The 69,579-nt window shown below is 54.7% G+C and overlaps 2 protein-coding genes across 37 annotated transcripts in view; both read right to left on the bottom strand.

Annotated features, from left to right (window-relative positions):
* ADGRG3 (adhesion G protein-coupled receptor G3) overlaps positions 1-8,063 on the bottom strand; it is a 20,987-nt gene extending 12,924 nt beyond the window's left edge. The window contains exons 1-3 of the mRNA XM_003823738.6: positions 7,964-8,063; positions 2,898-3,045; positions 44-182 (exon numbers count right to left, since the gene is read on the bottom strand). Of these exons, the coding sequence (XP_003823786.1) occupies positions 44-182; positions 2,898-3,045; positions 7,964-8,021 (345 nt within the window). The 5' untranslated portion in view covers positions 8,022-8,063. The remainder of the gene's footprint in view (positions 1-43; positions 183-2,897; positions 3,046-7,963) is intronic.
* Positions 8,064-11,346: 3,283 nt separating this feature from the next.
* Positions 11,347-57,251, bottom strand: ADGRG1 (adhesion G protein-coupled receptor G1). Of its 36 annotated transcripts, none has more exons than XM_055099123.2 (16): positions 48,854-48,956; positions 48,459-48,624; positions 35,642-35,759; positions 25,689-25,787; positions 24,730-25,167; positions 23,022-23,154; positions 22,228-22,375; positions 20,840-20,971; positions 20,378-20,494; positions 20,099-20,144; positions 19,752-19,855; positions 18,879-18,997; positions 16,694-16,980; positions 15,497-15,605; positions 14,408-14,676; positions 11,347-12,920 (listed from the first exon to the last, which is right to left on the bottom strand). In XM_055099123.2, the coding sequence occupies exons 4-16, from the start codon at positions 25,750-25,752 to the stop codon at positions 12,790-12,792; spliced, it is 2,097 nt and encodes a 698-aa protein (XP_054955098.1). In that variant the 5' UTR covers positions 25,753-25,787; positions 35,642-35,759; positions 48,459-48,624; positions 48,854-48,956; the 3' UTR covers positions 11,347-12,789. The 36 variants fall into 36 exon arrangements, with proteins under 36 accessions (XP_054955098.1, XP_054955106.1, XP_054955103.1 ...); XM_055099131.2 differs by having other exon boundaries at positions 16,694-16,962; positions 24,730-25,152; XM_055099128.2 differs by lacking the exons at positions 48,459-48,624; positions 48,854-48,956 and adding an exon at positions 57,121-57,251 and having other exon boundaries at positions 24,730-25,152.
* Between the last annotated feature and the right edge of the window lie 12,328 nt (positions 57,252-69,579).

Below are 69,579 nucleotides of genomic sequence, written 5' to 3'. Positions count from 1 at the left end.
AAATAGGGTCCGAACCAGCCAAGAGGGCTGGGGAACTCTTCACCTGAGAGGGCTCCAGAGAGAAGTAGAAGTCTTCTGCGGTGTTGGTGCTGAGGTTCTGAACCAAAGCCTTCAGGAAAGGTGTGTTCACCTTCTGCGTCAAACCTTCCTTCATCAGATGGGCCTCGTAGTTTAGCCAGTATCTGCAAAGGGCCAGGGATGGGGGGAGGGTAGGATCCTGCAGGCTGAGTTACTCACTCATCAGGCTCTTGGGGTGAGAGGGCTGACCCAAACTATCAAAGTAAAGACCCTGGGATCAGGACAGGAGGAAGAAAAGTGGCTTGGGGGCCGTCCAGGCTGCTCCTGCAGGATTCCAGCTAGGCGTCCCTCTGAGTATTTTATGTGTTTGTCTTTTTTTGTGCATATGGTAAAGTACACATAGCATAAAATTTACCATTTTAACCATTTTAAAGTGTCCAATTCAATGGCATCAAGTAAGTCACAATGGTGTGCAACCGTCACACTATCTAGTTCCAGAATATTTCATCACCCCAAAGGAAACCCATACCCATGAAGCTCTCCCTTCCCCCTTCCCCCAGCCCCTGCAATCACTAATCTGCTTTCTGTCTCTGAGTTTGCCTGTTCCAGATGGCTCACACAAATGGAATCATACAACATGCAGCCTTTTGTTTCTGACTTCTTTCACTCAGCATAATGTTTTCAGGGTTCATCTATGTTGTAGCATGTATCAGTATTCCATTTTATTTTATTTTTGAGACTGTCTCACTGTGTCACCCAGGCTGGAGTGCAGTGGCACAATCTCAGCTCACTGCAACCTCCGCCTCCCGGGTTCAAGCGATTCTGCTGCCTCAGCCTCCCGAGGAGCTGGGATTACAGGCGTGAGCCACCACACCCAACTAATTTTTTTGTATTTTTAGTAGAGAAACATGGGGTTTCACCATGTTGGTCAGACTGGTCTCGAACTCCTGACCTCAAGCGATCCGCTTGCCTCGGCTTCCCAAAGTGCTGGGATTACAGGCATGAACCCACTGCAGCTGGCCCTATTTCTTTTTTTAAATTATTTTTTGTAGAGTCGGTGTCTCACTCTGTTGCCCAGGCTGGTCTTGAGCTCCTGGCCTCAAGTGATCTTCCTGCCTCAGCCTCCCAAAGTACTGGGATGACTTTGGGCACGAGCCACAGTGCCTGGCCCCTGTATTTTATTTCTTTTTATGGATAAATACTATTTCATCATATGGACAGATCATATTTTAATTATGCCGTTATCCATTGAGGGGCATTTGGGTATTTTCCTCTTTTTTTTTTGGCTACTGTGAAAAGTGCTGCTACAAATATTCACGTACAAGCTGCTGCTGCTTCTTTTTTTTTTTTTTTTTTTTTGAGATGGAGTCTCACTCTGTCGCCCAGGCTGGAGTGCAGTGGAGTGATCTCAGGTCACTGCAACCTTTACCTCCTGGGTTCAAGCAATTCTCCCACCTCAGCCTCCCGAGTAGCTGGGATTACAGGCGCCTGTCACCAAGCCTGGCAATTTTTTTTTTTGTATTTTCAGTAGAGACAGGGTTTCACCATGTTGGCCAGGCTGGTCTCAAACTCCCGACCTCAAGTGATCTGCCCACCTCGGCCTCCCAAAATGCTAGGATTACATGCGTGAGCCGCCGTGCCTGGCCCATGTATAAGCTTTTGTTTGGAGACTTGTTTTAAATTCTTTTGGGCATATACCTGGGCAGCACAAAGAGGAGCCTCTGAATAGCTCTGGGGTGCTAAGAAGCTACTGGATCACCTGCAGGTGGGAATGGAAGCCTTTTCAGGCCACTGAAATAACATGATCCAATGAGATGGCTGTCCTAACACCAAGCCTGAGAGCACAGGGCTTTAACTCATTCCTTTAACACATATTTATTAAGTACTAAGGTAAGCCACGTGCTTTTCTAGGCATCCCAGAAGAGTTATGGGCAACTTTGATTAGGAGTGGGAAAAGGAAAGAGAGGCAGAGATATTTTTGGAGATGGATCCTAAAGATGTTGTATTCTAAACCCCTTCATTTCCCTCACCCCCACATCTAACCAGTCTCTTGTCTTACGGAGTCTACATTGTATCATCTCCCCAATCCATCTCTCCTTTCCAAGCACACAATGCCAATTGCTGCTAGTGGTGCTGACTTAGCCCTCACTCCCACCCAGACCCCTGTGATGCATCCTACTGGGTCATGTCTTCCTGCATCACCCGTCCCTGAAGCCTGAGCAATCTTTCCAAAATGCAGAGTTGACTATACTCTCCCTGCGCTTAAAATATGTCATTGCCCTGCCGCCCTCACCCATTGGTATAACTTACACAACCCTTCACACCTTAGTCTCTGCTTATATTTCCAGTCCTATCTCCCACCCATCACATCTGCCCATTGTCTCTTCCATCCCCACACAGTTTACATTGTTACAGTTCAAAGCATTGTAGTTATCCCCCATTACTTTCAAGTTCTGTTGCCTGTATCCTCACCATTGCTTAGATCCAGCAGGAAAACTCCTATGCACCCTCAAAGCCCTTTCCAGGTTTCCTCCTCTGTGAAGCCTTGGCCAACTTCCCTCCTCTGGGCTAACCTGGCACCTTGTCTGCCATTCTGTATACACTCTGGAGTCATCATTATTTGGGTCTGTGTCTGTCCTTCCACAACTCCCAAGGGCCAGGATAGGAGTGGATACATCTCTGAATACCCTAGATCAGTAGGGACCCCAACTGCCAGAATGGGGGTGTTGGGTCAGGGGGACTGTGGTGTCAAACAAGATGGAGGAGTCAGATGGGAGCAACATTTTCTGGGGCCATGGGGGAAGATGGCCCCATCCCTTCCTGATAGTCCTCCTCCCAGCAGCTTCAGATTCCCCCTCCAGCTCAGGGGGCCCCCTCACCTCTGCAAGTTTTCCACATTGCAGGAGTTGCTGCCCGACTGCCTGCACTTGGTGAAGCACAAAGCCTTGTCATTCAAGTTGAAGATGTCGTACATGTTGTTGCTCCCCAGGCAGGTGTTTCTTGGCCCTTCGGTGGGCTTTTCCTGACCTAAGGAAGGAATGCAGAGAGTGTGAATGGGCTGGACGAAGATGGGCCGCAAGGATGAGGAGCAGGGAAAGGAGCTGGGGCTCCAGAGTCTGGTGGTTGGGCTAGAATTCCAGCTCCATGCATCACACTAACGGTGCACTTGAGCAGGATGCAGACCCTCTCTGGGGCTGTTTCCAAGGTAAAAGCAAATACCCCATCTCCCAGCGCTGGTAGGATGCTTTGGGGAAGCATGTACAAAAGGCTTGGCACGTGGCTCTGTAAATAAAAGGTTTCATATGTTTGTGCTATTACTCCTTTACCCCTTCCTCCAGGGAGTCTGCCTGGCTTTTCAGTTATTCCACATCAGACCTTCCAAAGCCCTTGCAACTGTGGCCTCCTGTTTAAACTCTTGGATGTATTCTGTCTTGGTTTGCCTCATTCTCCCACATTCACACTATCTTATTTGTGTAAATTTAAAAAATGATGTATTGGCAGGGCGTGGTGGCTCACACCTGTGCTAAGAAGCACACACAACCATCACAGCTACCTCCTGGGACAGGTAGAAAATACAGCAAACCAAGGCCCCTCCAGCAAAATGACTTGAGAAACGTTACTAGCTAGTTGGAGGCTGCTCCAGAACTAAAGACCAGCTTTTGTGACTTTTAGTTCAGTTCCCTTTCACCTAATACAGGGCACAAAATGGAAGCTTTGGGTCATCTACTAACTGTATGTCCTGAGGCAAGTTACTTAAACTCCCTGAGGCTCAATCTTTTGCCAGCAAAATGGAGCTAATAATACATTCCTTGCAAGTTTTGGGAAGGATTAGAGATAAAGGACATAGCTCATTGTAGGTGTTCAAAGAGTTTACCATCTTTAATGGTTTATTGCACAGCCTTCTGGAAATTTTGCAGAAGGTATGCATATGCAAGTATTTATAAGTACATCATTTTTTTAAGGAAAAAATGTTTTAATTAAGAAGAGGGGGCTCTCACTATGTTGCCCAGGCTGGTCTCGAACTCCTGTCCTCAAGCGATCCTCCTGCCTCAGCTGCCCAAATTGCTGGATTACAGGTGTGAGCCACCAAGCCCTGCCGATACATCATTTTTTAAATTTACACAAATAAGATCACTTAACAATATATCTTTTTTTTTCTTTTGAGACAGAGTCTTGCTCTGTTTCCCAGGCTGGAGTGCAGTAGCATGATCACAGCTCACTGCAGCCTAGACCTCCCAGGCTCAATCGATCCTCCAACCTCAGCCTCCCAAGTAGCTGGGACTACAGGCACATGCCACCATGCCTGGCTAGTTTTTCATTTTTTTATGTTGTTTATTTTTATTTTTTGTAGAGACAGGGTTTTGCTGTGTTGCCCAGGCTGATCTCAAACCCCTGGGCTCAAGCAATCCGCTCACCCTGGCCTCCCAAAGTGCTGCAATTTATAGGCATGAGCTACCATGCTTGGACTAGCAATATATCTTGAAGAACTTTTCCACCTCATTCTTTATATACTTGCAAACTATTCCATTCCATGGGCATCGCAACACTTTTTTAACTGGTCCCCTCTTGGTGGACATTGTTTTTCACAATCTGCCATAGGAATTCTTGAGTGTGCATCTTTTCAGCTTGTGTTGAGAACTCATAGAAAACATTCCTATCTTAGGACTTTCTGTATCTAACTGTATGTGCTTTAAAACACCGCCAGGAAGGCTGGGTGTGGTGACTCACGCCTATAATCCCAGCACTTTGGGAGGCTGAGGTGGATGGATCACCTGAGGTCAGGAGTTTGAGACCAGCCTGGCCAACATGGGGAAGCCCTACTAAACATACAAAAATTAGCCAGACGCGGTGGTGGGTGCCTGTAATCTCAGCTACTCAGAAGGCTGAGGCAGGAGAATTGCTTCAACCCGGGAGGCGGAAGTTAAAGTGAGCCAAGATCACACCACTGCACTCCAGCTTGGAAGACAAAGAGAGACTCTGTCCCGGAAAAAAAAAAAAAAAAATTCCTATTCTAGGACTTTCTGTATGTGCTTTAAAAAACTGCCGGGTATTATTGAATTTCCCTCCAGAAAATGGTGTACCTATTTATACTCTCACTCAAGGTGGATAAGAGTGACTATTTATCCACATGCCTATTATTCTATAGCTTACTGAACTTTTGGATTTTTGCCAGTCTGAGAGATGACACTGAATCTTATTTTCATTTAAGGAGTTTGAGCATCTACCTGTATATCTGCGGCCACTTATATGTCTTTTACTCTGAAGTGCTTTGTTGTATCCTTCTCCCATTGAGGGTGGGAAGTGGGTCTTGGCTCTGCATTGTCACTTTTTGGATTGCCACCCCCAGGAAGTGTTAGGAGAGCTCCCTCTGTGATGGGTGGTGCTGGGGGCTGAGGCGGGCAGGGGCTCATTTGCTTTCCATTTTTTATTTCCCTCTCTGGTATTTGATTTTTTAAAAATCATGTCCAGTATTACTGTCACATTTTTTAAAAAACTGTTCATTTTTAATCATTAAGACAAAAAAAAGACATGATAAAAATAATGGCTGAATAAAGAGTAACAGCAGGGTAAAAAAAATAACATTTTAGAGGGGATTTTGTAATAATGGACTCTATATGTGATAATTCATTTTAGATAGCTTATAAAGGAACTGTAAATTTCTGTTAGTTTATAAAGATATTTATGATGCATTGTTTAATGGGAAATGAAAATGATAGATGAGCATGAATATAGTATGATCCATGTTGGCTTTTTAAAAAAGGGGAGAAGAGGGAGAGGAGGAGGAAGACAGAAACAGGGAGAGGGAAGAGAGGAGAGGGGAGGAGGGGAGGAGGGGTTGAGAGGGGAAGGAAGAGGACAGGAGAGGAGGGGAGAGAACATTGTCAGCTTGAGGGCGGGTGCCATTCTCTGCCATCCCGGCCCTGCTGTCATGAATGGGTGCAGGTGCAGGCCTCCCTCCCGGATTGCCATGAATTTCAGCGCAGGCATGTAAGTGAAGCTCTTGGCAAGCACCCTACACAGACAGGATCATTAAATATCTTTTCTGTGTTTATTCTTTGAAGACACTGCAAGCATTTCATGTAGACAAGGAGACCCTGTGCTAGGCCTGTGGGTGGGATAGCACTCCCCTCCTCTCCAGACCCTCTATGCTCCAGAGCCTGGCCTCCATGGACTGCCTCATTTGGGGGTCAGCAAGTGGAAAGTGGACTGGAGGTCAGAGGGCAGGAGGAGGGCAGGGTGGGCATTTGCCCCCACCCCGCATGGCTCCTTCAGCCCTTGCTGGCTCACCGTGAGCAAACCACCGCCATTTCCCTCCTGTAGCCACAGTCTGGCTGTAGAAGCCCAGGGGGCCACTCCCTCCTGGGCCCTTTAGACCTCACGGTGCTGAAGGCTGCCCCAGGTGCCAGCCTGCCCAGTGACCACCCTCCTTGCTCCCCGTGCCCTGCCCGCACCTTTGTCACGTGTCCCTTTATGCCAGGCCCTCCATTGCATCCACCCCTTGCTCAGCCCTAACAGCTGGGTCTCACATGCGAGTCCCCACCACACTGTGTCACTCCTGCAGACTGTGAGCCTTTTGAGGGCAGGGGCCAAGTGGTACCAGCAGGAGCAGAGGGCACCATCGATGCTTCCTGAATGAATGAATGAATGAATGAATGCGCAAATGGAGAATGGAGACTAACACATCACTGTCCACACAGGAAGTGTGCAGACCTTCCCGTGTGTAGACCCCTCAGAGCTCCTTGCTCAATCAAATGGCTGCTGCTCTGCCCCAACCAGAGCACCCACATCACCATGGGGGAAACAGCATCACCTGGAGGAGCCTTGAAGGCCCAACCAGCGATGACAGCTGGGACCTGAGGATGCCCATGAGCCCTGGTCACAGCTGCCATCGGTGGCTCCGTTCATCCATCTATCAAGGGCTGCCCGGTGGCCTGCTCTGTACCAGGGTCTCCCAGGGCCACTAGGAGGATAGTGCTGTCATCTCCCACCCTTTTTTGAGCCAGGGACTGATTCACTCCACTGAATCTTCCAATGTTTGAAAAGAAGAGGGTTCTTTGAAGCCCAAATAAGTTGATCTATGTGGCCAAAGTCACGCGACCACATGCTGGACACACAGGGAGATGGACATGCAGGCCCCTCACCGAGTCAGGAGCAAAACGAGAGTGGCCCGCAAGGCCCAGAGACAGGAGCACTGAGGAGGGAGCACTAACGGGGGAGCACCTCCCTCTGTCCAAGAGGGTTGCTAAGATGCCACAGAGGCCAAGAAGGGTAAATGGAGCCGGCTAAGTGGGCAAGGGGTAGGGGGACAGCTTTCCTGGGAGAGAGGCCAGCAAAGGCAAGGCCCGGGCACTTCCATGGCCTCTGGAGATGCACCATGTGTTTGTGTGTGTGACGGGAGAGTGACGGGGAGGAGTGTAGATCCTGGCTCAGGCCACTGAGGACCAAGGGGTTGTGGCTGAGACTGGGAGAGGGAGCCGGTGTGGGGTGACATGTGCGGGAGGAGAGGTCCAGAAGAACGAGGTGACAGACCTTCCCGGCCTCAGCTTCCAGAGTGTCCAAATCCCGTCCCCAGGATCTCACAAGCCAGCTGGAGAATTGCCTGCCCGGGGCCAACCCCTGTCTCAGAGCCAGGCCTGTCAGGGAGACACAGCCCAGGTTGGGGAGTCAGGGAGCACCCTCCGACCTCCCCTATCTCCAGGGCACTGTGGAGCAACAAAGGGAACCTGAGACCAGTCCTGAGCAAGGTTTAGTGGAAGGACAGGACTGACCCAAAGGGACAGGGCTAGAGGAGGTGCTGAGGCGGCCACGGGGGGTCTCGGAGGACACATCCCAGACACCCCAACTCCTCACCTTCTCTAGTCCCTGCGTCTGTCCCTGGATCCCTCCCTCGGCAGGGCAGGGTCGGCCCAGCGTGGCAGGAGGGGATGAGGTGCCAGCCACTCACCTGAGGTCAGGAGCAGGAGGAGCAGGAGCAGGGCCCCCAGGCCCCTGGGCGTCGCCATCCTTGGCCAGCCTTGCCCACGCCAGGAGCTCTGTGGCTGTCTGGCCCTCTGGCCCCAGGCTCTGCTGAGCTGGCCTGCCCCCACCCTGCAGCCCCACCACTCTGGCTTCCTGTGTCCTCTTTCTCACCCTTCCTGCTCGATGGCGCCATTGGTTGGGTTGCGAAAGGTGAGTGTGGGGAACTGGGCAGTGCTCCCAATCTCACCGCACCCTGGGTCCACCTGCAGAGGGAGCTGCTGAGCCCACCCAGGTATGTGCCCCCGGGGCCCCACTGGGGTAGGATCTACGGGGCTAGGGGCTGGGTGGCCACAGGGGCCTGGCTTAGAGCGGATCCCTGGGAACTGTGATGAGCACAGGCTTTGGAGTCAGGCGCACCTACTCAGACCCCTCCTCTCACAAGCTGGGAGCCTCTCTGAGCCTCAGTTTCCTCCTCTGTAAAGTGAAGATGGCAATGGGGCTGCCTCCTAAGGCCGTGTCAGGGTTTGATGAGACCTGCAACAAGCTGGGCACAGAGCCTGGCTCTGGGCATGAGGACGAAGACCTGGATGGTGCCTATGGCTTGAACCAGGCTGGAGGGTGTGGGAGGAGAGCAGGAGCTGACCCTGCAGCCTGAGCTTCCCCCACCAGCCTGGATAACAGGACAGACCCAGAGGCAGGGTAGCGGGAAGACAGCAGTGCGGCCCCGGGGGCTGGTCAGGCCTGAGCTAACATCCGTCCTGGCCACTTCCTGGCTGGGTGACCTTGCATGCACTGTCTGTCACCCTGAGCCTCCCGAGGTGTGTGATGAACTCATGGATGACGCAGGCGGAGCCGCCTGTGGCCATTACATCGTTTCTGATCATCAGAGCTGTGAAATTGTTGTCTTCACACCCCAAATGGTCACTGATCAGGTGGGAGGTGGGGGTGGCAAACACTCCTGGGCTTCAGCCTAAAGGAATTAGGGCGCCAGCCGCTCGGGCCAACTCTGGAGGCCCCACGGATGCACTGTGCATGAGGCCATGGCCACTTGGAGATTGGAAGGTGAAGGGCATCCCACCAAGGTGTGTGGTTGCTGGCATCCCCCTCTGGCCCACGGGGCTGGCACTAGCCCTACTCAGCCTTGGGATCGAACTGGGGAGCTGCTCAGCCCCTGCTGGCCTCCATTTCCTCCTCCTCCCACTCAGTGTCTCCTGCTGAGCCCTCTGGGTCTGGGAAGGGGTAGGGAGGGGATTTTAGGGTCACTCATGGTGTGGGAGCAGGTGGGAATTCAGCATGGAGCAGCAGGTCAGAGCCCAGGGCTTCCTGAGCCCCAGAAACTTCCTCTGCAGGGAGGGCTGCGAAGGCAGATGAATGGCTGGGCCTGCCACTGCTCCACACCTGGCCAGCCTTCTCCTGGAAGATCTGCAGACCTCCCTCCCAGCTGCAGGTGAGGGTGAGGTGGGGCAGTGGACTTGGATGTGCTGGGCCCATTGCTGGAGCCCCATCCTGGCACCTGGGCCCTCAGAGAGGCTCGCGGGTACCAGTGTGTGAAGAAGGGCCTGGGGGTGAGCAGACTGAGACTCCGAGCAGCCAGTCCACCTGGGAAGTGGGTGGAGGGCGGGTGCAGGGGATGGTCAGGCAGGGCTGGAAGGAGGGCCACCTTTTCCTATGGCCCCTTCCCTGAAAGGCCCCCTGGGGACCAGGGACTAGCCTGGAGCCACTCACAGAACCCTGAGACCCCCCCAACCCCAGGGCCAACAAAACAATAGTGTCCCTTCCTGCCACCTCCTGCCCCAGCTTCTCCCAATGGCTCTAGTGGGCAGGGCCTCAAGTCCTCCAGCGAGACCCAGCCAGCATTCAGCCCTCAGCTGCTCCAATCCATTTCCCAAGCTAAAGGGATGTTTCCAGATGCACGCCTGGCCACATGCTGGCAGAAAGGGCGATCCCACTTTCCAAAGCCCCACAGCCTGGGAAAGTGCATGATAAGAACCATCAGGGTAAAAGGATCAGCACGGAACTGTTGGTGCCCTGTCCAGGGCCTACCTGAGAAGGTGAGACCCAACCCAAGACCCCTCCCCACTACCTGAGCCAGCCTCAGATGCAGAAACCAAATGTTTGAGAAGCAGGAGAATTGCGGAGGAATGGGGCTGGGTCATTTCCCCCCCTTCTGGAAGATGGGGGGAGTTGCCTCAACCCCCATCCCAGGACCTAGCCCAGCCATGGGGCTCTGAGAGACCCCCTCACGGAGACCTAGAAGCCTGTAAGGAGGGAAGCTGGCTCTGATCCCCCTGGGCTGCCCAATCCAGACACTGGGGTAGGGGAGGCTTGGGAAGGTTTGGCCTCTGTCCTTTGGAGCTGGGGGCATAAGAGAAGCCCCCCACCTGCAGAAAGGTGAGGACAGAGGTCAGTGGAGGGAGTGGAGGGAGGCCTGGGAGAGCAGCAGGGCACAGGGGTTCTTGGTCCCTGCAGGTCCCAAGATCCCACATTCACGCCCCAAGATCCCACATTCACGCCCCTCAGAGGGCACTGCCAGTCTAGACCCAGCTGCCTCACACCCACCTTGTCCAATCCAAGACTCTGAGCCTCTTCCCCTGCTGGGCATTCCCCTAGAGTGGCCAGGGGAGGAGGGAGGAGCCTGCAGAAGGGAGAGAGTGGACTGTGGGCCTTGGGGAGGACTTTGGCTGCACTGGGACCTCTTACCTGAACACAGTAGCAATGATCCGTTGCGACTGCCCTCATCACAGGGAAGATGGGAACCTGCGTGATCTGCCTCACCTGGGCCTTAGGAGGGGGAGGAGAGATTGATTTGGTGGAACAAGGTTAAAGGCAGGGATGGGAGAGAAGTCCAGTGATTTAATTCTTGCAGCCCACCTGCTGCAGAGTGATCAGTAAACTGGTTGCATAAATCCCAGGACCAGGCAGCTTTTGACTGTAATCTCTTTGGCCAGATAATGTTTTGGATTCGCCAAAATTTTAAAATCAGGGGATTTCAAACCACAGTCTGGATTTCCCATTTCTCATAAAAGGCAGGTGGTCTGGCTACATGGGCCCTCATCCCTGCAAGGTAGTGACCAGCTGGAGCTGATGAGCAGCCACGCTCTCAGCATGGGGTTGGGAGTCTCCAGTTCACCACAGGCCCCACCACTCCCCATTGCCTCCCCAGCACAGACACCAAGTTGCCATTTATCCTCCCCTGTGCCCTGGTTGATGAGGTTTCCAGCAGTCGATTTTTTTTTCTTCACACACAGCCCTCTTCTCTCTTTCATGTTTCCTGATTGGCCCCAAGGTATTTGTATCAGTATCAGTGACTCTTTCAATAGAAGCACAGGAAAAAGCTCAGAAGGAAATGACCCAAAATGCTTACGCCAGTTTGCTAGGTGATAACAACAGCAGATTTTTATTTTTCTTCTTGATTCTCTTCTACAGTTTCCAAATTCTCTACAATGAACATGTACTTCTTTTTAATATCAAAAGACAAAAGAATTGGTACGTAAAAAGAACATCCTTCCCATCTTCAAGGTCAAGATTGAACGCTGACTCCTGCAGGAAGTCTTCCAGGATTCCCAGCCAGGAATGATGGCTCCCTGTCCCTGTAGCTCCAGAAGCTCTTGCTTCACGCATGCCTCACATACCAGACTGAATGTTGGCAGGAGGAGTGACCAGGTCGGTCATCTGTGTCCCTACCACCTAGAACAGACCAGCAATCTACCCGTGTGTGTTTGTTGGACAGAATTAACCATGATGGGCAGCCGAGGGCACCTGGAGCTATTTGGGGTTTGAAGAGAACCTCTTAAGAGAGTGTCAGGCTCTAGGCCAGTGTCACCAGAGGAGGTCAGTCTCAGTCCTTGGAGTGGTGGGATGGAAACCAGACGCGACTGGCATGGTCCACAGTTCTTGCCACAAGAGGGCTTCAGGAGAGGCTGAGGGCCCCTCTGAGGCGTGTGCTTGGTCAGGGTGAGCAAGGGCAATGCAGCTCATACAAAGGCCCAGATGGACAGAGGGACCTAGCCCAGCCCAGGCATCGGTACCGAGCCTGGGTCAGGGGCAGGCCAAGGCTTGTGCAGTAGACAAACATTTACAGCAGACACCAGGCAGCTCCTGGAAACCACTCCCCAAAAAACAGCATTGGAATCGGGGACCCCAAGCTGTGAACCAAGGAGCAAGGAGGCCCTGGGAGAGGAGGAGAACCCCAGGGAAGATGGAGGGAGGGCTGGGGGGCTGAGGGAGGGAGGGGGCCTGGGCTCAGAGGTAGGCGAGCTGCTGCTGTGCTCCTGGCAAAGGGCCTCTCCTCCGCCAGGGCTCTGGCCCTGAAGGTCTGCCCTGGGCCCCATTCGCCCTGGGTGCCACCTGAGGTTAAAATGACAGAGGATGCAGAGTGCCCTCAGGGTGACCATGAGAGACAGAGCAACTGGAGCCACATTTCTGTCCCAGGCAGGGGCACAGGATTAAGGATGTGCCAGACCCTCAAGATCCAAGGCCTGGCCCCCAGCAATGAGGGCTGGGCCCAGGGGTTGTAAGGAGACCAGGCCTCCACCTAGGTTGGGACAGATGTGGGGACAGTACCCTAGGCAGCATGGCGGCGCGCCTCTGAGTCCCGTGGGAGCTGAGTGAGAGCCGAGTAGTCCCCAAGGCCAATTCAAAAGCCCAGCCCGGGAGTCCGTCCACCATGGCAACGGCCCATCTCTCCATGGTCGTTGGGCCTTCCAAAGTCTGCAGCTGACTGGCCTGGGGCTGGGCCTGGCTCGGGGGCCACAGGCAGTGTGCGACGAGGCCGCATCTCTGCTTCATCACATGGGCAGGTGGGCTGGAGGCCTAGATGCGGCTGGACGAGGTGCTGCCCGAGCTGATGGGGAGCCTGGCGCTGTCTGAGTTGCTCTTCAGAGGGGAGGGGCCACCCCGGGCCTGCAGCCGCATGGACCAGTACCAGATGAAGATGAGGAAGCCTGCGGGCAGTGAGGGCACGGGGTCAGCAGGTGGGGGAGCCCCACCTCATCCCTCCTCCTCCCTCCCCAGCCACTGTGACTCGGGTCTGCCCCACCTCTCCACAGTGTTTGCCAAGGATGTGCTGTTGGGCACCCATGAGACCCAGCAAGCACCTCCTATGAGCCGGGCACTGTGCTAAGTCCCCGTGTGGCCTCTCACTGTCACAAGCTTCCTAGGCCCGTCCTATTCATTACTATTCTCTTTTGTAAACAAGGAAACTGAGGCCCAGGAGGCTCAGGTAAGGGGACATGGCTGAGCCAGGGCTCAAACAGTGGTGAACAGGCTCTGAAGTCCACCCACTTAAGCACTGTGAGATTTTGCACCCCTCAAATTAATAGCACTATGATGTATCCACAGCTTAGTAAATGTCTGTGAGAATGTACGGGCCTCACTTACAATCCTGAGTCCCCTCATCTCACAGGCAGGAATGAAGGCTTGAATGTTAAATAACCGAAATTTGGTAACATCTCCCCACCACCAACTCCCAGCTCCCATTCTAGGGTGACCCTGTATGGGAGGCTGGCCTTGAACCGCATGAGAGCCCCTGGGCCTGGCCATACAACCCCCTTCCATTCTGCATGGCCAGGAACAGAGGGGTGTGCATGCCTGTGTGTGCACCTGAATGTACACACAGAGGTACATGCACAGAAAGGGACCCTGTTGGCATCAAGCCAGAGCCGTCATGACCCTGCCCTGGGATCCCACCCCTCCGCCCCGACCCGCCGCCATCTGGCCACGCTCTCCCTCACTGTCCTTCCTACACACAACCGGTTCCAACCTCAGGATCTTTGCTCTTGCCTCTCCCTCTGCCGGGAGCTTCCTTCCCCTAGACCAGGGCTCCTGATCCTATCATGTGCACGTGACTCCTTGGGCATTTGTGAAAATGCAGATTCTGATGTGACAGGGCCCGGGTGGCCCAGAGGCTGCGTTTCCAAAAAGCTCCTAACAACGCTGCTGCTGCTGGTCTGTGGACCGCACCTGGAGTAGGGAGGCCCCCCCCCATCTCTCCATGGGGGGATCCTTCTCTTGTCTTCACACGTCTCATATCCAGAGAGGCCTCCCTGGCCACCCTTCTTAGGGTGTCCCCCACCCCAGCCGAGGCCCTGTGCAGCACGTGCTCACGACGATGTCCCTACTATCTGGGACCACCTTTGATGGCTACACGCTTGCCTGCTCATGCTCAGTCTTCCCCAGTAGAGCTGAGTTCCACAAGAACAAGGCCCACACCCAACCAGCTCAGCCATAGCCCTGTGGCTTAACACAGGGCCTGCACATAGTAGGTGCTCAATCAAGACTTGCTGACTGTGGCCTGGATGTCCCCATTTTATGAATGGGATGACTGAGGCCCAGAGAAGGGAAGTCTTCAGGTTCCCTGGGTGATCTCTTCCCTGCCCTTGCTCCATGTGTAGACACCCTGCCTGGGCCAAGGGACGGGTCTTCTCCTTACCTTGGAAGGAGGTGATGATGCTGAAAAGGTAGAGGATGACAAGCTGGAAGGTGCCAGAAGCAAAGGAGAAGAAGATCAAGGCCCAGGGCAGGCCAAGGACCAGGCTGAGGCCCAGCAGTGTCAGCACATGTGACCACTTTTGGGTGTGGGGGCGCAGCCGCAGGATCTGCACCACCATGGTGGCTAGCATGGCCATGTTGAACAGAAACACCAGGCTGAAGAGGCCCAGGTTGGTGATGTAGCTGACCAGGGAGTCCCGGATCCAGCACCTGCGGGCAAAGGCAGGAGGGCTCAGCGTGTGGCCAGCACGGGCAGCATTTCCTGGGCTGTGGTTGTCATGTTTGTTTTCAGGATTATCCACTGTTTACAGCAAGTGCGCTTGTTTTCTATTTACAGTGTTGATCTAATTTTAAAAATACATTTGAGTTAACAAGTCAGATTGTTTAAAGGAAAATGTTAAGTAAGTAATAATATAGATAGTACAAAAGTGAGGCAGAAATCACTGGGTCACAACATAAAGAGCTGAAAATTTCAAAACCACTGAGCCAATGGGAAGGATTCCTTCCCTGGCTGGAGCTCAGGAACCCTGGCTTCCGGTTTGGGTTCAGGGGATCCACAGGCAGGGCCACTGCCAGCCTGGGTGAATCAGGTGAGTGGAGAAGGACTGGACTTCAACCCCACTCATCCTCTGCCTTCGAACAGCACACCAGCCCTCAGTGTGGCCAAGAGAGGATCTCTTCCCTCCCTGAGCCTCTGTCTTTCCATCTGCATGGGGAGACAGAGAGGTGCTGCTGAGGAATGTGGTGAGGCTCATCTGCTCCAACCCATACCCCCATTCATGCATGAGGAAACCGAGGCTCAGAGAAGGGCCGGGGCCTGTGCAAGGTCACCTGGTGAGTGAGTGGTAGATCCAGGCCTTTTCTCACCCTCCATGACTCTTAGACCAGTGCTTCAGCCACTGCCAGGCCAATTCCTCGAGGAGACTGGAACCCAGGTGTCCCCTGGCCAGCATGACCTGGGCCCGGGCTGCACTCTGGCCTCTGTGCCCAGAGACCCACCTTCTTGCCCCCATCGCACACAGCCACTCACATGGAAGGGTAGATGACGCCCTCTGGAGTCCTATGCACAGCCAAGATGATGGGGCCATAGTTGTCCACATCCACCAGGGCCACCAGTGTCACCAGAAAGATGGGGAAGCCTGAGGGTGGCAATGCATGTTGCTCTACTTCCCGCTCTCTGAGGCCTGCCCATTCCCTGCTGGCCTCAGGGAGTCTGGAGGCCAAGGGTCCCTCTGACGTTTGGGCTCCTGAAGCCCACCCAGCCCCATCCGGTGGGGAAGTTCCCCCAAGTTTGGACCCTCCCCTTCCCCATTCCAGTATGGGTTTCCTATAAGGGGAAGCCATCTCCTCCAACCTTAGCCCTGCCCTTCGTCACCCTGGGGGCCCCTGGGAGAAAGGCCTGTGGGTCTCTGCTGCAGGGCTGGATGTCACAGGGGAGATGGGAGGGGCAGACAGTTTAGGAGGGACAGCAAGAGTTCTGCCATCAGGGGACGTCTGCACTGGGCCTTGACCTCGCCCGTTCGGTGGAGATTAGAAGCTCCCTAGAGGGGGCTGCCCACCTCCAAACACAAAGTCCTGACACAGAGACACCTCCAAAGGAATTTAATGCAAATGGGGGAATGGACAAAGAAGGGGCCCAATGACAAACCCGCGAAGAGCAGCAAGCTGGAGTCAGGGGCATGCGGAGGTTGAGGGGTCTGTGCAATGTCCAAACAGACTTGTGGCATCATGAGCCCCTGGGCTGTAGGTCTGACATAAGAGGGCTGGCCACAGGTGAATTGAACAGTCATTGGCCAAGAACAAAATGCCAAGCCACAGGGAATCTGTTACCCAAGGTCCAGGGGGATCCTGAGGCAGGGCCACTGCCAGCCTGAGTGAATTAAATGACTGGAGCAGGACTGGATTTTAGCCCCTCTGATCTCTGAACTGGGTGCCTTTGAGCAGTGCACAACCTGCACATTCACACACGGTGGCCCTGCTCGTAAATCCCCTTTGCAATGGAGTGAGTGATGTGGAGAATTTGGAAGTGTTTCTTGGGGACAGGGCTCACCGCTTCTTCCTAAAGGGGACCTTGATTCAGCCAAGGTGAAGGACACCTGAGGATGAGTGAAGGAGGCCAGGAGGGAAGTCAGAGAGATAGGTGGAGAGGCAGAACCAGGTGCCTGGGTTTTGCCAGAGCCAAGTGGGAGAGGCAGGTCTGAGGCACCCCCCCTCCCCAACCACTTACCCCAGCCCATGGCGCTCAGCTTGAGCAGGTAGCCAGGGACATAGGTGCCAAAGACCTCCACCACAAGTCGGTAGAGGTTGTACCCCTCGAGGCCCATCCAGGAAAGGCAGGCGAGCAGGGAGAAGTGCAGGAAGATGGCACTGGCTCGGCAGCCAGCCTCAGAGCCTGTCAGGGCCACCGGCTCGCTGAGCAGGAAGCTCGTGTCCAGCAGGAAGACGGTCAGCAGCAGGTTCATGTGCACCTTGATGGTGTAGTCCCGAGGTTTCCTCCTGCACGGCAGGGGCACCCTGGTGGGCCAGTGTGGGAAGGTAGAGAGGGGAGTGTGCCCACATCTCCTCCAGGAAGCCTTCCCAGACTGCCCCCCACCCCGACACACACATGCAGTCATACATGGCCCCTATCCTATCCCTGTGGCTGCAGCCAAACTGTTCCCCACATCCCCCTGTGCACCTACCGTGTGCCCAGCACCCACAGACTCAGGCAGCACGTGCACGTTTAACAGAAGCCTCAGCCAGGCAGAACGAGGAAGACAACCACAATAATAAACCAGATACTCTCAAAGTCAGAGCGGAAACACTTTGGCATTTTCACCATGTTGGAGAATCCATGCCATCCACATTCTGTGTCTTCCCGTCTGTCTGCACGACTGTGCACCTGTGAGTCTGAGTGTGGGCTGCCCGCATCGGTCTGTCTGAGGTTTGCAAGTCAATGTGTGCACACCCCACCCTACCCCCACTCCAGGATTCTACATGGCCCTAGAGGGTGCAGCAGAACATGCAGGCCCCAGTGTCACCATCCTGGAGTCCCACCCTGCCCTGCCCCTAACTCATGGCACCATCTTCAGCTGGTTCCCTCCCCTTGAGACTCTCAGTTTGCCCATCTGTGAAGTGGGAGGATGGTACCCTCATAGGGTTGGGGTGAGAGTTACACTGACACAAAGCATCTGACACAGATAAGGTGCTCAGTTCCTAAGGGTTCCTGTGCCGTGTCCTTGGGCATGTTTGTGAGCAACTGGGTGTTGAGGACTTCTGCCTCCACCCCCAGCCTTCCGCCGAGCCCATCTCATCACCCAGCTGTCCTTCCTCATCACCATCACCTACTTAGCTCCCCAGGTACACAGCTGTGCACACACAGGACAGTCATATAGGCACACATGGGCTTGTGCACACGCATAAATACAGCTTCACTTTCCTCTCCTTCCTCGTGGCTGGGGACAGTGAGAACCGAGGGTGCCTCTCCTCTACCCAAATGGGTTCAGCGCTGAGGGCAAGTGGACCCCAATTTAGGCCAAGCACTGACAATCTGACCTCTGCCACTTCCTTGCTGTGTGACCTCAAGCAAGTCACTTACCCTCTCTGAGTGTTCCTTCATAGGGCTGTTGTGAGGATGAATTGAGTTCACACATGTAAAACACTTAGAACAGTGCATGGTACATGGGAGGTTTGACACACGTTAAGTATGATCATTACTGCTGTGATATTATTCTGTCCACCCAGTGCTCTCACAAATCTGCTTATTCAAAGGCAGAAATGAAGATTCTTTCCTTTTTAAAATTTTTTATTTTGCTTTCCTGTCTTACTCTAGGAAAGAAACAGATTCTTAGGTGGACTCTCTCAATTTTAAGTGTTGACAATTAGCCTGGCACAGTGACTCATGCCTGTAATCCCAGCGCTTCGGGGGGCTGAGGTGGGTGGATCACTTGAGGTCAGGAGTTCGAGACCAGCCTGAGCAACATGGTGAAACCCCGTCTCTACTAAAAATATACAGATTAGCCAGGTGTGGTGGCAGGCACCAGTAGTCCCAACTACTCAGGAGGCTGAGGCATAAGAATCACTTGAACCCGGGAGGCAGAGGTTGCAGTGAGCCGAGATCATGCTACTACACTCCAGCCTAGGCGACAGAGGCAAGGCTCTGTCTCCAAAAAATAATAATAATAAAATAAAAATAAAAATAAATAAATAAAATGTTGACAGCTAAAATTTGTAAATACTATGTTATCCAAACACCACTGATCTGAGGAGAAGATGTGGCCCCCAAGGGTCAGCTTACCCCAAACAGCTCCCCTAACCACACACACAGTTCCAGGTCATGCGGGCGGGCCATGACCGGAGATGTGTGCGGCGCCCTGGTGGAGGTGTGTGCAATGGAGGGTCCCCTCCCCTGTCCCACCCCTTTCAGGCCTCACCTGGAGCAGAGGTAGGCGGCAATGGTGACAACGCAGGCCAGGGCAGAGACGACACAGCCCACGTAGGAGAGGAGGCTCAGGTAGTGCTTGTGCACGGCGTCCACCTCCACCGAGGAGACCTGGCCCCAGGAGACAGGAGAGAGCTGGCCTCTGTGTCCCCCACACAACCTGGAGGCTTGCCCTGCATGAGGGGCTAACCCTGGGTCCCTGGTGGGCCTCGGAAGCCTAAGAACCCCCTCTCCCAGCTGAGCAGAATGTGGTCCCATGAGTGCATTTTTCTGGAGTGGGGGCATCTTTAGATTTGACCACATTCTCAAGCGGCTTCCTGACCCACAGAGGCCAAGAACCCTTCATAACAGAACCCCTATTCTGTCCTGGCATTGATTATTCTTCTATAACATTTAACATGGGAATAGGCTTCCTGTGAGGGAATGAGATTCCCACACCCAGGGGTGTTCAAGCCCCAGGTGGATACCCACAGGCAGAATCCTACAGTCCTGGGAGCATGAATTCTGAGGTCTTGGGGGCACTGGAGGCCACCTCAGGGGCCTCATTAGAAACACTCTTGGCCCCAGCACTGCCAAATCAGAACCCTAGGTGAGGGCCGGGAATCTGCATTTTTGTACACACCAAAATTTGGGAATAAAGAGCAGGGGCTCTACGAACCAGCTCTTTCACTGACTAGCTGTGTGGCCACGGGTAAATTGCTTAACCTCTCTGAGCCTCCACTTCCTCATCTATAAAATAGGACAAAATAGAAGCTACCTTGGAGAGCTGTTATGAGGAATAAATGACTTAATATATGAAAAGTGCTTGCACAGAACAAGCACACGGCCTGGGGTGTGGCTGCGAGGTGGGAGCGGGGACCCTCACCATCAGCACTGCAAAGTAGGTCAAGTGGTTGCACAAGCAGGATGTTTGGGTTTCTCTCCTGACGGTCTCACACCCAGCACTGCTCCAATGCCCCGGGCTGCTCACTGAGGAGGGGACAGCACGGGGCTCCAATCAAGTCCAGTCCTCCAGGACCCCACTGTGTCCACCCCCAAAAGCACGACTGTGTCATTCTTCCACCCGGCCTACTCGTAGCCTGCCATTGCTCTCTCTTCAAAGTCCTCCTTTCTCCAGGAAGCCCTCGGTGATTAACCCCACCTCCCCCACCCCCCAGGACTCTATTTCTCTTCCAGATACTTGTCCAGCCCAGAGACCCCCTGCATACTCACATGTGGGGTCTTCAACCCAGAACACACATTGCAGAGTCACATTCTTCTGTAGGGACAAGAAAGGAGAGTGGTTTCTGTGACAGCCCCCCACCCCACCAACTTTACAGGCCAGGCAGAGGAAGTCTAGAACACAGTCAAGCCACCACCCGCCCCATTTGGACCTGACTGCTCGATCAGGCAATCGTTTCATTATAAAGACAAACGAGTCTGGAGGGAGGGAGAGGAAAGGGCGACATGGCCGAGGGGCGCTTGTCCTCTTGATGGCTGGCCCCCACTCACCGGCTGTAGCTGGTGCTGGAAGGTGAGCACCACGGGCTCCGTGAGGTTGTCTACTTTGGTGTTCTGTACCACAATCCCCAAGACCTTCTCACCCAGGACTTGGCTGGAATTCTTGTCCTAGATACATGGGGTTGGAGGAAGAGAGTAGGGAGGGAGTTCAGGACTGAGAAGAAGGGCCCAGAAGCCCCTTACCCTCTCTAGATAACCCTCTCCCAGCACATTGCCTTGAGATGCTGCGTCTCCCTCTGGAACCACTTTTGCCCATGTAGTCATTTACACTATAGTAAGAAGAACATTGCTTAGCCCTCTCACAGGGAGATTTGCACATTGCAGTGCAATTTGTAACTTTACAAGGAAAGGCTTTGACTCCCAGAGGAAGGAGCTCATCTGCATGCCTTCTTTCCACCTCTGTCAGAAAAAAACTGCTTTCTCCTGGGAGGCATGAGGGTGAGGACCCCATACCTGGAACAGGGCTTGGCTGCTGAAGTCCACCAGGAGGAGTCTCTTCTCAGCCTCCCCTCTCCGGCCTTTCGTCCTCTGGAAGAGTGTTCGAGGCAGCAGCACCGAGTACTCCAAGATCTCGCTCTGCTCCTCCTGCAGAGGTCCCTTTAGGGCTCAGCCAAATGCAGACCCCCAGATCCGTGCCCCCCACCCCAGCACACACACACACACCCATCCGTTCCTGGACGCTGCCACTTCTAAGCCCATTTCTTCAGGAAGTCAAGCCTGACTCATGACAGCCCTCCTCATCCCTCCCTTCCTTTCTACCAGCTCTGGCTGGGGAGTCTCATGGTTAGAATCCAGGACTCCAGGGCAAATAGCCCTGGGAGAACCACGTGGTGTTCTGTTGTCTGGGGCTTCAGATGCCAGCTCTGCCTACAGCAGCCAAGTTGGGGGTGGCCATGTGGGCAGTGTGGGTGGTTCCCAGCTAACCAGAGCCACTCAGGGGGCAGTCTCAAGACAGGGGGTGTGGCTGGGTACAGCGGTTCACGCCTGTAATCCTAGCACTTTGAGAGGCCAGGGCGAGAGGACTGCTTGAACCCAGGAGGTCAAGACCAGCCTGGACAACATAGTCAGACCTTGTCTTTACAAAAATAAAAAATGTTTTTTGAGACAGAGTCTTGCTCTGTTGCCCAGGCTGGAGTGCAGTGGCACAATCTCGGCTCACTGCAACCTCCGCCTCCCAGGTTCAAGCGATTCTCCTGCCTCAACTTCCTGAGTAGCTGGAATTATAGGCATGTACTACCATGCCTGGCTAATTTTTATATTTTTAGTAGAGACAGGGTTTCACCATGTTGGCCAGGCTGGTCTCGAACTCCTGACCTCAAGTGATCCGCCTGCCTCGGCCTCCCAAAATGCTGGGATTACAGATGTGAGCCACTGCACCTAGCCTTGCAAAGAATTTTTTAAAGCCAGGTGTGGTAGCAAGCCTGTAGTCCCAGCTGCTCACAGGCTGAAGTGTGAGAATCGCTTGAGACCAGGAGTTTGAGGCTGCAGTGAGACATGATTACCCCACTGTACTCCAGCCTGGGTGACAAAGCAAGACCCTGTCTTGGAAAAAAAAAACGGGGGGGTGCGTGGACAGGCGCTTAGGGGCTGGTCTTCTGTTCACACGGGTGGCCCCAGGAGACTGGTATAGGAAGCAGACCCTGCCACTGTGCCCACGCAGGGTCCTCAATCCCACGGTTGAACTACTGACTTAGGATGGCTATCCTCGGGCCTGGAACCTTCTCGGGAGGCCCCAGGGAGAGGCTGCGACGGCACTGAGCTTCAGGGAGTGCTCACAGCCCCCACCTCCTGCTGGCCCCAGCCCAACCCGCATCTGCTTCCTGCCCAGGCCTGCCCCTGACCTCCTGCCGGGAGTGGATGTGCAGGTCCTGGAGGCCGGCTGTGGGCTGGAGCTTCCACACCGTGGCGTTGATCCGGTCCTCCTCGAAGGACACCGTGTCCCCCGTGAATCTCACAGAGGTCAGCTTCGACTCCAGGCTCTGCAACTGCCTGGCAGGGAGGAGAAAGCGGTGGTGATGGTGGAGAGGGGGCCGGGCCACCAGGGAGACCGAGGCAGGAGGACGAGAGACTCAGACAGAGACACAGGGAAGAGGCAGAGGCAGAGGCAGAGAGAGGGGTGGGGTGGGCAGGAGAGAGTGGAGAGCGGACAAAAGAGAAAAGCAGGCAGCTGCGTGTGGGAGAGAAAGAATGAGATGGGGGTGGGGTCAGACAGAGGAGGCCAGGACCTGGGAGCCACGGGAAAGGAGAGCAATGGGGTGGTGGGGGCTGTCCTGGGACTCAGCACCGTGGGTTCGGGCGCAGCTCCGCCTATGCCAACCTACTCTGTGGCCTTGGAGCGGCTCTGCCGTCTCTGAGCCTTGGTCTGCTGGGCTGTACCGTGGACCACCCATCCCTTCTTCATGAGGGGGAGGAGGGCTTGGGATGGTGGATGTGATGTTGGTTACTGACTCAGACAGGAGAGGGCTCAGCCTGGGGGGCATGTGTTGACTCCCAGAAGGCGGAAAGAGAAATCAAAGAAGCATTCCAGTCCCAGGGAAGGCCTCGCAGTGGCCCCCACTCCAGGTCCCCGCCCTGCCCAGGTCCAGATCTCTGATGCCTTCCTGCCTCCCCTCACAGCCCCAGGTGCCACACTTACTGGCTGGCGGGGGCAGCCGAGGGCCTCCTTGAGGCCTTCTGTGGATGCTTCAGGAACTGGCTGAGCAGCTGGAGGTCCCTTTTGAGCTCGCACATGTCCACCGAGGCATTGTGAGCGGCCGTGTGGGGAGGACCTGGGGGAGGGGTGGACAGGCCCCCGCCGAGGCTGCTGATTCAGGTCCCAGGACCCTCCCATTCTGCCCCCTACCACCCTGACATGACTCTGAATGCCTCGATCTTTACTTTACAAGGGGGAAACTGAGGCTTCAAGAAGCAGAGTGGACTCTGCCAAGGCCACTCAGATGAGGCCAACCCGTGGAGGTTGTGTCTTACAGAACCCGCCAGCAACGCCAGCCCCAGCGGGATGGGGTGGGATGTGCCTTGCTCAGCACCCTCCGCAGACGCCTTCGGCTACACACACGGAGCAGGGAGGGCCCAGCCAGGCCTCCTTAGGAGGGATGTGGGGGGCTTAGTGGTGGTTCCTGGGACTCCACACCCACCAGCCTCCCTGACTCCAGGCTCGGGCCCCTCTGCCCAGGTAGCCTGCACCCAAAGGCGGCCGACTAAGGTGTCTCCAGGGATTAGCTGGGACTCAGATGAGGAAGACAAACAGTGGGGGTTGGAGGGTATACTTTCTGTGCCACTGAGGAAGGCAGGCCCTGGGTAGTCCCATCTTTTGAATGCATAACCGAGAAAGCCTGGGTTTTAGATGATTTGAAATCCCTGGTCCATGTTTTTTAAAAACCCTCTACAGGCCAAACAAGACCAAGCTCAGTCTGGTCTTCAGACTGCTAATTTGCAACTAGGATCAACTTTGCCCTAAATCCTCCCAGGTTGCGGGGCAGAATCCCAGCCTGGGGTGTGGGGAACCCCCCACCACTGACGGGCCTGGGCCTGCCTGTTGCACTGGACATAATCATTAGCCTGTTACACTAACACAATCAAAGTGCTGTGCCCCCACCCCTGAAAGCCCTGCCTCAAACTTGAGGTGCTGGAAAGACATGAAAACCCCGCAGTAAACCTTCAAGCTCCTTCTGATGCTCCTCCCTTCCTGGCCATCATTCAGCATTTAATGGTGCTGAATGGCAGTGGCCACATGGTACCTGTCACACTCAAGGGGGAAGATGCAGCTTCTGGACCTCAGAGTCAGCCCCACTGCTTTCCTGACCTTTGACCTCTCATACTCCGCCCCTCACCCCCACCCCACTCCAATCAGCTGCTGGGTTCAAATCCTGGCTCTCCCATTGGCTAGCTGTGCAGCTTTGGGCATCCTCTCTGTGCCCCAGTTTCCTCCTCTGTGAAAGGAAATAAACAGTCTACACTGATGCTGAGGAAGAATTCTTCCTGGGGCTCTTGATCTTCAGTCCCTTTCCAGTCTCTGCTCTCTCACCCTATTCAGACCTCATCCTCCTTCACCAAGACCTTCTCTGCAGCCTCAGGACGGGCCCTTGCCCCTCCGTCCTCACCCCTGCCTGCCCACAAAGTAACCATCAAGGGACAGTGGGGCCGAGCGCAGTGGTTCATGCCTGTAATCCTAGCACTTGGATTACACTCCTCCCCTCCTCAGACACTTTCACTGGCTCCCCAGTGCCTGTGAGCAAAGCCCAGTCTTTATGATCTGATATTGTGAGCCCAGTCCACTTTGCATTTTGCCTTCCCTGCCTCTAGACCACTGCCCAGTTGTTCCCTCTGCCTGGAAGTTGCCTTACTGTGGAAGGAGAAGGTGAAGCTGGCGGCACTGGGCAGGCTGATGTTCTGAGGGCTCCACCAGGAGGTGACAGAAGTGGCTAACAGCAGGGGGCCCTGAGCCAGGCTCTCCTCCTGGTGCTGGAAGCAGAGGAGGCTAGAGGCTTTGTCACTCAGCAAAAAGTCACGCTTCCCATAGAGAAGATGTAATCTCCCAGCATGTCGGTTCCAGTAGAGGCAGAAGTGGTAGAGGCCCCTGGGGTCAGGGAAGGATCGGGAAGCAGGGTGGGCTGCAGGGAAAGGGGCATGGACTGTGAGGGCCTCTTCGGAGTTCTCGATGGAGATGCGCAGGTCTGGTGTGGGTTTGTAGTGGAGGCTGCTCCTGTGTGTCTGGTTCCGCTGGCTGCAGAAGCGAAAGTCTTCCCTGTGGCCCCTGCCGTGGGCACCTGAGGAGGCAGAGGCTGCAGATGGGACCCCGTGGCAGGGGCTGACCAGAGGCATGGAAGGGGACAGGACCTAGGCTGAGTACATGTGAACCTGGAGGAGATTCACACACATTCCAAGGGTCTACAAAAATGTGTTAGTCTTTCCCACTCAAAACTTATCAGCATCAAACTATAAAAAGAGGAAACTGAAAACGAATAGTAATTTCAAGGGGAAAACATATTTTTAACAGCAATGAAGTATTTAATGAGGCCATGGCTGACATAGACGGTTGTGCAGGTGGTACACTGCACCAGAATGCTCTGGCTGCAGAGGTGAGTGGGGCCAGTACCCCATCCATATTCCATACCCTAAGCTGTGCACTGCAGGGCTGCACCTGCCAGAAGGAAGGAGTGTCTTTTGCTTTTCTCCAAGGTACCCTCCACTAGCCGAGCTGTAACTGCCTAAAGGAGTTAGCATGTGTGCTGGCAGCCACCCTAGGCACAGGGGCATTTTAACGTAAGTTCCAACAGCCCAGGGCACCCCTGGGAAGACCTGCCTTGGACCAGGAAGAGCAGACTCAGCAGGAACAGTGTCGTCTGCAGCAGCGACTGGGCAGTCATTTTCCTCCGACGGAGTCACTCTTGGAAGTCACCACCTGGAAGAGGTCAGGAGTGTTAGCTGGGAGTGTGGACTGTGTGGTGGTTGGGCTGGCCCTGCAGAAGAGGAGGCCAGTGTGGCATGGATGTGGGAGGTGAGGTGGGGAAGCAAGTGTGGAAAAAGCCCATGGACCTCCCCAGAGCGGCCAGAAGCCGCTCCCCAAGAGGCAGTGAGGCCAGGCGTGGTGACTTATGTCTGTAATCCCAGCGCTTTGGGAGGCTGAGAAAGGAGGATCGCTTGAGCACAGGAATTCAGACCAGCCTGGGCAACACAGTGAGACCCTATCTCTACAATAAATAAACAAAATTAGCCAGGCATGGCGGTGCATGCCTGTGGTCCCAGCTACTAGGGAGGCTGAGGTGGAAGGATCACTTGAGCCCAGGAGGTCGAGGCTGCAGTGAGCTATAACTGCGCCACTGCACTCCAGCCTGGGTGACAGAGTGAGACCCTGCTTTAAAAAAAAAAAGGCGGGGGAGTGGCTGTCCAGAGTCCAGCTGAGTTCCAGTCTCAGTTCCACCTTTTGCCCGCTGCAGGACCTTGTGTAAGTCACTCAAAATCGGGCTAATCATAGTACCTCCCTCCTGAACCCAGAGTGACGGGATTATCTTATCTAGAATCTGGCATGAGGGTTCTACCTGGAACCGTCACCACCTTGCCCCTCCAGGCCCGGAGGGAACACAGAAAAAAGCGGGCTCCCAGAGTTCTCCCCAGCTACCTCCCTATCATCATTCCTGAGACCTAGCTCAGAGGACACCTCCTCCAGGAAGCCCTCCTCAACTCCCTCCAGAGTCAGTCCCAGCCTCCTTTGGTTCACACCACTGGCCAAAGCCCCTCCCCACCCCCAGTAGCCTCCTCCAGGTAGTGGGAGACGTGCATTCCCTCCTCCTTGGTCAGCCAGGGAGCACCTGATCCATCTCTGTGGGCAGGCCCTGGCTGTACAGAGGTTGCTGGATAAAGGCTGTGGGGATGGACAGTGAAGGAACTAAAGGATCAATGCATCCGCGACGCCCTCTACAGGAGCCAGAGGGGAAGGGCGCTTCCTATCATGACCGCCAGGGGGAGCCAGTACCCAGGGTCCAGAGCATCTGGAACAGCAAAGGGACCACGGTTTCTGCTGGGGACAAGGACTCGGTATTGCCCCGCCCTGGCAAGGATGGAGCAAATCTGACCCCCTAAGCTCTCTATTAGCTGAGCGGCTACTATCTGCCAGCCTCTGTGTTGACCCGTCCCACCCCTGCATCTGCATTGATTCTCACTCCAACCCTCTGAAGTGGGCACTGCTGTTGACCCATTGCACAGATGGAGAACCTGAGGCCCATGGAGTTAAATGACTTGCCCAAAAATGCTCCCGAGGCCAGGGGCTTTCCCGGCCTGGTCAGGACTGTAGTGCCTGGCAGGGAACCTGTGGCCCTGGCACTTGTAGACTTGCCAGAAGACTTGGCCCTCCCTATGGCCAGCTGGCCCTGTGGCAGAGCTGGATGCTCACAGACACAGACAGAACCTCATCCTGCGTGGCGCGGCAGCTGGCCACAGTGACAGAGGCAGTCATCGGCCACAAGCCGGAGAACACACGTGGAGTCTGAGTTTAAGAGAAACCAAGGAGGACTTTCAGGAAGAGGTGGCTTTTGAACCAAATCATTGAGAGCAGCATTAAAAGGAGGGGTGTCCCAGGCAGGAGCTCAATGTCTCCTTCCTGGGCCAGTCCTCCCTCAAATAAACCTGGCCCCTTCGACTGAGAGCCAGTTCCCTGCGTCCCACCATGTGGAATGGAAGCCCAATTTCTCAGGCCTTGTCAGTTCAGTCGTAGGTCAAATAGGCTCATCATCTTGCCCTGGTGGCATCACAGAGCCCTTTGAGAAGAAGGATGTGAAAGTGTTTTAGGGAAGGGCACCATTTCCCAGGTTGTGATTTGTAAGCATTTTGATTCCTTTTGAAACTGCCTCCTGCCACCTCTGACCACTGGAAGGAAACCCAACATCCGGGGACAGGGACATGTCCCTTCCAGACCCCCTCTTTCCTTCTGTTTCCTGTCAGTCTCTGTTGCTGTCCCACTCTGATTGTCAGTTCAAATGCCACTTCCTCCAAGCAGCCCCTCACTGCTACCACCACTCCCTACCTGTAAACTCGAAGCTGACAAATCATTTGGAGAATTTGGATCCAAGGCCCAAAGAGGGCCAGTGACCTCTTGAGGTCACATAGCAAGCAAGGAAGGAACTGGCCAGAATCCATGCATCTCCCTGGCTTACTGACCTTCAAAGTGAGCCTTCACTGTCAGTAGGCATGGCTGAAGGACAAAGCGGAACCACCGCGTCACTTCAGCCCTCCTGGATTGGCCCTTGAGAGTAAAGGAGGGGAGTACAGGTAGTGAGCTCCCCATCATTGGAAGGAAACAAGTGAAGCAACAACATGGGGTTCCATGGAAGAAATCCAGACACACACAAGGGACCAACTGTCCCCGCCACTTCCTGAGTCATCCCCACTCCACCTCAGCTGTTTGAACAACTACTCCAAGGTGGACAGCCCTGGCTCCATTAACATGCTTGAGGCTTGAGGGGAGGGGCTGGCTGGCTTCCTTTAACCCATGGGGTAGACTCTAGAGCCAGACTGCCTGAGTTCAAATCCTGACTCCCTTACTAGCTGTGTGTCCTTGGGCTAGTTACTCACCTTCTCTGAGCCTCGCTTTCCTCACTAGTAAAGAAGAATAAAGAAGTCAACCTCACCTCAAAGATCATTGTGAGAATTAAATGAATTGATACCTGTAAACGGCTTAGAGGCAGGTGCCATCAGTCTCAGCTAAGTATCTCTGTACTTTCTAAACAGCTCATGCCTGCCCCTAACTCAGCCCCCTGGGCCTGTCACAGGCCCCTCCTCCCTGTTTCCCCCTCTTCCTGTACGGCCCCCAGCAACCAGCTCACCCACCAGAGCACCTTGAGGGGAAATTCTTAGAGCATGAAGCTTCCTTTCCGGGAGAGTGCAATGGAAGGTTAAACCCCACCCAGAAAACTTCCCTCCTCCAGAAGCCCGTTGGGGCAGGAGAGCTGGGCTGGGGACAAGAAAGTTGCCACGCAGATTGGGCAGGGGGACACTGTCACGCTTGTCCGCTTAGTGCCCCTCCTTCATCCCTGCCTATGCCACCCCTCCAGGTCTGCCCCACGCACACACACCTGCCACCTGCCCACCCACCCACCCAGGTACCAGGTATGTAGCATGAGTCTCCACACAGACCCCTGGGGACTGACCTGTCTCTGTCTCTGGAGCCACAGAACCCCAGCGCTACAGGCCCTCAGCCATCAGGCGTTCAGTACCAACCACGGCCCCACAGGCAAGGGCCTTGCCTCTGCTCACACAGAGCCAGAGGGAGTGGCTGAGCAGGGGGCATTCTAGCAACACCCCTACAATGATAATGTTAGTGGTGACATCCATGTTATCACACCAAACCCTCAGAACCACCCTGTGATACGGGTCCCACTGCTACCATTTTACAGATGCAGACACTGAGGCTGGGGAAGGCTGTGTGTTCTGAGATCACACGGGCATGGTGCCAAGTCTCCCCCTCCTTGTAGAGCTGGCATTGGTAAAGGCCCCAGAGATGCACATCCTTCCCAACTCCCCGGCTTTAGAATCCCCCCAAAGGGAAGGAGAGGAGAATGGAGAGTAGCACAGAGAATCCAGCCTGGCATAGAGGGTGCTGGGGCTGAGGCCCACGGAAGCCCCCACAACCCCCAGCTTCCAGAGCAGCCGCCCTTGACCTCAGACCTTCCGTAAGCACACACAGGACAGAACAGGCCAGTCCAGTCTGACACAATGGGGGCCACATCATGGGGTTCCCCAAGGATCCAGCAGAGTGGAAGGTGGCCAGGGTTTGTCTGAGCTGAGACCCCACCCCTCCACCAGCCCATCCCCCGCCCCACCCCCAGGGCTGCAGCTCCAGACCTGGCTCAGCCCTGCCCCTCTGCACGGTGGGCAGTGGGGACCCACGGCTCGCTTTCTCCTTGGGGGCCTGAGTCACTTCCGTGTGGAGCCACGAGTCACCCCTGCCCAGGCCAAGCTCCTGGAAAACCCATTTCCTCAGAGGATGGAGGTGGAAGTTGAGTGGACAGGACCTGGACGGCTCTGGGATTAACCCTTCCCAGGCAGGCGCCTCTCTGCTGTCTCCTGCCGGGAAGACCCACGAACCTGGCCATCCACTGCTTTCTTCTTCCCTTTACACACAGTGGCCACTGCCCGCCCCCGAGCACAGGCATCCCACCCACAGACCTTTGCCCCTTGGTGTCCCTTTGCCTTGGATAGCACTTAGCCCCGTGACATTCCGCTCATCTTTGAGACGAGCTAAGACAAGTCCTCCCCATGAAGCCTCACCTACCCGTCCATTCCTTGCCAAAATTAACGCATGTTCCTGCTGGCCCACAACCCACCCTCAACACAACACGCCCCCCATTGCCACAGGCGCTCACATCAGAGGCTCCCAAGCCTGCCGGTGGGTCAGACCTTCCTCTGGGAGTGAGCTGAAATGCAGATTCACAGTCCCGGCCCAAAGAGGGTCTGATGGGGTGGGCTTGGGAGCTTGGCTTTAACAAGCATCCCGTTGATGGACATACTGCAGGCTTGGGAACCACGGGCTTATGAACCAGGGAAAGGCACCAGCAGCCCTGGTTTAGAGATGGTCAGAGAGGGGAGGGACTGGCCCCGCATCCCTCAGCTGCTAGATGGCAGGGCCTGGACTCGGGGCCAGGGCAGCCTGCGTTCCAGCACTCTCTTCCCTGCCCTGTGACGCAGACCCATCAGGCTCCTCTGTGGCTCCCCCAGCATTTAGCGGGGCCCTGGAAGGGGCTTTCTGAAAGACATCAGGAGAAGGGCAGGCATCAGGCTGGGGGGTGGTAGGGTGGGAAGGGAGCCAAGGAGGGAGGAACGAGGGAGCCCCGGAGGCAATCTCCAGGTTCCAGCCTAGTCTTGCCCACCTGGAGGCCTTCCCCTCAAATGGGCCCTCGCTGGGAGAGGCAGAGGGGAAGACCCCCCCAGCTCAACTTCCACTGCCCTAGCTCCCCTCCCGTCCGCAGCTGCTCTCCTGTGGGCTGCTGGGGCACAACACTGAGCTGCTGAGCCTTTGGAAGCAAGGATTTGGCCCAGGGGGTCGGGCGGCAGGGTGAGGATGAACTCCTGCGAGTTACACAGGCATGTGGGTGTGTGTGCGTGTGCATGAGTGTGTGTGCATGAGTGTGTGATGAGTGTGTGTGCCCATGCATGAGTGTGCATATGTGTGTGTGCATGGGGGTGTGTGCCCATGCATGAGTGTGTGATCAGTGTGTGCCCGTGCATGAGTGTGTGCGTGTGCATGAGTGTATGAAGAGTGATGTGTGTGCCCATGCATGTGTGCATGTGTGTGTGCATGGGTGTGTGTGCCCTGCATGAGTGTGTGATCAGTGTGTGCATGTGCATGAGTGTGTGAGGAGTGATGAGTGTGTGCCCATGAGTGTGCGTATGTGTGTCCGTGTATACATGTGTGATCAGTGTGTGCCAGTGCATGTGTGATCAGTGTGTGCCCGTGCATGAGTGTGTGCTTGTGCATGAGTGTGTGAGGAGTGTGTGATGAGTGTGCGTGCCCATGCATGAGTGTGCATGTGTGTGCGCATGGGTGTGTGCCCTTGCATGAGTGTGTGATCAGTTTGTGTGCCTGTGCATAAGTGTCCGTGTGTGCATGTGTGTGCCTGCGCATGAGTGTGTGATGAGTGTGTGTGCCCATGCATGAGTATACATGTGTGTGTGCATGGGGGTGTGTGCCCATGCATGTGTGTGATCAGTGTGTGCCCGTGCATGAGTGTGTGCGTGTGCATGAGTGTATGAAGAGTGATGAGTGTGTGTGCCCATGCATGAGTGTGCATGTGTGTGTGCATGGGTGTGTGTGCCCTGCATGTGTGTGATCAGTGTGTGCATGTGCATGAGTGTGTGAGGAGTGATGTGTGTGCCCATGCATGAGTGTGCATATGTGTGTGTGCATGGGTGTGTGCCCGTGCATACGTGTGTGATCAGTGTGTGCCCGTGCATGAGTGTGTGCTTGTGCATGAGTGTGTGAGGAGTGTGTGATGAGTATGTGCCCATGCATGAGTGTGCCTGTGTGTGCGTGCATGGGTGTGTGCCCTTGCATGAGTGTGTGATCAGTGTGTGTGCCTGTGCATGAGTGTCCGTGTGTGCGTGCGCATGTGTGATGAGTGTGTGCCCATGCATGAGTATGCATGTGTGTGTGCGTGGGTGTGTGTGCCCGTGCATGAGTGTGTGTGTGCCCGTGCATGAGTGTGTGCATGTGCATGAGTGTGAGGAATGTGTGATGTGTGTGCCCATGCATTAGTGTGCATATGTGTATGCGCATGGGTGTGTGCCCGTGCATGAGTGTGTGATCAGTGTGTGTGCCCATGCATGAATGTCCTTGTGTGCATGAGTGTGTGATGAGTGTGTGTGCCCGTGCATGAGTGTGCATGTGTGTGCGTGAGTGTGTGCATGAGTGCGTGTGCCCGTGCATGAGTGTGTGCATGTGCATGAGTGTGTGAGGAGTGTGTGATGAGTGTGTGTGCCCATGCATTAGTGTGCATATGTGTGTGCGCATGGGTGTGTGCCCGTGCATGAGTGTGTGATCAGTGTGCCCATGCATGAATGTCCTTGTGTGCATGAGTGTGTGCCTGTGCATGAGTGTGCGTGTGTGTGCGTGCATGGGTGTGTGCCCTTGCATGAGTGTGTGATCAGTGTGTGTGCCTGTGCATGAGTGTCTGTGTGTGCGTGCGCATGTGTGATGAGTGTGTGCCCATGCATGAGTATGCATGTGTGTGTGCGTGGGTGTGTGTGCCCGTGCATGAGTGTGTGTGTGCCCGTGCATGAGTGTGTGCATGTGCATGAGTGTGTGAGGAATGTGTGATGTGTGTGCCCATGCATTAGTGTGCATATGTGTATGCGCATGGGTGTGTGCCCGTGCATGAGTGTGTGATCAGTGTGTGTGCCCATGCATGAATGTCCTTGTGTGCATGAGTGTGTGATGAGTGTGTGTGCCCGTGCATGAGTGTGCATGTGTGTGCGTGTGTGCATGAGTGCGTGTGCCCGTGCATGAGTGTGTGCATGTGCATGAGTGTGTGAGGAGTGTGTGATGAGTGTGTGTGCCCATGCATTAGTGTGCATATGTGTGTGTGCATGGGTGTGTGCCCGTGCATGTGTGTGATCAGTGTGTGTGCCCATGCATGAATGTCCTTGTGTGCATGAGTGTGTGCCTGTGCATGAGTGTGGGATGAGTGTGTGTGCCCGTGCATGAGTGTGCGTGTGTGCGTGAGTGTGTGTGCATGAGTGCGTGTGCCCGTGCATACACAGGGATGCATGGGGCCAGGAGGAGAAAGCAAGAGAAGGCAGGGAGCTCCGCAGAGGAACAGACTTCAAAGCTGGGAAGGGGACAGGGAGGGCGGGGCACAGTGCGAAGAGCAGGGCTCTTGCAGGTGTTTCCTCCATGGTGGGTGGGGTGGCGTCTGAGAGGACCCTCCCTCCAACGGTTTCCAAACTTTTTTAAGAAAAGTAAATCTTACTTGGAAATAGCATGTACCCAACAGCTCAAAGTAGACACCCCTGTCAGACCCAGGTGGCACTCAGGGCTACGCCCCACCCCCAGCCCAGTCCCCCCACCCCTCAGCCGCACCCATGGGTCCTGGGATAACAGCTTGCAAAGGCAGAAGCACTCTCCTCCCCTATTCCCACTCCCCTCCCCCATTCCCACTCCCCAAGTGAGTGACTGAAGTCCAAGCTAGGTGACCACAGAGAGGGTCACCCCTGTGAATACCCAAGAGGGGTATTCCAGGATCACTGGCAGAAGCAGAGTGACTTCAGTTTTCAGGAATTTTCCTACAATAAAGGAGAATAAAATGAAGCAAGCTGCCTGCCTCGGAGGCTGGCAGGTGCCCAGGCCTGGCCCACTCACTGCCCGGGGTGAGGCTCACACTCTTACACCAGACCTGCTGGACACCCCCCACCCCCCATACCGCCAGCTCAGGCCTCACTGTCCCCGTGGCTTCTGGTCCAACCAAGTGCTTGAGCCACAACACCCTCTGCCTGCCCAGACACACCCTGTGGGAAGAGTGACAAAGGGGAGAAGTTGGGGCACTCCCTGCCAGCCTGAGAGGGAAGGACCCACTCATAGGAAGGGACTCCAAGTCCTCCCAGAGAGTCAGTTGTCCAAAGCCGGCTGCCCTGCTGCCTCCCATATGTGGAACTGGGCATTTGCTTAAGAGGCCTCAGAGAAGCCAACATATAGTCATCCAGCCAGGAAGGAGCCTGGCCTTGGATGCTCCCACCTCCAAGCCTTTGCACACACTGGTCCTCCTCCCTGTGATGACAACCTTGTGACACGTCTGTGAGAGTCCCAGTGTCCTGGCCTCAGGGCCCCACATCCTCCCAGTCCCCATGCCTGGCAGGACACCAGATGATGAGTGGGACTAAACAGGGGTCTTATCTGGTGCAGTGAAAAGGGCCCTGGAATCCAGGGAGATTCTAAGAGGAGAGGGAGGATCACAGCTTCCACTCACCAAGTGCTCAATTAGCCGCTGGCATCCTGCAAAGCACTTGGCAAAAAATTAATTGTTCAATCCTCACAGTAACCCTATGAGCAGAGCCCATGAATCATGCAATCCTCGCAGCAACTTGGTGAAGCAAATGCTATCAGTGTCCCCACTTTAGGAAACTGAAGCCCAAAGAGGTTAAGTAATGCCCAAGATCACACAGCAAATAAGCAGGAAAGCCGGGACTCAAACTCAGGTCCGCCTAACCTCCAAGCCCAAACTTTTAGCCATTGTGGTCTTCTGAGTTCTTTCTCTTCTCTGGGACTCAGTCTCCCCATCTTTACCATGAGGTAACTTGCCAAAGCACTTTCAGGGAGCACTAGTCCCCAGATTAGAGCAATGCTTGTGGGTCATACTTTCTGTTGTATATTAGCATATCAAAGGCTCTGATAAGTCCTGCAGGAAAGAAACCCATAAAGCTTGGTTGGGCAGTTTCCCAACCCAACATGAAGGTAGAGCCTTTTTTGCATGGACACCTGTTATCCACATGGAAAAAAGCTCTCAGAAATCTTGACGCCACACAGAAGCCTGCCAGCACCTCCAGCCCCCTCCCCTCCCTTCCCCTTTGAGCTGTCCCAAAGGTCATTAGCTAGCATGAGATGAGCTAGAGGAGACACTTAGGCATTCCCCAGGGCCACTCATCATCATCCCTGACACTTCCAGGAAAGAGGTCCCTGGTGAGCCTGGGGTATATTCAGGCCTATCCCACCTCCCTTCGGCCGGCAGCACCAGCTCGTGGGGAAAAGGGCACTGCCAGGCCTGTCCCAGGTGTGCCATTCCATTAAAGTTGGCCGTGGCCAGCTGGGCCTGTGACTTCATCTCAAGCAGCTAAGACACTCAGGATGTTGGAAAAGAGAGAGAAAGAATATGAGGATGCAAGAGTTTTAGGAGATGAGAATCAAAGTCTCTTAGAATTTTGGAATTGAAGCCAGGGGTAGTAGTGCTTGCCTGTAGTACCAGCTACTTGGGAGGCTGAGGCAAGAGAATTGCTTGAGCCCAGGAGTTTGAGGCTGCAGTGAGCTATGATCATGCCACAGTACTCAAGCCTGGGTGACAGAGTGAGACCTTGTCTCTAAATACAAATTAACAAAAAAAAGAAAAGAAGAATTTTGGAGGCCAGGCACGGCGACTCACGCCTGTAATCCCAGCACTTTGGGAAGCCAAGGTGGGCAGATCATTTGAGGCCAGGAATTCGAGACCAGTCTGGCCAACACAGTGAAACCCTATCTCTAAACAAACAAACAAAATTACTGGGCATAGTGGCACACACCTGTAATCGCAGCTACTCGGGAGGCTGAGGCATGAGAATCACTTGAACCCGGGAGGTGGAGGTTACAATGAGCCAAGATCACACCACTGCACTCCAGCCTGTGTGACAGAGCGAGACCCTGTCTCAAAAAAAAAAAAAAAAAAAGGACTTTTAGAATTGATTGAAGAGACTTAGAACCTAAAGGAGAAACAGGGATTAGGAAGGCACTGGGGACACCAGCCTGTCTTGAAGGGACCTCAAAGAGCCAAAGAGCCAGCAGTCCGAAGACTCTGGTGCCAGGCCTGTTCAGCTTATGCTCCTGGGGTGGTCTGCAGCCACGTAGAGGTTCATGGCCAGGTCTCCACCTGGCCATCTCCAAGGAGCAGCTGAGGCCAGCCTCCTGGGCGCCAGGGCACACACCAGTCAGTACCTGCCCAGGGAATGTACATGCCTAGAGCAGGGGTGGCAGGAGTTAGGGGCATAAGGTTCAGACAAGCTCTGCAGCCAACTGGAATCTTGAGGCCAGCCTGTCCCTTCTCTGGGCCTTATTTTCTCCTCTGTCAAGTGGGCAACTCTGATGTTTGTCCCCTGACTGCCTTCTCTGCAGCCAGGGCCCTCCAGGCTCCCGCAGGCTTCAGGATGCCTACAGGTAAGAACAGAGCTTACCTCCAAGCTGGTAGCAAGGGACAAAGAGGACGCTGAGCCGTCTCCCCTGCCCCCTCTAGACTGTCTTCCCTCTCAAACCACAGCCGGACCTCAGTTGTCTGGCTGAGGTTCCCCTTCCCTATCTGTGTTCCCACGTTGCCCAAGGCCAGGCCCGCAAGGTCAGCCCAGTCACCTCCCTCCTTGCTTAGCAGTTCAACTACCCCAGGTCTGGCAAACTCCCATCTTTGGAGCGCAGGACACTTAGCATTCCCAGGCTGGCCACCAACCCTCCCTTTCTTTTTTCCTCCCCCTCCTCGAGGTCCCGGATCACTGGCTGAGGGGCCGAGAGCACCCTCCCCTACTAAGTAGGCTGAGTAGAACAAAGTTCTCCCCTACCAAGGCTGGGGGCCCGAGCCTGGCTGTGCCTGGGCCCCGTCCAGGGAAGGGAAGTAGAAGCACTGAGTTCCATCCCCGCTCCTGAGCACACAGCACAGCATCACTGACCATCAGGGGTTGCACACCCCGCAGGCGGGGTGCTCACCACCTCCAGTGACACAACTATGTTCATTAAGCTCTTTGAAAATGCAAGACAAGATTGTGAGCTTTTTACACATGTTCACGCATTTAAGCTTCCTCAAAACCCTTGAGACAAGTACCATCACACCCACTCAACAAATAAGGCCAGCGAGGCCCAGGGAGGTCAAGTTACCTGCCCGAGGTCACACAGCTAGCAAGTAATGAAGATTGGATGCGAACCCAGGGCTGGCTCCAGGACACACGCTGTTCATCTGCAAGCCTATTTCCCTCCTGAACTTACCTGACTCTTAGAAAGCACATTTCTTGAAAAGTCACAGTAAAGAAAGCTTCCAACAATGTGTTTCCATGGGTTCAGCTGGACGCCATCCTCCCAAGGGCCCAAATCAGGGGGCCCGTCAGAACTCACCCAGGTGACCTTGGATCCCAGCCCCACTGGTGGCTCTTTCCTGCACTTCCAGTCCCCTCACGCCCTGGACTTGTCAGAGGCTTGTTTCTGACACCGGGGTTGCAGCCCAGGGACCCAAAAGAATCTTCAGCAAGGGCTGGGCTGCAGGGACGGGTGTGGAGCTCTCACCCCCAACTATTTCCTTGTAGTTGAGGCTGCTGTCTTAAACTGCCCAAGTCCCTTGGAGTACCATCTGACCCCCCCAGGGTCCCTAGTGCCACCACACCCCCACCCACTGGCTACACCATCAATGTTGGGGAGAAGGGGAATGCAGGGGAGAGGAAAAAGATAAAGGGGAAGGGATGGGGAGGAAGGAGGGGAGCTGGAGGGGAAGGGGAGTGAAGGAGGAAGACAGGGGAGAAGTGGGGAGCAGGGAGAGGGAGCAGGAGTGAGAGGGACGGGGAGGAGGGGAGAGGAGGCGGGAGAATCGTACCTGGACTCCTTTGTGGCATCAGGCGGACTATAGATACATTAAGAACGTGCGTGGCAGATGAGGGGTTCTTGTTTGCAGGCAGTAGCCTGCGGGGCTGGTGGGTCAATGTCCCCCGACCACCTCTTTTCAAGAGGACAGAGACTTTGAAGCTGGGCCACCCCAGCCACTGCTCCCTCACTGGAGCTTCAAACAAAGGGGACAGCCAGGGAATAGAGGCTGAGAAGCCCCAGCCGCCAGCGCGGGAGAAGGGGCGCAGGTGACAGCAGCCCCTGGCAACCGTTGCCCTGGCAACCGTTGGCAGCTGCAGGGACTACGTCACACCCCGGCTCAGACCCAGCAAAGCAACGTGGCTCCGTAACTTGTCCTGTGCCCAAGTCCTCAACTCAGACGCTGCCCAGGCCAGACAGGGAGCTGGCAGGAGGGAGGGCAGGGGTTAGGACAGCGATTTATGGGGAGCCCCAGGGACACCTGCCTGTCTTGAAGGGACCACAAAGAGCCAGAGCTTCCAATTTCTCGAGAGAGGCAGAGCCCCAGGTTTTTACATGAAATCTGCAAATTTGTCAACATTGACTTTAAAACCAAATCTTTTTTTTTTTTCTCAGAGTTTCGCTCTTTCGCCCAGGCTGGAGTGCAGTGGCGTGATCTCAGCTCACTGCAACCTCAGCCTTCCAGTTTCAAGCGATTCTCCTGCCTCAGCCTCCCGAGTAGCTGGGACTACAGGTGCCCGCCACCATGCCCAGCTAATTTTTGTATTTTTAGTAGAGACGGGGTTTCACTATGCTGGCCAGGCTGATCTCGAACTCCTGACCTCATGATATGCCCGCCTCGGCCTCCCAAAGTGCTGGGATTACAGGTGTGAGCCACCGCGCCTGGCCCAAAACCAAATCTTTTTAGAACCCAGTGCAGGCCACCCAGTAACCAAATTATGCCTAACAGTAGCTGGATTTGCTTCTGGAAGCTGCCAGCCTGTGGCCCTGCCCTCAAAACAAGCTGAACACCCTCTAATCCCACCACTGGCTTCCACCACTGGCTTTTGTGAGCATAATGTGTGCATCATATTTCTCTGAAAACTCCTTAGGGTCCACCTCCTCCAGGAAGCCTTCTCAGATTGCCACAGCCTACCAAGAATCCCCCTTCTGAGTTAGCCCTAGGCCTGGAGGTTCCTCCTGGCTTCCTTCTAGAGCTCCCGGGGGGCTAGGAGCTCAGATTCTCTTTTGCCAGTCTGGGGAGGGAGGAAAATAGAGGCAGAGCTTCTGAAACTCCTACTGTGTGCCAGGAACTACACTGGGCATTTTGGAGATCCATTTCTACCACTCTGCAAGGTTAGCCCTAGGGGACCCACCTTACAGATTGGGAAACAGAGGCTCGGGGGATGTGACTTGCTGTGAGCCACCTAGCTGGTAAGGGAAGGGTATGGAATTTAAATGGAGATTTTCTCTGGGACATGAAGCTATCAAGACCAGTTGTCCATCTGGCACTTGGTTAATCCCTAACTCTCCCCCACGTTCAATGCTCAGCCAACTTTATTTGAACATCTCCAGTGACAGGGAGCTCGCTCTCTTCCAAGAGGGCACATTCCTTTGATCTCTAAGTTTTTCATACCCACTGAGTCAAAGGGAAAAGGACATAAAAACTGTGGTACGCCCCAGACAGGGCACAGAAAAGAACCAGGGGTTAGAACCCCCACCGAGGTTTTCGGTTCCAGGCCAGCAGATAGGGTGGGGTTGCTCAGGGGTGCAAAAGGTCCTGGGGTCTCAGTCAACCAGCTACAAGCACTTTCTCAGAGCACAAGTGGGGAACCCCACTGGCAATCACGTTCTGAGGGGAGTCCAACAGAGGAAGGGGCTTTGGGATGATTTCTGGCAGAGGCCATGGGAAAGGCAGCAGGGGCTTGGGGCTGAGGGGATGGTGTCTCTGCAACTCCCCTTCTCCCCCGCCCCTCCGTGGAGCAGAGCCAGGAGGCAGCTTCAGTCAGGAGGCTGCTATTGTCTCACTGCAGGCCCAGAGCTGGGTCCCATTCAGGCCCTATTTTTGGCCCCCGGAGGAAGAGGAAAAGAAAGCAAAGAAAGGACTTGCTGTTCTCTGGTGAAACCTTCTCCCGGAAAGGCTCACAGGGCTTGCTGGCCGGAGAAGGCAGCCTCTGTTGCATCAAAGGATCCTGTGCTTAAAGGGAGCTGGCAAGGGGCTGTGGTTCAGGGGACCTGGGGGGAGGTACAGACGAGGCACACCACGCCTTTTACATACACTTGGCACTCACAACAGCAACCCAGAGAAACAGAGGCACAGCTTCCCCAGCCCCACCCATAGTCCCTAAACATCCCACTCATGGTAATAATAAAAATAACTGCAATAGCTCATTGCTGCCCAGAGCCAAAAGCCAAAGCACTGTCTTACTTCACACCTACAACATTCCCGACCAGGGTCGGGGCGGGGACTGAAATGATGAAGCTCATTTTGTAAGTCAGAGAACTGAGGCTCAGGGAGCAGCAAGACTGCTGAAATCACAAGCCAGTGACCACAAGCCTACTCCCATCCCCCAGCCTTACGCCACCCCATCCCTTCCTTGCAGTCGCCAACTCCAGCCACTCTAGACTTCTGTCCTCAGACACACCTCAGGGTCTTTGCGTGCACTTTTCCCTCAGCATAGGACATCCTTTCCAGGACCCTTTCCCTGACTGCCTCCTTCTCAGGCCTCAATTCAAATGTCCCTTCCTCTGAGAAGCCTTCCATGACCACCCAATTAAAATTATCTTCCGTATCCATCATTCGCTTCCATGTGATTACCCGTATGGCACCCAACACTGACATGACTCTGCCATTTGCTTACCTGTTATCCCTTGCTCAGCTTTGCTGTCTCACCTGTCTTGCTCACCACCTGCATCTCCAGTACCTAGCACAGTGCTTGGTCCATAGAAGATCCCCAGTGACTGCTGGATGAGTAAATGAAGACTGAGACGGAGCTGGGACTCTAACCCAGGCAGGCAGGCTCCACACCTCTTCCCAAAAGGAGCCATTCCTGATAGATACTAGATAGCCATTCCTGATAGAAGATCTAGAAGATCCAACCCAAAAGTGCCACTCAGGCTATGTGAGGGGTAGGGGATAGGGGATGGAGAGGGTTCGAGCACTGAGCCATCTCCACTCTCCAGCATCTAACAGGATCAGGAGCACACACACCTCTGCCGGCTGCTTGGCCAGAGAAGGGTTCCCAAGACTGTGCATAGCCTGATAGGATCTGAAACACAAGGCAAACTCCCCTTTGCTTTCCTGATAAAGGCTCTGAGAAGTCCCACAGCACAGAAGCCTGGGAGCGCATGCCTTTCCTATGCCACTGGGGCCACAGACAGCTTTAATGGCTGCTGGATTTGAAGATGTCTGAGATTCCATCTGAATCTGTGAGCACTGAACCTTGGATTTTCTCTCTACATTAAAGCAAAATTACCACCCCCAAGACCCTCAAAGGCCCACTCCTGTGGTTCGGGCCTAAGGGGAGCCCAGGTAGCAGATGTGCAAAGAAAAGTGGGTCCCGTTCCCATTGCTGCAGACCCCAAGCTCCCACCTGGGCTCCCCACGGGCTCTCCAAGGTCAAGCAAGGAGGAGAAAGGGCACGTGCCTATGGCCATGGGGTCCTGCGGTCTAGCAGGCTGGGGGTGGGGTGTGTCCCGAGGACTAGTCTGCAGACTCACGAGGCACAGCTGGGGCAGGGCAGGGAGCCACGTACAAGTGCAAACCATAGGATATGCACTTGGCCTCCCATGCTTCCAGGGCCACTCTATGAGGAGGTACTATCATTCCCATTTTATAGCAGGGACACAGGGACACGGAGCTTGCCCAGGGACACAGAGCTCGTAAAACTGGATCCAAAGGAGCATGGTGCACTCCTTTCCCTGGGCTGCCTCTGTTGTCCTGCATGCCCTGGCAACGACACGGAGAGTCAGCAGCAGCTACTCCATAGAGAGGGAAAGGGAGGCTCAGAGGGGCTGAGCCACAGGGCCCAAAGCCTCACGGCCCAGGGAACAGGGGCGGGGTTGGACCTTGCTCACTCTTGTGCTCACGTGGTTTGCAAACACTACCGTCCTTCCTAGATGGCAATCACTAAAGGTTCTGACTCCAGTTTCCCAAACCCAGGTAGGGAGACAGAGACGGGACCCTGGGGCATGCCACCACCTGCTGCAGGATCTCCATGAAGAGACACTGGCTGTCCTCCCCCACCATGGCTGGCAAGGGTGCTGCACTGGTCCCAGCTCCCACCACCTCCACTTAAGGTGCCAGGAGGCAGGCAGGAGAGGAGCTGGAGGACAGACCGTGTGCACCTGGTCCCCTAGGTGTGCGCACAGGTGGCAGAGTCCCCCAGAAGGTGTGGCCAGCACAGCCATGGCATAGGATAAGTACAGCTTTGAGGAAGCTGTACACGAGGGTTTCTTCCAGCTTTGCCCACTGCCCATGGCTCTAGGCAGGTGGGGGGCAGGGGAAGTGCCATGGGGTCAGGAATGCCCCTATTCAGGTTCAAGCCTATTGGATAAGGGAGAGCAAGGGGTCCTGAAGATTCAGGAGGTGGGTGTCCTGCCCCTCCTGACCTCCCTCAGCCTCTCCCTGTTCACTCCAGTCCTCTTCAGCTGGGTCCCTCTCCCCCTCTGCTCCCTCCCATCCAGCCCACTGAGCTATTTACACATGGACAGGGGTCTCTGAAGATGCATTCATGGCTTTCATGGTGGAGGTTCCTTGGAAGAACCTTGCCAGACAGCCAGGCTATGAAGAGGGTTTCTAGATAGAGGCACCACCTGCCCACAAGCATGGCCTGATGCAGCTAGAAAGACCCATGTGATGCTTAAGGACATAGCGACTCCGGGGAATGTGGGAATTGGGTGCCCATCTCCCCCAAGGCTAGGAAAGCTCAGGGCTGGAAGGAGCCATGAAGAGGAGCCCCATGCGATGCCAAAGTTGCTTCTGCAACTCCCCTGCCACACTTGAACACCTACAAAGGTGGGGAACTCACTACCTATCATGGGAATGGCCATCTGTGGTACTCTGGGAAAAAGTCCAGGCTAAGAGGCAGGAGACTGGGTTCGGGCTCTGCTACCACTGACTGCTCTGAGCTCTTGGGCCTGATTCCTCATCTGTGAAATGTGGATAAAGTTTCAAGTCTTAGAGGGCCAGCAGCACTCAAGATTGAATGAGGGTCTTTGTAGGCAGTGAAGTGTATGCCCCAGGGGTGGAAGTTGGGGCTGTGAGTCGCCCCTGAACTGTTTGGCCCGTGCCCAGATGGTGACACAGCAGAGGAGCAGTGGGCAGAGGGCACAGGGCTGAGCATGACTCAGGGGCCCCTGCCAGCCCCTGGGGCTCACCCCTAGCATCTGTCACCATCAAAGCAGGTGGGTCTGGGCAGTTGTCTGACCCCCTGCCACAGGGTCCGAGACCCAGGGTGCCAGCCACAGAGCCACACCCTGAGGCCCAGACTCAGCCAAGGACCCAGAAGGGGTCAGCTGCTCAGCCTAGCTCCCAGGGGCCTAGGGTGAACTCACCCAGCAGAGAAGTGACCACAGTGCCGTTCTGTCCCAGGAAACCAGCTCGACTGGAACCCAGGCCTCCTCTCCAGGGCTAGGGCCATGGCCTCTGGTCCTTTGAAAGGTCGGCGGTTCTGTGGGTAATGGCTCCAGCTCAGCTCCCCAGCCCAGGGTCACATTAACTCACTCCAAAACCTGGGTCAGGTCTCAGGTCTTGGGGAACATGAAGGAGCCCCAGGCTGGACAATGCCTCGGGGCAGCAGATCAAGACCCCAGGAATGGGCATGTCCAAAGGGGAAGCTGTCACAGGATTGGTGGTTTTCCCGGTAACATCCTGGGAGGATGGCACCATTGTTCCGGATAAAGTCTCCGATGCTCTCTAAGAACAAGGCTTGGTCATGGCCCAGAAGGGGCAATTACAATAGCACTTGAGGTGTGCCCAGCCCTGCACTCAGCACTTAAAATATAGAGGCTCACTTAACCCTCTCAAGATGCCATTACCATCCTCATGTTTACAATTAGGAAGACGAGGCACAGCGAGGTTAATATACCTGTCCCAGGCCACACAGCCAGTAGAGCTGGGACAGAATCAGGCAGCCCCAGAGCCCACACCCCTAACAGCCCACCTCGTGCTGCCTCTCCTAGGGGGCAGCCTGGCTGAGGGATGGAAAAGCAAAGGTCTGGGACAGCTGGGGACAGGGTCTGCGTCTCATGAGCCCCTGTGACGTGTGGCTGTCTCGGTTCATCCCCACAAAGCCGCATTTAGGTATCAGAGACTTTCACAGCCCAAGTAATGAAGTTTTGAGAAATTCAGCCGCTTGCTCTAAGTCATTTTTCAAGGATTTGAGCCTAAGTCAATGACCCCATGACCTGGAAGATTAAACCTCCAGCTGAGGTTTAGGGAGAACCTCTTGAAGTCATGCACTGTGCTAGGTACATACTTTGCAGCCATTTTTGCCCCAAATTCCACAGCAACCCTGCAAAGGGATGTATTGTTATCTCCATTTACAGGCAGGGAAACGGGTCCAGAGAAGCTGTCATCTTTGGCAGTGGAATGCAAGTCTCCACAGCTCCTCTCAAAAGTCAGCTTTCCCCCGTGGGCCTTGAGCATCCAGGCTGGGGGTACTAGGAGGACAGAGACCTGGGGACGGGAGGGGAAAGGGCCTGGGAGGTGGCAGAGGCGGCTCTCTATCTCACTGTTCCTTGTTTTGGAGTTGGTGTAAGTGGCCCCGAGTCTGGGAAGCCAAGCCAGAGCCATTCACCGCAGAACTTTTCAGGCCACCAGGGTTGGGCTGGCTCTTGGACAGCAAGGCCATCTCCCCACCGCCAGGCCATCTCCCACTAATGCAGAGAGGCCTGTCCACTGGTGCCTGGAAGCACGCCAGCTCCTCCGGGGCTGAGCTTTTATCTCTGCCTGGAACTGCCAAGCATACCACAAACTGCCTGAGCCTGCGCAGGCGCCAGCTCGGGAGCCCGACGCCCACCACACTGGCCTCCTCACCAAAGCACGAGTCAGGCTGGAGGTGGGTGAGTGAGCTCCACTGGTGTCCAGGTGGCCGCAGCTCTCCCAGCAGTAGCGGGGGCAGGGAGAAGTGCTCACAGTTATTTCAGGTTATCTCTGGGCCTCAATACAGCCATCTGTCCAATGAGAGAGGTATTAAAAAAAGGCTTAACATTCCCACGTATGGGAAAGGCACTTTCCCATATGCTTTCCTATATCAACTCTCTTCATGCTCATAGTAGCCTCTGAAGCAGATGTGATTGTGATCCACAGTTTACAGATGAGGAAACTGAGGCACAGGCCCATGTTCCCACAACCAGAGAGAAACAAAGCCAAGATTCTCCCTGGGCAAGCCACCCTTGCTGTCTGTATGGGCCCTGTCACCCTACAGGTGCGTGGATTTGGCAGTGGCAGGGGCAGGGTTCAAGACACGAGCATGTGCCTGGCTGGCTGAGGAGCCTCCTCTCCACCAAGGGACAAGAGCCCAAATTCTGGATCCCTAAAGATGTGGGGTTGCTCACTGGGTAAGCCTCCCCTGCCTCAGTGTCCTCATCTGAAAAGTGGGTGTCGTGGGCAAGGCACTGAGCCCAGGGCCTGGCAGAATCTGAGGTCAGGGAAGGTCCAGGATTGCTCCCATCCAGGCTGAGCCATCAGGGAACCAGGGAGAGTTTCGGGCTTAGCTGACCTCCTGCCAGGGCAGGCTGGCACTGGGCAGTGGTCAGAAAATGTGTGTCCCTTCCTACTCCCCAACCCTTGGCCCCTCTACCCAGCAGTCCAGACCTAAGACCAGAATCTACAGGGCTCCCCTGGGGGCCTCAAGGAGCCCCAGATGGGGCACCAGAGACAGGAGGAGGGGCAGGGTCTCAGCCGAGTGACGGCTCAGGAGAAAGGAAGCCTGGGAGGCTGAGGCCGTGCCACAGCCCCGCCCCACCCGGTTTGAGAGACCCCTTTGTGCCAGCCCGCCCCGCCCCCCATTTGCCATCTGCCCAGTTGCTGTGTCTGGTCACCCCTGACTGCTGGGTTTGCTCACATGATGTCCCCATCTGCTGTGAGTCAGAAGGCGGGGTCCACAGGGCCACCCCCAGCATGGGGACGGGGGCTGAGCCCTGCTCAAGCTCCAGTCTGGGAGGAGGAGGTGGTGCTGGGGTTCGGGGCTCTGTTGTCACACTCCCCTCTCCTCCCTACTTCCACCCGACTTCCCCACGGCCTCCTCCATGGCCTCTCTGGGAGCCCTGCCACATGGAAGCCCATCCCGCATCCCTGAAATGGCACAGCCCCCCAGACCCCACCTGCACACAGCTTCTGCACAGGTTGGCGGAACCCGCATCCCAGTCCGGCCGGAGGACAGTCCGCAGTGGTCCCTCCATGGCTGTCCTGCCCCCTCCTCGCACCTGCCTTTGTCATGCTGGGCCTTGCCAGGAGGCCAACCCCCACACCAACCCTGCTGCAGCTCTGCCACCTCTCTCCTGTCCTTCCCCTCGACTGGGCGCCACCTCCCCCTTGTCTCCCTCACACGTGGAGCTGCCCCCAAGCTTGAGCCTTAACCCAGCAGCCAGAGACTGGGACTGCCTGGCCAACCTCACACTGCACACCCATCCTGCCCCTCCCCGTCCTGCTGGGTTTGCAGCCTGGGCCCCCAGCCCCACACAGCACCTGCCTGGCGAGTCCTCCTGCCTCTCTTCCCCCCCCCGCCAACACACACAGAGCAGATTGAGACCTGCTGGCCTGGCTCATCAAGTCCCATGAAATGACCCATGCCAGGGGTCCGGTATCACCCTCCCCGTGGTCCCCAGCTTGTATCATTCCCCAAATGTTTTCCTAAGTAGTTTCCTCCACTAGGACTCCCCCTACAGTGCTCATACAGACATCAGTCCCTTCCCCTCCCACCTTCTCCCAAGCCCAGCCTAAGTGCCTTCCGCAGAGCCTCCCTGGTCCTCTTCCCCTTCTCTGGGCCCTCTGTTAGCAAGCTTATCTCACGCCTCCATCTCACCTCCTGTTTTGTTTGTTTGTATCCCTGACAAAAGGAAGTGTCACACCAGGCTGACTGGCCCTTGCCCAGTGGCCCAGGCCGGGACACAGCCTGTCCATCACAGATCACACCTGGAGCGGCGTTCTCCATCACCCGACACTCTCGGAGCCAAGCCCCAGGCCTACAGGAGCCAGGGCAGCTGTGATCACCCCTACACACCCATTTAGCTGCTGAGCTCCTGAGGCCAGAGGAGAGGAAGGGCAAGGGGGCCACAGTGATGCTGTGACCAAGGTGGGTGCATATCTCGGGTCCCTGCAGCAAAGAAGGGGTCAGGTCTGGCCCTAAGAGCTCATTCCACACCTGGACATTGGCAGAAAAGAGCCCAACAGGACCCCTGCCTGGGCTCTGGGGAGCCAACTTGGCAGCCCATGGTTATTAATGCCCAGATATGCTCCTTCTCACACAGTCTCTGACCCCAAGGAGCCAACAGGCTGCCCGGGGCTACCCTCTGGGAGGGGCAGGGGGCTTGGCTCTGGGTCTGGGCCACTCACGAGTTCTGAGATACCTTATTTGCCTCACTCACGGCCATGTTCCCGACAGAGCACAGAGTGCACAGTAAGCGCTCAATAAATGCTTCTATAAATAACTTCCTTGGTCCACTGAAGGAGCAACAAAGGCTATTCCTACACAGCCCGTGGACCCCAGGCCACATCTGCTCCACATTGGTGGGGGTGGGAGGCCCCTGCCTTGACCCATCCCCTCCTCCCCACTCAGTAAAATGAACATCAGGCCCCTCCCAGTGGGGCACAGGGAGACCCCAACTCTACCACACAGGGGAGGTGGGTTGGGGACGGGGGAGGACAGGAATCATTGGTTTCCTACACACTCCCAGCCCCCGCGGGGACCAGGGTGGGAAGTCCTATCAGTGCCAGGCAGATGGAGCCCTGAGGTCTGGTGGCAACGGGCAGGGTGTTCAGCCCGCAGCCTGTGCTTCCCCGTCTGCCTGTCACTGGTTCCAGGACTCTCACCCAGGTGGCCCACGTTCAGAGACCCTGCGGGGCCACCTTCTCCCAAAGCTGGCCTTGGTGATGAAGAGCACGGCTGTCCCTTGCTCAGTGGGGACCCCGGACCCAGCCCCAGGGACAGCTGCAGGAAAGCTGTCCTCAGGAGTTCCCTCAAGTGCCACCCCCTCCTTGAGCCTGGCCCTTGGCTTTCTATACCTGAATGTGCTAGGTGACCTTGGGCAAGCCACCTGCCCTTTCAGAGCCTCGGTTCTCCCATCTGTGTAGTGGGAGCACTGATCTCACAGCCTAGAGAGCAGACCCCAGCTTGCTGGGCCCAGTGACTGTACCACTCTGAGCCTCAGTTTCTCCAGCTACAAAATGCCTGGGAGCCCCGGGAGGTGTCGCTCCCCTTGGGCCCCAGTCCCCTCCCAGGCATCTCCTTGTGGGTCCACCCCCACTCTAGACACCCACCCACAGCCATGCTGACCTGGGCTAGATCCCACCAAGATACCAAGACCCCCCCATTTCCCCATTTCACCACCATCCCTACCCACCGTCCAACAGCCACCCGTGCATGGATGCACACATCCACACTCACACTCACACTCCCACACTCACACTCACACACTCATACTCACACACTCTCACACTCTCACACTCAAACTCTCACACAGTCACACACACCTCACACACTCACACTCTCACACTCACTCTCACACACTCACACTCTCACACACTCTCACGCTCACAAACTCACACTATTCCTTTTCCCACCTGCTGTCCAGCCCTTGTTTGGGTACCTGCTGCCAGGTGGAGGGTCCCACGCAGGGCCAGGCGGCTGGGCCACCTTTCAGGATCCACCCCCAGAGGCTTAACCTGCCAGCCCTGGTCCCCGCTGCCTGCCGAGTGAGCTGGAGAGCGTGGGAGGCTCCCAGCCCATCTCCTACGGCAGGGCAGGGCAGACAGCTAGTGCGGAGAGGGAGGGACCGGGTTTGTTTGGTGGGGAGACACCCCCCTCCTGCCCCAGCTGGGCTCCTCCCTCCTCCCTGAGCTTGACTGGGGATGACGGACGATATATGTGAGTCATGGATTTCTCAGAGGGAGACCAGGAGGGGGCAGGGCTGAGAGCGCTGAGGCAGTGATCCTGGGGGATGCCCATGACTCAGCGCCGGGCAAGGGGGCACCTCAGCCTCACCCCTCATCCAGGCAGACAGTGTTCAGGGACAGGAAGGGGCCGGGGATCACTCTGCTTCCTCAGCCTCCATCTGTCGCCTCCCAGGGCCAGTCTCCCCAAAGTTCCCACAGAGAGGCCGGGGTTGCCACGGCAACAGGGCCCTTGGATGCTGTCCGCCCACCCCCCAGGTCAGGGCGACAACTGCCCTTTCCTGAAGGAGAGTCCAGCCTCCTTGGCAGCCGACGGGAGCCAGTGCTGACCGGCAGAGCGGAAGGCAGTCGGGAGGGAGCGGGTGACAGGCAGCCGGGCAGGAGGCCAGCCAGGCCACGCACGACTGACCGGCTGACCTGCGTCCCCTCTGGGGGGTGACCCGTCTCCCCTCTCAGTGCTCCTCAAGCACCCACAGTTTCAACATCCCAAGTCATTTTGGATTCTGAGACCCCAGGGGCTTCTGGAAACGGCCTCCTTTAATCCATCTGCTGAGCCAAAGGGGAAACCGAGGCCTGGATTAAGAGCCATTCCCAGTGGCCCCAAAAGCTCAGACAGAGAAGTGTGGAAATGGGCCATGCCCCATCCCCCTTCTGGTCATTCCTCTGTCAGCAGCGCCTCCCGCTGCTGGGGTTCAGTGCCCTTCTCGAGTCAGGAGGCTTTGGATAACTCACACTCCCTGCAGAGGCTCCTGTCTGCCCTCCTCCGAGCAATGAGGATAGATGATTCCTCAGTCAGATGTGCTGGGAGGATTTTACAATGCCAGAAGGGTGAGTGGTGACAATAACAGTAATTACACTCGCTGACCACCGTCTGCATTCCAGCTCCAGAGCGCCCCTGGCAGTGGAGAGAAGTCAAACCTGCTACTCAGACCAGTGCCTGGTACTTGCCAAGCCCTCAATAAATACTCCCTGTGAATGTGGTGATGAAGAAGAGGGAGCTTAAGGCAGATACATGTAGCTCAGAGATGAGAATTAACCTGCCCAAGGTCACACAGCAGGGAGGTGCCCGAGTTGGGATGGTGGGACCACAGGCCGTTTGGCTCCATAGCGGGTCTCCTAACCACTCAGCAATCCAGCACCCCAGGCCTCAGCCTGGGGCCTGGACACGTGGATGCTTGGGGAACTTGAGATTCCTTCTCTCCGGTAGAGATCTGCCTTCTAAACAAGGGGGCCAGGAAAAGCTTCCCCATGCCACGTGGAGGAAGAATGAATGGAACGTCTCGGGCAGCCTAGGAGCCAGGGCTGCTGCAGGTGAACTGCACTCCTCACCTACCTGCCCGAAATCAAGTTGCAGAAAGGAAGGGCCACAAAGCCACCCCGTGGGGTGCAGGGAGGCCATAAGGTGAGAGCTTCCAGAAAACGGCACTGTGCTTCCCACATTCACAGTCCCTAGTCCAGGCTGTGGGCCAATACCTGGGGCAGGGAGGCACAGTGGGGACTGGGCCCATGTCATACCCTCTGCTCTCTCCCGGGGCTGCAGTGGGAACTTCCTTATTGCCAAAGCAGCAGAGGCCAGCCTACACTGGGGGCCCACTAACAAGGGAGGACAAGTGAGTTATCTAGGGGAGGATGGGTTGTCCCTGACATACCACCACCTCTGCCTCAGTTTCCCCAAGGTCAGTCCTTCAGGGCCTGATCAATTGGTAACCCGGGCAGCCTCAGCTGTTCCCCAGGGACCAGGCCCACAGGGCAGCTGTCCCCCCACCACCACCACCACCACACACACCCCACAGAGGGTGCTGACCAGAAGGGCACAGATGGAGAGTTGAAGGCACCACTCTCTCTGCAGATGGCTGAAGAGAGTGCGGAGCCAGCTGCCACTCTGGCCACATAGGAGAAGCTTATGGGGCTGCCTGGCCGGGCGGAGTTGGCTGCCCAGCTCTGCCTGCCTCTCTCACCGTCGGGCTTTGCAGAGACCTACTATGAGCTAGGGGCAGGCAGGTGAGGAAGCAGGCCCCCAGCTCTGAGTCTGGCTAGAGAGACAAGCCTGGTTCTCATAGTAGTGATACCTGGAGTTGGTATTCAGCATCCAGGGGGGCTCTGGGAGTAAAGGGGGAGAAATTCAATGAATTGTTAAACACAACACTATCTGTTATGAGTGCTGATAACAGGACTAATAATCACCTGCTATGTCTGGAGGTTTTATGGTGTAAGATGCTCTGCTTGTACAGATCATCCTCATTTTATCCACACAACCCTGTGGGTTGGGTACCACTTGTATGTTAGAGATGGTCAGAGACATGAAGTAACTTAGCCAAGGTCGCACAGCTTGGACCTGGCTGGGCCTCCAGGTGTGTGGGCTGTAACCAAACACGGGACACCAGGTATCCGGCCCCTGCTAGGCACTTCATCTTCTCCTTCTGTTCTCACAACAGTCTATCCCCACTTTACAGAAGGGGAACCGAGGTACAGGGAGGGCTACCCACGCCTTTCTATAACAGCCAGGATCTGAACTAAGCGTGTAGACCCCAGAGCCCCTGCTGGGACCTGAAGGAGAAGAAGGGGGCTTCGATAAACAGAGACCAGCAGGAAGGGCACCCCAGGCAGAGGGAACAGCATTGGCTGAGGTGGAGAGGTAGGGCATGGAGACATGCTTGGAAGGAAGTGGGATCTAACTGGGCAGCAAGGGGCAGATTCTGGAAGATTTTGAAAGTGTAGAGTTTGGGCTTAAATCAAAGGCACTGGGGAGCCAGAGAAGATGTTTGGGTAGGGAGAGGCCTGATTAGCCCTCAAAATGTGGTCTTCAGACCTACAGATAGCCTGAGACCTGCTGAATCTGAATGTGTATTTTAATAAGATGCCCAGGGGATTCCAGAATTGGAGGTGTGAGAAGCCCTGGTCTAGACGCCAGGGACTTGTACCAGCAATGATGCGGAGGGATGGGCAGAGGAGTAGAGGGGAAGTTGGGTCCGGATGGGGCCTTGAAGGAGGCAGATGGGGGAAGAGCTGGGGAGGAGACTTTGGTCCAAGAGACCAGGAAAAGGGCTGGGACACCCCACCCCCCACAACCCGACAAGTGAAGGTGGGGACCGAGGAGAAGGGGAAGATGTCTGAAACGTCCCTGAAGAATCGGGGCACAGGATGGGGTGCAGATCCGGAAGGCAGAGAAGAGACTGCCCTGTGTGCAATGGAATGGGGGTAGCTCTGTGTCATGTGGGGAAGCCACAGGTCCCCCCTGCTTCCCAAGGCAGCTGGAAACACGTCGTTGGGGCTCAGCAGTGAGGGACTGGGGTCGCCAGGCCCAGAGAAGGTCATGGCATCATTGGCTGGCAACGGAGTCCAGAGATGGTGTGGGGAAAGCAGAAAGCTGAAGGTGCAGGAAACCCTTCGTTTTGAGGGACAGAGGAGAGGGGGCAATGCTGCTGCACCCTCTCTGAGCCCGGAGTCTGTGATCACAGACTCTGGGTTCAGGCCAGCTGGCCTCTACTCCCAGCCGGCCAGCTGGATGACTTGGGCAAGCATCTCTCCATCCATTTATCTCCTCACCTGCCAAGTGGGGACCAAAATAGCACCTTCTACTGGGCCGATTAAATGAGGCCACATGCGTAAATCTTGCAGCCCAGGCCTGGCAGACAATGGGCACCCCAATGCATTGGCCAGGGCACCGTTATTCAGAGGGGCCTGCAAAGGAGGTAGAGAGGGGGCTGCCAGGGAGGTAGGAGGAGATCTTCAAGAACATGAGGGCCTCAGGACAGGGATAAGGGGTTAGGGCATCCTTATTGTCTGCTGTGACTGAGGCCTGGGGGAGTAGGAAGACATGGTGGGGCTGGGAGGGTTAGGAGGAGGTCTTCAGCCCCTTTTTCTATCTCTAACCCTCTAGCCAGAGCAGCAGCATTTAGTGGGAACCAGCCTAGCAAACAGTGAAGAGCTGTCCCCACCTGTGCAAATGGCCATGAGCAACCACTGCCTGCTCAGAAGTGGGTTTTTTCTTTGTTTTCGAGACAGGGCCTTGCTCTGTTGCCCTTGCTGGAATGTAGTGATGCAATCATAGCTCTCTACAGCCTCAATCTCCTGGGCTCAAACGATCCTCCCACCTCAACTTCTCAAGTAGCTAGGACTATAGGCATGCCCCACCACACCAGGCTAACTTTTGTATTTTTTTGGAGAGACAGGGTCTTGATACGTTGCCCACGCTAGTCTTGAACTCCTGAGCTCAAGCGATCCTCCCACCTTGACCTCCCAAAGTGCTGGGATTACAGGTGTGAGCCACTGCGCCCAGCCTCAGAGGTGGGTATTTTTTAGACAAGAGCAGTTCATATCCAGGCTTCTCCCCTTGCAAGCTGAGTGACCATATAAATCATTGAGCACAATGCCTGGCACACAGTAGGTGCTCAATAAATCTTGGCCAACATCATTATTATTATGATAAAGTCCACATGAATGCCAAAGGCCCAGAACGCCACCATTTGCAGTTTGCAGAACCCTTTCACATCTACTACCTCCTCTACAAAACAGTGATGATCGTTCCCATTTAACAGAGATGAAAACTGAGGCTCAGAGAGAGGAACTTCCCAAAGCTTTGCAGCAAGTTGGCAACAGAGTCAGGACCTGATCTCAGACCATGTGTTTTGCGGCCAGTGTTCCCAGCCACCTCCCTGCTATCTCCTGTAGGAAAGCCTCCTGGACACAGGCGTGGGGGTACCCACAGTCCCATGATAACGCCATCTCCCATCACACCCGCCTCAGGGCCCAGGCCCAGCAGGGATTGCGTTGCACATGTGACTCAGCCGCCTTCACAAAGGGAGCTGTGTGTCTGGTTCCCTAGGCCCGCCTCCCCCACCCACTGCCCATCCCCCAGTCGGGGAAAGAGCAGGGAGCCTGGCCTAGCCAAGATGCGGGGGAAGCAAGGTCATCCTCATCGCTAAAACGGGACAAATCTAGTGGTGCTTCAGGACCAGCCTTAGGATGCAAGCCTTGGTGCCAGCTCAGGTGATAGAATGAAAGGCCGGGCACACAGGAGGGGCGAGCATGACCAGGTCCAGGGCATTTTCTGATACCTTATTTGGAGCTCCAAGGACAGACTCCATCTAACTGGCTCCCTTGGTGAGTGGAGCCTCGGCAGGTGCCCTGCCCATGTTTAACCTGCATCTGGTTTCAAAAGCGCTGGAGCTTGTGGTCAGGGAGGAGGCACTCCCCGGATGCCAGTCGGGCTCCTGCGTCCACACCTGGCTGCAGCACTGGCCTCTATCTACCCCACCCCCCGAAGGTTCTAGACTTGGAGCAGGTGAACCCCTGTTTAGCACTTATCTTGTGCTAGGCAGGTGACTTGCATTTTCCCCCACAACCCTGTCAAGGAGGATTTGCCCCATTTGTGAGAGGAGAAGACTGAGACTCAGAGAGGGAAAGGGACTGACTCAGGTCACACAGGATTAGAGCTGCCTTATGTAAGTCCTGCTTTCCCCCTCCATACCATCTTCTTGGTTCCAATGGCAACTTGACCACATGCCAACAAGAAATGGCCTTGAGCCAGATGCAGACAGACGTTCTCCCTCCCCCAGGGTCACCCTGTCCCTGCCCTGCCGGGAAGGGGCCACTGCAGAATGCAGTTCCTTAGGGTTCAGGCTGGCTGGGCCTCCAAGGTCCACCCCCGCCTGCTGACCTCCCCAGCGGGTAAGGCATGCCTGGGTGCCCCGCTGCCTGAGATAGAAGGTAGACAGTGTGGCCGCCCCGTCTTCCTAAGCATGACGGAATGTCTGACCTTTTGCCTAGCCTCCCAAGAGCACTTGGCAGGAAGGATGGATCCATCCAGAACAGGTCATTCTGGCCATACCCCTGCCCCCAGCCTTCAGAAGCCCCTGAGCCCAGAGCAAGGCTGAGCCACCTCTAACAAGCCCTTCCCTCACCCAATCACATGCCTGCCAGCCTGGGCCCCTCTTGCAGTGTGCACGGCTGGGCGTCCAGAGGTCTGGGTTCTTCGGTGAGACTCTACACATCCCTGCATGTCACGGTGTCCTCTGCAGCTCAGGGTATTGGAGCCAGAAGCACAGCCCCTCCTCCGAGTGTGGCTCCTGGGATGATCCCTACCTGGTGCCCAGCTAGAAGCAGCCTTGTTTGGAGGAGCCCCAGCAGTTGGGGGGCGCAAAACTGCCCATCACTCCACCTAGACGCCACCCAGCATCACCCTGAAGCCCTCTGAATAGCCAACCATGAGATTTTGCACCAAATTAGAGCTTTCTGTGCCTCAGTATCTTCCTGTGTAAAATGGAGGTATCCGCCTATCTTAGAGAGCCTCTGTCACTGCCGCTGCTGTATCTTTGGTTTAGCATAAACTCCCCACTCTCTCTCTGGTTTTTTTTTTTTTTTTTTTTTTTAAGAGACGGGATCCTGCTCTGTCACCCAGGCTGGAGTGCAGTGGTGCAATCAGAGCTCCCTGCAGCCTCAAACGCCTGGGCTCACATGATCCTCCCACCTGAGCCTCACGAGGAGCTGGGATTACAGGTAGGCCACCACACCCAGCTTGGGTTCTCTTTTAAAATCCAAATTCCCCCAGTGGAGAGGGCAGCAGAAGAGGCCTCTGACTCCTCTGTAGAAACCTCCCTTCCTGAACTAGGTGTCCCAGCCTTGGCATGGGGTCACCAGCATCCCCTTACCTCAAGACCATCCCACTTGCTGCTCTTGCCCCTAAAATTGTGCCTCTTGCATCAGCAGCTCCCTTGGCCCTGGCCTGTGAGGTCTGAGTGGCAGCTGCTCGGATGCCAGGCCTGGTGTCAGGTGCCTCTGGTCAGGCAGTGAGGCATCATCGCTCCTGTGCCAAGGGAGCCAAATGAGGCCCAGAGAGGTTTAGTGACTACCCACAAGGCGGCACAGCAGTGTGCAAAGATGGCAGGACTTGCTCCAACTCGAAAGGACTGTGTATCATCTCACTCGATGCCACAGTGTTCCTGGAGGTCAGCTTTGATCTCCCCATGCACACCACCTCCACCCCCACTCCCTACACCCATACACACCCCATCAGTGCCCAGCACAGAATGTGTTAAAGTATTGGCTACAAGAGACTTCCCACTGGGAGAATCATAAAGAGGGCGCCTCCGTTTCCTCACCTGGACACCAGGACTGCCACCACTTCTCTCTTGGTAAAATGAAGAGCTGCAGTTGAAACTACTTTGTGGAAAGCCCACCGAGCACCCAGCCCCCCAACACATCCCAGAAATGCCGCCTTCTGCATGTGCCTGTGCCCAGCAGCCAGGAGCCCCCAGGGTCTCCCCCTAAGTCCTGGGGCACAGATGGCTCAGAAGGCGTAATGGAGCAATGATGAAGCCACTCATTAGCAGGGGCTGCCTAATTAACAGAGGGAATGTGGGGGGTGCCATTTGCTGCCCACACGCCCCAGGGAGCCAAGTTGGTAGAGAGGGCACAGCGCCGGCACCCCACCCGCAACTCCAGACACCCACCTCTGGCTGGCTGGGGTGTGTGGCCCATGAGACCAGGGGAGGGGCCTACTGCTGCAGCTTATGGGTTTACAGACCACTGCCCCTGCCTCTCCTTCATGGAACAGACAGGGAAACAGGCCTGGACAGCAGGGGAGCCTGGCCCAGGGTCCCACAGGAGGCAGTGGCAGGGCCGGGCCCTTTCTTCCACGACAGTTCCCTGTTCCAAAGAGTCCTCAGCCACCATGGAGGGGCCTGGCCCAGAGAAGACAAGCAGCCGGTGGAGGGAGGGACCGTTTGAAGTTCTCCTCCTGCCTCTTGCAGCCAGGACAGGGAGGGCTGTGATGCTGGGTGCAGGCAGCTGAGGGGAGCAGGGGGACCCTCAGCTGGCCGCTGGCTGGGCACGCCCCCAGGCCTGCACTCTGTTCCTTCCATTTGGCTCGCTAAGGGAGGCTGCCTTCTCCTCCCCAGTCAAAAGTCAAACGACCTGGGCCAACCTGCTCCCAAACCGGTTTCCGTGGGATCCCAGGAGGAAGCTGCTCAGGGCGCTGCGGAAAGCAGGCAGGAGACTTCAGGTCCTGCCGCCTGCCTCCTGTCCATGCTCAGGCTCCGCGGCGTCACCCTTGCCCTGCGTCCTGCAGTGTCCGTTGGACACTGGGAACACACCTCACACCTGCCAGCTTCCCGGTGCTAGGATGACCACAATGCCAGCATGCCCAGCCATGCTGTGCACTGCAAGGGGTAACCCCAGAACAGCCAGGGCCTCCACTGAGAGACGCCCAGTACCCTGAACAGGCCAAGGGCCAGGCCACACACATCGGGACCCTCAGGGCATTGAACTAGACCTGAGGGATGGCCAAGGTCAAGGGGGACAGGCTGGCAGTGGCACCCCACTTATCTTTCCCACCCCTGTCCCCCACCCGTCTCTTACCTCCAGGTCTGGGCAGGTCCCTCACCGGCCTGTGCCTGTGTGGCCTGCTCCTCCCCTTCCACCTCCTCCCAGGGCCACAGGCACCCAGTCTGAGCTTGTCTGGGCTGGCAGGCAGCCCCAGGTGAGGCTCCGCCTGTCTGTCTCGCCCCATTTCCGGCTGCCCCACAGCCACTGCAGCCACCACCCTCTCTTGTTCCCAGGTGTCCTTGCAGGGGCCAACCTGACCCTTAGGTGCTGAGTCCCCCCACCCCTCACCTCTTCGTGGACTTCAGCACCTCTCTCCTGGGAAGCAGAGGCTGCTGGATGAGCCCAGGGGAGTCCTTGGGTTCTCTGGGTCTCAGCGGCCGCCCAGGCTGTTGGGAGATGCTGCCCTCCATCCGTGATCTGCCAACTCTTTGTGAGTTTCTTCCTGCCTCCTCCCTCAGTCCAAGCCCTGCCTGGAATCCTGGGCCAGACTCACCTGCCTGTAATAAAAACAGGCCCCAGCCAGCAGCTGGTGGGGTCAGGAGGCGGGAAGCGAGGGGGATGGGGAGTCCTGCTCATTCTTCTCTCTGAGTTTCCAGGCTCCTGCAGGACACCTGACAGAGGGAGAACTGAGGTAGACAAAGGGGCAGGGATGGAAGCCTCTTCCAGGAAAGAGCTTAGCGGCCACCGCTCAAGGCATCCTGGGAGGGTGCCCAGCAGAGTCCTCCAGGCAGGCCTTGGCCCACTCGCCCCTAACCCTGCCTGCCTGGCCCCTGTCCCACCCTTCACTCCTTGTCTCAGTCTGGCAATTCTCCAGGGGAAGTTTCTCAAGCCCTCACACCCAGGTACCCCTCCTCTAGATGCTTTCTGATTCCTGCATCACATCCTCAACATTGAGAACACCGTCTGAGCCCCGCCACCCCTTCTAGAAGCAATGGCTGATTTATTCTACAAAGTCTCTCTCAGGTGCCGCTGTGGGTCACGCCTGGTGCGAGGTGCTGCATGCACCTCAGTGCACCCTACAAGCCTTCCCTCACCTCCCCTCACCCCACTGTTTCTCCCACAGTCCCCCAGGCTCCCCCTTGGCTGGGACCAATCCCTAAGTGTCGGAATTCTTTCTTTCCTGATCCGTGTACCCTGCTAGCGCACCAAACCCAAGAACCAGCACAGGGCCTGGGATCGAGAAATTCTGGGTGATTGATGGGTGAAGAAATGTGGGAAGAAAGCACAGACGGTGGATGGATGAAAGTGTGGACAGGCAGGGGATGCACCACGCCTTCAGCGAGTGTCTATTGAGGGCCTGCTGTGCACCAGGCCCTGTGCCAGGCATGGGGGATCCTGCAGCCAAGAAAACATAGAAACCTCTGCCCTCAGAACTGTAGGAGAGACAAGAAATGAATAAGCAAGTAATTATTAAAAATATCCAGTGGCGGCGGAGTGCAGTGGCTGACGCCTATAATCCCAGTGCTTTGGGAGGCCGAGGCAGGTGGATCACCTGAGGTCAGGAGTTCGAGACCAGCCTGGCCAACATGGTGAAACCTTGTATCTACTAAACATAACAAAAATTAGCCGGACATGGTGGCAGATGCCTGTAGTCCCAGCTACTCAGGTGGCTGAGGCAGGAGAATTGCTTGAGCCCCGGAGGCGGAGGTTGCAGTGAGCCGAGATTTCGACACTGCACTCCAGCTTGGGTGACAGAGTGAGACTCAGTCTCAAATAAATAAATAAATCCAGTGGTAAGAATTATGGAACAAAAATAAGCCAGGAAAGGGGAAAGAGTGATGGAGGTGGGATGGGCAGCTTAGATGCTCTCTGGGAAGGGACACATGTGCAAGGACTGAATATGGTGAGGAAAGTGGCCTTTGGGACATCCCCTGAGACCAGGGCTTGGTGTTTAAGGAGCAAGGAGGAGGAGGCCAGCTTGATTCTGTGGCTGAACAAAGGAGCTGAGGTAGAGATGAGATGCAAGAGGTGAAACAGGGATGTGGACAGGTGGTCAGATGGGAGCAGAGGTGGATCCAGGTCTGGACTGGAGCCCTCTCTGACTCCCCAAGGCAGTAAAGAAGGGTTATCTGCTGGCCACAGCCCAGATCCATTCCTGAAGACCAGCCCAGACCCCACTGGCATTCCCAGTCCCAGCTTCCTCTTGCCCCTCTTCCCCATGGCAAATTCCCAACAGTCGATGCCACCTTTGCTGCACCCATGGGCCTGCAGGCCTGCTCTGCCCTACGAGTCTCCTGCTTGAGTACAGACAGGGTTGGGGTACCAGAAGGGAGAAGGAGTGTCAGAGAGAGGGGGATCTACAGGATGACAGCCTGACCTCTAGGCTCCGGGGTTTCCCCACAGCCCCAGAGATGTCACCCACCCTGATAAGGACATCAAGGGAGTCCCAGTGACTTCCTGTCTACCCGCTGGCAACTCCGCCACTCCTGACACCCATGCTCCATCCCCCATGACCTCTGGCCTCAGGGTCCCTGGCTTGTGATGGAGCAGCAGGGGCTGGGCCTGAGGCCCTGGGCTGGGACCTTCACTCACTAGGTACACTTGGGGAGGTTTCTTAACCTCTCTGTGCCTCAGATCATCTAGTAAATGAAGGCACATGCCTTTGCCTTGTTTGCCTTCTAAAAGTGAAGGGAAGAAGCTGCGCGTGGTGGCTCATGCCTGTAATCCCAGCACTTTGGGAGGCCGAGGCGAGTGGATCACCTGAGGTCAGGAGTTCAAGACCAGCCTGACCCACATGGTGAAACTCCGTCTCTACTAAAAATACAAAAGTAGCAGGAGTGGTGGCACATGCCTGTAATCTCAGCTACTCTGGGGGCTGAGGCAGGAGAATCGCTTGAACCCAGGACGCGGAGATTGCAGTGAGCTGAGATCGTGCCATTGCACTGCAGCCTAGGCAACAAGGCGAAACTCTGTCTCAAAAAAAAAATAAATAAATGAAATAAAATAAATAAAGGGAAGAAAAGAGATAGGGTCAGGAAATTGCTTCATCAGGTACCTAGGGAGCATTTGTGAGGTCAGGGCTTTGTCTCTGGGACTCCTCCCTCACCACCAATCCGGGACCTAGCCCAGCACCCCTGGGATGAAGGGGTGGAGCCGGAGAGTGTCCAGTTCTATGTCTGGTGGCTGCAGATGATAATAATAGCTATTATGTAATCCTGGCAACCAGGCACTGTGCTAGGCCCATTACAGGAATCAGCCCACAGACTCCTCACCATACCCCGAGAGGCGGAAGCCACTTTATAACTTTTTTTTCTTTTTTTTTTTTTTTTTGAGATGGAGTCTTGCTTTGTCCCCTAGGCTGGAGTGCAGTGATGCGATCTTGGCTCACTGCAGCCTCTGCCTCCTGGGTTCAAGCAATTCTCCTGCCTCATCCTCCCAAGTAGCTGGGATTACAGGCATGTGCCACCACAATTGGCTACCTTTTGTATTTTTAGTAGAGATGGGGTTTCACCACGTTGGCCAGGCTGGTCTCGAACTCCTGACCTCAGGGAGCCACTTTATAATACGGGTTTTACAGATAGGGCACAGGGGGTTCAGGAACGCGACGGAGATCCCACCCGGGCAGTCTGACTCCAGAACTCCCACCAGGACTCCAGGCCCCTTATTGAGCCCTGGGTAAGCCCAGTCTCAGCCTGCCCACCCCTCATCCCCACTCAGTGGAGGGCCTCAGGAAATGCAGACTCCTTCCCTCTTGGGGCACATAGGAGGTGTGGAGGGGCAGGAAGGGTCCCCAGCTCTGACATCTTGTGCTCCAGCAGGGCCGCGGGCTCAGCCTCTCTGCTCCCTCTGAGAGCTGGTGCTGCCCACAAGGTCGGGGGTGAGCTACCTGTCTCAGAGGGAAGCCAAGGAGTTGTGCAGCTAGGGCGTTGCAGATAAGACACTTACCACATCTACAGGGAGGACTAAATGGTCTCCAAAAATCTCTTCCTTCTCACAGGTTATTTTACTTGGGCCATTTTTCACTAATTCATGTATTCATCCGCTAACCCGATATTAGCACAGCAACTACTGGGTACCAGGGCCTTAGATTTACTTAGAAAACAGCCCACAGAGCAGGCAGCAGAGGCGTGATTAGCCATGGGGCTCTAGAGCAGACCGTCTGTGTCGGTACCCGGCTCCACTGACCGGTTGGTTTATCTCCCTTAGCCTTGGTTTGCTCATCTGCAGAATGGGGGTGATAGCAGTATCTATCCATGGAGTTGTAAGGACTAAATGAGACAATGCTAAGTGCTACCACCCATGGCTGGCATGTGGCTAAGTGCTCAGTAAACATCTGCCACATCAAAATCCAGAGGAGAATTTAAATTACTAACCTTTGGTCTGTGCGAAATGGCTCACGCCTCTAATCCCAGCACTTTGGGAAGCTGAGGTGGGTGGATCACTTGAGGCCAGGAGTTTGAGACCAGCCTGGCCAACATGGCAAAATGCTGTCTCTACTAAAAATACAAAAAATTAGCTGGACATGGTGTTACACACCCGTAGTCCCAGCTACCTGGGAGCCTGAGGCAGGAGAATCGCTAGAACCCAGGGGGCAGAGGTTGCAGTGAACTGAGATTGTGCCACTGTACTCCGGCCTGGGCGACAGAGAGAGACACTGTCTCAAAAAATAAAAATAAAAATAAATTACTGACCTTTTAACTCATTCTGGTCTGCAGTGTTGCCTCCTCATATTAGAGCAATAGGAAAACTTTCCTCCATTCTGGCCACATCTGGAAGGTGGTCTCCATGCCACTGCTCCGCAGCCAGCCCTAGGATCAGCACCCCCATCCTCACCATGCTTTCTAGAAAAGAGGTGAGGGCTAGCTAGGCCATGGTATTACCCTGCCTCCTGCAGTCAGTTCATCAGATCAGTTCTCCACTCTCTGTATCCTGTGGTCACACCCAAGTTCTGTCAATATGTGATCATCCATCTGTGCACTGTCTGGGGTCTGACTCCAGCCCTGGGTCTATCACTCTCCAGCTATGTGGTACTGAGCAGGTCAGGGCCCTCCTCTGAGCCTCAGTGTTCCTCATCTGTGAAACGGGGATAATGACAGGACCCGTCCTGCCATGTTTTCAAGCGAATCACATGAGGATGCCTGGGGCGGGGGGACAGAGAACCACTCTGAAACACACTGTGCCAACCAAAAGGCTCCCCGGACTGTCCCAGCAGTTCTGAGGAGTGCCTGTCCCCGTTTTACAGACAAGGAGATGGAGGGTGACTGAAAACAACTCAAAGCAGTCCACCAAGCCTCTGTGAGTCAGTAGCATCAGGCCACTTCCATGTGTTCCGTGACACTGCAGAGCTTTCCTGGTACAGCTTTGGGGGCCTCTTCAGGTTTGCCCCGTGTCTTGAGTTACCTGAGTTCTGCCAGGGTCGAGATAGGAGCTACTGAGTCACCTCCTCCGGGGGCATTTTCAGCTGGGCCTCCCCATGCCTCCTCAGAGTCAGCAGCTGCTGTGTGTCAACTACCCAGAGGAAACAGGTGAAAACCAAATGTCAAGACTGGGGGCAGAGGCCGTGGCCTAGAACAAGGCAGCTCATACTGAGCGTATCCCTGGCACCCAGTGGCTTTCCTCCCAGCCCTGGAGCAGGTCTGGCCTGCCCGCAGATCTCTTTCTGGGACCAGCCAGGAGCAGGCCTGGCCTGCCTGCAGATCTCTTTCTGGGACCAGATGTCCCTCCTGGCTCCTGATTTCCCTACTGCCATCTCTGCCTAGAGAAACGCCACCCACCCCCCTTTATGGCCCAGTTCAAATGCCCCTTCTTCCAAGAACTCCTCTTGGAGTTATCCCATCCTCTTTTATGGAAAGCCAGGCTCTGAACCTCTGAACCCCTGAACCCCAAAGTCCCACATCCCTTTACTTATAAGAATACTGGCATCCAACACTCCCAAGCACCTCTCTGTGCCAAGCCCATTCCTAAAACTGCATGGATTGATTTATTTAATCCCCATAACAATCATTTGAAGGGAATTACATAGGGGATTATAGACAGGGAGACTGAGGCCTAAAGAGATTTAGGAACCTGTCCCAGAGCACACCAGCAATAAGTGCCAGTGGCAGGACTTGAATCCATATCTCTGTTGGACCATAGGTCCATGATTTATCTCTAGGTCATACAGTTTCTCAGTGAATGTATTTTATTCATTCATTCAACGAACATTTCCTAAGTACCCACCAAGTGCCAGGCCTCAAGCTGGGCTCTGCATACATGACAGAGCCCAGAAACCATCCCTGCCTTCATGGAGCTGATGGCTTGATGAGGAAGTAAGGTAAGAAATTAAACAATCAATGAAGTAATTAATCAAATAATTCAATAAATACAAAGACAAATACATGTAATGGGAGGGCAATTTAAAAAGCAACCTAAACAACAAGAGTGAAGATGAAATGAAATAGGGAATGCACTTTAGCCAGGTAATTAGGGAAGGCTCCTTGGAGGAGGTGATGTTTGTAACAAGGTCCTAATGGATAAGGAGGAGCCAGCCGTGGAAAGAGTGGGCCTGGGGCTCAGCATACCAGACAGAAGGAACAGCATGTGCAAAGGCTCAGAGTGAGGAATATTCTCAGCATGTTGGAGAAACTAGGATCTGGTAATTGTGACTGGAGCACAGAGGCAAAGGAGATGAGGGCAAAGAGCCAGGCTGTGAAGAAGACAGGAACGGAAGTATAATTTTAGTCCGAGGGAAGCAGGAAGCCATGGGTGGATTCAAAAGGGAGTGAGGGGATCGATTTATATTTCAAGGAGGGTAGCTGAAGGACTCAGCCCTGCTCTGACAAGATAAAGGCTATCGATCAATGCTAGGCCTAGCAGCCTCTCCTGCATGCCAGACCAGGCATAATTATCTCCACTCTTTTGTTTTTTAGTTTGCTTTTTTCATTGCCCTTTCATTACATGTATTTGCCTTCATATTTATTGAATTACTTGATTAATTACATCATTGATTTTTTATTTCTTCTCTTACTTCCCCATCAAGAAATTGAACTGCTGGCTGGGTGCAGTGGGTCATGCCTAAATCCCAGCACTTTGGGAGGCAAAGGCAGTCGGATCACTTGACGTCAGGAGTTGGAGACCAGCCTGGCCAACATGGTGAAACCCTGTCTCTACTAAAAATACAAAAAATAATTAGCCAGTCGTGGTGGTGGGCGCCTGTAATCCCAGCTACTCGGGAGGCTGAAGCAGGAGAATTGCTTGAACCTGGGAGGTGGAGGTTGCAGTGAGCCAAGATTGCGCCACTGCGCTCCAGCCTGGGTAACAGAGAGAGACTCCTTCTCAAAAAAAAAAAAAAAAGAAAAGAAAGAAAAGAAAAAGAAATTCAGCTGCTAACACCACAGGGTCCTGATAGCCGGAGGTCAGTAGGGACCAAGCAGAAGCCCTGCAGAAGCCTCCCAGGGTAGAGGGTAGGAAGGCAGCCCCCCACCCCACTCCCAGGGAGGAGACGCTGGAACTGGTCCACCCAGAGCAGCTGAAATGCAGGCAGTCGGTCCACCCACCCGTGCAGGCCCTGCAGCCTTGTGCCCCTCAGTCCTGGACGGGCCAGAGCTGGCCTCCTCCGCCCCACATTAGTGGTGGGCTGCTAAATATTAACAACTGGCTCTCTAAGTGTTGTTTGGATACCTATATTGATATTTTCATTTACATTAACAAGAAAAAAAGGAAACAACAAAGATAAATGTCGGAATTTCATTTGTCCATCAATGACGTGAGCAATTTTTTGCCGAGTGGGATTATGGTCTTCAGATACTGGAATCTTTGCTGAATCTGATTTCGAATACAGATTTTGAATAGTTGGCTGAATCGGATCACGGTTTTCAAATTGTTTGTGCTGTTCATGATGTAACAGCTACAGACATGACACATTGATTGCATGGAATATGCCTTAATAACATTTCACTGCTTTCTCAACTGTATCTAGACGATCAACAAAACAACAAAGCAAGTCCTGATTTGTAACATTTGTAGATTTCCGTGGTTTTAATACTCTCTGACTAGGTGCAGTGTCTGTAATCTCAACACTTTGGGAGGCCAAGGTGGGAGGATCGCTTGAGGCCAGGAGTTCAAGACCAGCCTGGGCAACCTCCTGAGACCCACCCCAATCTCTACCAAAAAAAAAAAGTTTTAATAAATAAATACTTCTGCCACGGCCAATTGCAAGATAGCAAACATCGAACACAGCATTTGGAAAAGGTGCACAGAAGCTCACCATTCTTTTCACTCTACCAATGCAACAGATGGCAACTTCAAGAGCACAGATGGATTCATTTGCTATGGCTATCACAGCAAAGTACCACAAACAGGGTGGCTTGATCAGAAATTCTCTCACAGTTCTAGACGTTAGAAGTCCAAGATCAAGGTGTTGGCAGGGTTGGTGCCTTTGAAGACTATGAAAGAGAATCTGTCCCACACCTCTCCCCCTGGTTTCTGGTGGTTGGCTGGCCATCTTTGGCACTGCTTGGCTTGTAGAAATTTCACTCCGATCTCTGCCTTCATCTTCACATGGTGCCCTCCCTGTGTGTGTGTGTCTCTGTCTGATTCCCCCATTTTGTAAGCACACCTGTCATATCGGATTAAGGCCCATGCTAATAAACGCCAATTAACTTGCTTACTTCTGTAAAGACTTTATCTCCAAATAAGCTCACATTCTGAAGTACTCAGGGTTAGAACTTTAACTTAAGAATTTGGGGCAAAGAGGAACAGGATTCAATCCATTACAACGAATGATGGTGGTAAAATAATCAGAAAGTGTTTCATTCTGAGTATTTATTATCTTTTTAAATACACAGTCATGAGTCACTGAACAAGGACACATTCTGAGAAATGCGTCATTAGGTGATTTTGCCATTGTGCAAACATCATAGAGTGCATTTATCCAAACCTAGAGGATGCATTTTAAAATTTATATATTCTTACATGGAAAACCAAATGTCCCAGCACCGTTACTGAATATCAGTCATTTCCCCCTAGTTGATCTGCAAGGCCAATATGAAGTGCTATCTGTAGCTTTCTTTATATGCCCCATATAATCTTATGGGACCACCGTCATCTATGTGGTCTGTCATTGCCCAAAACGTCCTTATGCAACACATGACTGTAATTTAATTTTGTGTATGTAATTTAATTCTTAACAGTGGCTATGTTTAACAACCAACTCACAAAATGCCTAAAAATTTAACCACCAGTTCTTGCAAGCCAAAACAGCAAGCTCCAACACACCCCTGGCCCTTGCCTGCCCTCAGCCCTGTCCTGGGTCCCCATCTCACCTCCCTGCAGGCTCCTATGAGGGGCGGGTCAGGAAAGCTGTATTCAGGTCCTGTACATCTCCTCTGAGGAACCTTCAAAGCCTGGTCTCCTCCTACTCAAGAGGGGCCCTGAAGAAAAGACACTCCAGTGACAAGCTGTGGTCACAGGGCTGTCCAGCCTGACCAGTGGAGAGCTGAAGCGGTCCAAGTGCTCAGCACCAGGAGATGGCTCAGAAAGCACAACCCAGGTTTGTCCTCTGGGGTCACCAACCACCTCATTTTGCCGGGGACTGTCTCTGCTTAGCACTGAAAGCTCTGCCTCCCGGGAAACCCCTCAGTTCCAGTAAACTGAGAGAGCTGGTCACCCCCCAGCTCATGGTCATATGGTCACAACAAAAGGAAAACTCTTATACAGTTGGCCCTCTGCACAAGTCGTTGGGGGCATGACTGAGGGACATGAGCATCCTACAATTTGGTCCCCCACAGGTATTGGGGGATGACTGTAATACAAAATTCAGTGAAATAAGCAGAAAACAAAGGCAATGTCTCCACCTGTCTCAGGGACCTGTTTCCCCACTCAAAGACAGGGCTGCTACCCAGGGGCCACTTGGAAAAGCTCTGCACAGAGTGAACAGTGATGTCAAATTGATGCTTCCAGGTCAAGCTGAGAGGTGGCAGGGATGACAGGCAAGAAGAGGCAGCCCTGAGGAGGTGGCAAGCACAGGACCCTGGAGGTGGATTCCAGTCCTCACTGTGTGACCTTGAGGAGGTGACCTGCCCCTTGGTGCCTCACTTTCTCCATCTGTGACAGGTTTCTTCCTCACTGGGTGGTTGTGCAGCTTTAGTGAGATCAACCATAGACAGCACAGTGCGGGGCTTATTGCCAGCACTTAAGCAGTGCTTTTAGGAAGCCGAGCCAACTGATAGCATTGTGCGTGCCTTTTTTTTTTTTTTCCATTTTAGAATTGTTTCCATTATAGCTGTTCTAATGTTATTTGTGCAATCAAAACAAAACCAAATCAAACCCACAAGTATCTAGGTACATAATGTATATAAATAGAATCTGAAACCAAATGTTGGACTGTAGTGGGGGTGCATAGGGCTGCTCCCCAGCTGTCACAGCTGGCCCCAAAGCACACCATACTTGGAGGCATAGCTTTAGAAGAGCTGACAGGAGACGCAGTGGTGCCTCCCTGAGGTTACGCCAAGTCATGCCAGAACTAACACCCGAGCAGGCAGCTCTGGCTGCTGAAGAAAGAGAGGGCAGGTGGGCGCAGCTCCTAAGACAGAGAAGGTGTTTTTGTTTCCGGCACAGCCCGACACAGAATGGCTCAGGTCCACCTCTGCAGCTTGACACAGATTCTATTCACCATGCAGACTGATCTCAGCAATTTGGGGCTGCTGTGGCCCCACAGGGAGGAAACCGAGCTGCATCGCACAGAAGGGGCAGCCACGTCCCCCAGTTGCATGGGGATAAAGCCCTCTGCTTTTCCACTTGTCTCTGAATTCCTGTCCCAGTAATTAGGATTTCTTGTGCAGGCTGGAATGAGCAAAATACTTAGGGTGTAACATTTAAGGAGGTGCCCACCGTCAGTGCCAATGGCCCTGCACCTCACTTTAATCTTCATGTGATTCTATTAGGCAATCTCTATTATTATCCCATTTCATTGTCCAAAAAAGGAAAAAAAAAAAAGAAAGGAAGAAAAAAAGAAAAAGAATAAGGCTCAGAGAGCTGATGTTACTTGCCCTGAAAAGCGACAGAGCCAAAATTCAAACCCAGACCCATCAGATTCCAGCACCTAATGGCTTAACCATTGGGCCATCCTTTCTCCTGAGTACATGGGCACCCAGGTGATCCTCAAGTGACCAGTGCGGCAGAAAATACACTGAGGCTGAGTGTGCAGGCGGCAGCTGCAGTCCCAGCTCTGTCCAGGCTCACCGGGTGACCTTGGGCAAGTCCCTTTTTTTCTCTGTGCCTTAATTTCCTTGTTTATAGAAGCTGGTGGCTATGCTGGGCCAAGAGTCACAAACTACAGTGCCCACAGCGGCCAGGCTGCAAAGCTAATGAGAGCAGGAAGGGGGCAGGGGGGGAGACAATAGGGAGTGGGGGGACCTGGGGTGAACTGGAGAGTATGGGCCACGCTGGGGAGCACTGCCCAGCTCCAGTGAACTGTCACTTGAGGAAATATGAGCCCCATGTGGCCTGATCCTTCAGTTTTTTCAAGGAAGCCAGAAATTTGAAATTAATGTGAAAATCTTAATTGTTATAAGTTGGGGATGAATTCAAATGGATTTAAAGCCTGTCATAAGCCAAACAAAGCCTATCTAAGGCTAGATCTCACCCTCGGGGCCTCCAGCAAGCAACCTCTAGATTCCATGTCAGAAGCTGTAAGTGTTCCTCAATATCCACCTCCCCTTTCTATACCAATAGAACCCCATATTTTTGCTGGGTTCATGGCCCCCTACAATAAAGACATTATTACCTAACATTCCTTGGAACTGGGTGGCCACATGACCAAGTTCTGAACAATAGGATGCAGCCATCAGTAAAGTCTGCAAATCTTGCATCATGCCCTTAAAAAAAAAAAAAGAGGTGCACCCTTTTGGAGGAGCAAAAAGGGAAGGGGTATGAGTGCCCAAAGTCCAGGAGCCACCACAGCCACCGTGCAGCCTGGTCCCTCGCATGGGATGGAAGTAAACGGCTTCTTGTTTATATGGGTTCTTACTCTTGAGTTTGTTACAGCAGCCAAAGTCATAACCTACCTAGCACAGGCTCTTTCAGGGATCTTCCTCAGGGCTCATAATTTTAAAGCCAGAAGGCTCCCACAATCCTCAATTCCCACCCCCATTCCTGCCCATATACCTATTTTACAGATGGGGAGACCAAGGTTCAGAAAGGTGGGGAGTCTGTAACTTAATGAGTGAACAGCCTCTCTAAATGCAGACACAGCATAAATAGGACCCTTCCTCTACCCCAAATAAAGCTGCCAGGAGCTCATGTCTGGGAAAAGGGACTACAAGGGTGGGGACAGTGCCACCCGCATCCTCTCAGGGGCCACCGTGTGCTAGGCAAAGCCTTTCTTCACTGCTAGGGGCCCCTACAAGTCCCAGGCTTGCACCCCAACCCCGTGTTTCTTTGTTGTCTGCCCCCAGCCTGCAAGCCCATGTCTCTCTGGGCTGAAGAGGCCTTCAGGACATCCTTTTTTTTTTTTTGAGATGGAGTCTCGCTCTGTCACCCAGGCTGGAGCGCAATGGCGCCATCTCAGCTCAC

The sequence above is a fragment of the Pan paniscus genome, chromosome 18 (assembly GCF_029289425.2).
Source record: "Pan paniscus chromosome 18, NHGRI_mPanPan1-v2.0_pri, whole genome shotgun sequence".
Lineage (NCBI taxonomy): Eukaryota > Metazoa > Chordata > Mammalia > Primates > Hominidae > Pan > Pan paniscus.
This window is presented reverse-complemented; position numbering and strand designations above follow the sequence as displayed.

What these genes read in the sequence shown, in the direction of transcription:
- ADGRG1 (XM_055099124.2), bottom strand. Translation starts at nt 25,752, where the DNA reads ATGACTGCCCAGTCGCTGCTGCAGACGACACTGTTCCTGCTGAGTCTG. An exon ending in TCTGCTCTTCCTGGTCCAAG is followed by an intron (nt 25,168 to 25,688) that starts GCAGGTCTTCCC and finishes TCCCATCTGCAG; the next exon opens with CCTCTGCCTCCTCAGGTGCC. An exon ending in CTGGGTTGAAGACCCCACAT is followed by an intron (nt 19,856 to 20,098) that starts GTGAGTATGCAG and finishes TCCCCTCCTCAG; the next exon opens with TGAGCAGCCCGGGGCATTGG.